Raw genomic sequence first — 72089 nt, forward strand, 5'->3', positions numbered from 1 at the left:
ATATTCTCTTTGGCAAAGGGTAACAGAGTAAAATCATTAGAATATTTGGTGATTAAAATTGGGTATGATCCCATTGATGTTAAAGCTGCAGAGCACATTATTAGAAATAAGAATGCAAACATTTAGTATTAAGGAAACAACTCGAACTATCTTCTATAGAGGATCCTCGAACTAAAGAGATAGCAGAAAGTGAACAGCACAAATAAGAAATGCTCAAGTTGATCATTGAGCAAAATGTTCAGATAAAGACAATGGAAGAGAAAATTGAGAAATTACTTAAAGAAAAAGGGGAATATGTTCAAGTAGTCACAGCTCCAATTACAGCTATACCTATTACAGTGTCAAGGACAGGAGGGGAATCGACATAAGGAATAGCAGAGTATACATCAACATCAGGAGATTTAAACAAAGTCACATAGGAGTTGTCTCTCTAGAGGTAAGAGAATGAAAGGCTTCACAAGAAATTTAAGAATCTTGAGACTCGGAAAATTAAAATTGACACTCCTTATGTTGAAGAGATGCAGAAGATCCACATATTTACTAGAAGCATAGAAGAGTTGGAAAATGGGTCATTAATGGCTCAAACCTTGGCCCAAGCCAAGGAAAATATTTGCGCAAACATCAGTCATGCTATAACTAAAGTTTGTCCTTCCATGCAGATTATTTTCGAATAGGAAGTGTTGATAGATAGGTGTGAGACATCTATTGAAGAAGTTAGGGAACTTATTAAGGATAAACCAAGTGAAGCCACAAACATGATTAAAGTTCTTATTTAAAAACTAGAGCTGAGTTAGAGCAGAGATTTTGGACAAAACAAAAAACATTTTGAAGATCAAGAAGGTTTTGCAGAAAAAGAATCTCACGACTGAGTTGGAGACCAAGTGCCAAGCGTTGAAAACTGTTGTCGAAAGGTTTCATTTCAAGTTCAAAATACTCAACCAGAGGACTACCAGGATTAGTGGCACCAGATGACAGGTTGATCATTTTGGAGGAATATTGTCAAAAAATTTATGAAATTTCCACTGATAAAGCTAGATTTGTAGGTATAAAAGGTCACCTTACAGGGAAGGAAATCTTAGAAGATTTGGATTTTGATTTAATAATCAAGCATGAAATTAAACACATTTTTGTTAGTAAACCTACTTTTGAAAAGTATATCGAGGTTGATGATGTTTACAAGAAGTTAGTTAATATTTCTATACCAAGTGAAGATAGGTGGGAACACCTATGCGAAATTATCGATTAACTTTCATCACCAATTGACAGACGGCTAGGCATCACTTTTTTGGTACCAGATCACCAACATATTCCTTAAATATAGTGTGAGCATTTAGTAGTTTTAGGATTCCTATACTCTTGTACTACTTTTGTATTTTTGTTTAAAAATGTCTCTAGAAGATCTTACATTTTTTATAAATATGTCTTCCTCCAAGCTATTAAGGGTTGAACCCTTGGATGAGCTTTCAAAGCAGAATTGCAATTGAGCTAGAGATTTGCTTCAAATTAATGAAAGGATTCTGAATTTGCCTCAAATATTTTGTCTTATTGTAAGTTTTTCTTATGTGGTTATTTCATTATGCTGTACTTCAGGTATTTAAGTCTTTATGGAGAAATTTGGTAATATCAAACTGACTATCAGTCCATCTCAAATCCCTTATGAAGTTATAAACAATAACTAGAGAATAGTTTATATAACTATTTGTTATTATAAACTCCTCTATATCAATAAATTGTCACACCCATCTGCATTAGATTAAATACATTATGTTGACCAGGGAAGCATTGTTTACCTATTTTCCTTCTTATAATCAATTAAATATTCTCTTTGAATATTTAGTAGCTTGTAATTCTTTAAGATTCTGTTATTCACTCAATTAAAATCAAATAACTATTTTAGACAAATAAAGAGCACTTTCATCCTACTTAGCAAGTGTTAAAGTTTAAGCACATGTCATCCAAAAACTTTAAAAACAAACAAAACATTTTAATTCTCTCACATGATTAATTAACCTAGAATTACCTAAGATGACAACATGGGGTTTATATATTTTCAAAAGCAACTTAAAACAAATCAGTTTTGTAATGTTTACAATAAAAAGACATTTTATCTATTCATTGAATATATATCTTTTGTTTGCAAAGATTTCATATAATTTTACTCAATTGAAGGCATTGTAGTTTGAACTTTAATAAATGTATGTAGTTAATGGGGTAACCAAATTAATTGAATTTAAAGAATAGCTATTACTCTTATTCAAAGAAAATTAGGTTATCTAAAGTGAGCAATTAGTACACATGAAGGCTAAATTAGTTAAACTGCTATTTTTGTTATATTTAAAAATATGTTGATATTATGATTTGAAATTAGAAAGAATTATATCACTTCTCATTGATTCAACAATGGACCTTGTTGACTCAACCACAAACCTTAATTTTGACAATGTCCAAAGAATATCCAGGAGCCTAATCCACACAATGTCGAGAGTGTTATCACTCAAGTTTTCCCCAAAGTTGTAAGAAAGGGAAGGATGCTGAGGTAACCACAAACCAATCTTTTAGATACAGAATCTAGCCAATCTATATCCAGAGAGGGCTCTCTTTATGATTTAGCTTTTTTTTTAAAGGTATTAGGCTAGTTATGAAGTTCAAGGGTTTTGTTTTGAGTTTGGGTGGTGGGATTCAATAGAATAGAGAGGTAAAACAGAGCAGTTCAGTCCATTGGGCTAATGGAGTCAAAGAAAAGGATTTTTGGATTTGGTTACTTAACAAAGGATGGCTTCACAGAGAAAGGTAGTCAAACAGGGAACAAACGAAGGATTGAAACAGATGGAATGGGCTCAAATTGGTTGATGGGCAGTTAAGAATCCTTCAACCTATTTAAAGAGGGAAAATGGATGATTACTGAAAAGAAGCAGTTAAGGATTCTTTAGAAAATAATCCACATGAAAGAATCACGAAACAGGAGCAATTAAGTGCTTATTCTAATTCTGAAGAAAACACAGAGAACAATAAATACTGAAAACAGAGTGCAATCAAGCATATTCTGAAATTAACCATTTTCTTTATCATCCAGTTTATGGAACACAGATGATATAATAAACAATAAAACTTTAAAATGCAAGATATAGGGGACTTATTGATCCAGAGGTTGATTCAAGAAATCTGTGACAAGTCCTCTGCTTCAGTTCTTCATCCAGTAGGCCAAACAATAGTTGATTCCAACAGCTCTTTATTCCTAAATTTCAGTATTACAACAAAGTATAAGAATCCACAGCCCCCGCCAATCCTATAATGGAGGGAGTATTTATACAACAAAATATGTACAACAAATATCTCATAACAGCTGTGAGATAATATCTAGGATGACTAATAATAATTTACAAATAAAATAGAAACCGCTAACTGATTTTGTGCTGGATGCAGGCCTTTATGGTTCGGCTTGCAGTTGTCCTCTGCAATAACTCTACACCGACTACCTGTCCTAACTGTGCTCTTTAATTCTGACCTGATACTCATTAATTCTTCTATGCTGCTTTAATTCTGCTCTGACATCTTTATCACTGATCTGATACACTTTAATGTTGAACTGATACTCTTTAATGTGCTTTCCCCTGCTCATCGTTGTCTGATATTTAGCCCAAAATTTCCCTTTTCCCAAGGGTAACAGCGCCGCTATGGATAAACACCTATTTGTTTGGGATACTAGAGGTTGTTCTGCACCTTCCAATTCCTTTCTTTTAGAATTTCTGTGGCTGGTACGCAAATTTCCTGCGGATATTGTTGAGAAGTCGTGGCAAGTGATGCACTGATAGCCAATTGTTGAAGATAGCTGAAAAAGGTACATGTGTTTACGGGGGAAAACTGCATGCTACAGTTTCAATGGCCATGAGCTCGTCGATGTAGCCTTTCTAGTCGGAAAACATGGAAATATGGACTTGGTCAATTTCATGCCTGGAGCGCGATATGCACAAAAATATAGCAAAATGACGATTTTGCCCTTTTATTCGACAAAATGAAGTTTTGGCAGGAATTTTTTAATTTAATGGGCAGATGATGTAAGCAGTATGGATGACGTTAGCGGGAGTATGGGAGCAGATGATGTGGCTGGTGACATGGCAGGTGACATCAGCAAGAGGACAGATGATGTGGCAGGTGACATCAGCGGATGGTGGTGGTAAGTGGTTTTTCCCACCCCACTTTTGGGGCTGGGTGATTTCGGGTGGAGGGTGAGTGATCACCTCAGATGGGCGATGCGTGGCAGAGTACGAGCGCCAAAACCATCGGTTCCCTGCAAGTTAAATAGCGGTGATGAAGGGTGACGCGATATTGATTATCGACCGTCGGATTGATGGGCAGAGATCTGATGGCGGGCGCTCATGGAATATGGCGGGAGGTTAAGCAACAGTTCAAGTTTATAATAAACTGTTTTTAATATATCGGGACTATTTTGATTGGGCCAGGGGATTTGGTTATTAATCAACCAGAGGTTAATTAACCCTTTGAGCGTGCGGTGAAGGCTATGGTTTTTAATAAACTTCAAATAAGTTTATCAATTCCATTTTTGAAATGGTGCTACGGTTATAGTTAACTAGGGGTGGGATATTTATTATATCAGGGTTTGTTAATGTTTTTACATATTACGGGGAAGGGTATATAGCAAAGGATTTATATAATAAAAGTTAGGGTTAATATGACTTATGAAAATGAATGCGCGCTAAGTATAAAAACACGTGTATTTTTAGACTTAGGCTAAAGTGGGAATGGGGTTTATGGGTGATATTATACATTTTCAAAAATAAGGTAGGGTCCTACATAGGCAACATTTATGAAATGGAATGAGTGGCTTATGAGGGATATTAATAACAGGTTCTTAATATTTTAGGGGGGGAATTAGTAAATGATTAGGGAAAAACGTGAAGGGGAATTAGTTATTGAATCTTGTCTTGCGTGAGATGCTCCAAGTATAATGTCTACCATGTACTTGTGATAGAGATAAGATTAACACATTTAGAGATAAAATCTTATCACAAGTGTCATTCTGCAACACCATTCTACCTACCCCACCTACTTTGCCTAGTATTCTTTCCTTCTTTCTTTGGGTGCACTTGGACTAGCAAACCCTCATCAACTTTTCTTTTCTTTCCATGGTAAGCCTACCTAAGTCTGCCCTTATTACATCCAAGGGCTCAGATTTAACAGTTGGGCTCCTTTGCTTCTCTACCTATCTACTTATCTGCCAAGATTAAATAGTTTGGTCAGATTTTTATTCTCTATCTCTAAAATAGGAAATTCAAAACATGAACTAGCCAAGATTAAGTTCTTTGGCCAGTCATCAATTGTGGCATGAATTAACAAGCTGCACACAATGCTTTATTTACAGAAAATGGAAGAGTAGTGGCATCTTGGACTTGCACACTTTCCTCTTCTTTCTTTATTTGGGATTCATTTCTTTCACTTTTTTGGCCATTTTATTGTTTTTACCCTTTGATTTTTCTTTTAGGGCATACCCTCTTTACATTTTTTACATTTTTTTAGTTTTTTTTATAATATTGAAAACCTTTGCAACAAGGAAAGGGATGAATATATTACAAAGCTCAACCAGTCAATCATGAAATATGACACTTATTGGTATAGGAGTATAACAGTGGCTCCAATTGGGGATGGCTTTTCCTAGTGGAAAGTCAAAACCAGCAGGTCAGATGGCCTTCTGAATAGCTTTTGTTGTGCTCTAAAATATTCCTTTGTTGATAGCTTTATTGTATGTATGACAACACACTTATGAAGCTTAGGGCCTTCTCTTCGGGCTTCAATTGCAGCAAGTTACTATCCAATCCGAACTGCGACATTATCAAGGATATAGTATGTACATGTAAGAGTCAGAAAGCATTAAAAACCTAGATCAAAGTAATGTTTCATCATTCGACCCTCCACTGGTCCTTCTTCTGTTTCTGTGCCATCCAAGCTCTTTAGAAAGTAAGTATTGTTCCCTTGCAATGCCTGGATAATAAATGGCCCTTTCCACAGAAAGTCAAACTTCCCATGTTTCCTTTATCTTCTTTCTTGGAATCCCACCTTAGAACTTTGTCTCCAAGGTAGAAGTATTTTGCTTTAGTCCTTTTATCAAATATTTTCTTGAGTTTTTCTTGTAACACTTGGGATCTTTGGTGCACTTCTTCTCTGGTCTGCTACAAATGGAAGGTCTAATTTATTCTCCTTTGAATGGCATTGGGTTCCACCTGATGCTTCTTGTAGTAATTTCATTACAGAAACTCCTAAAGATGAAGGAAACACAACCTCCATGCCATAAACTAACTCATAGTGGCTGGTTCCAATAGATCTCTTTGTAGTAATTTTGTCTTCCCATAGTGCATTTGTAAGTTTCTTGTGCTAGTTTTTCTTGTTCTCTTCCAACAATTTCGTAATAATATTAATTAGACTTTTATTAGAAGACTCAGCTAGACCATTACTTTGAGGGTAATAGGATGTGGAATGGCCTAAAGTGATATGGTATTTGTTACAAAAATTTATCATTTTCTTGGACTTGAAGGCAGCAGCATTATCGGTTATGATCTTTTCAAGACAGCCAAATCTAGACAATATGTTGGTTTCTAAGAATCCTATAATCACTGTATCATTGGCTTGTCTAGAAGGAATGGCTTCTATCCATTTGGTGAAATAATTTGTGGCACTAAGAATCTATTTATGTTGGCTAGAAGAGGGATGGTGTATTTCTCCAATGAAGTCCAAACCCCATTGTTGAAAGGGCCTTTTGGTGGAAATTGATCTCAAGGGTAAGGGTAACAGTTTCCTTTTGCCTTCAACAATTTGGCATTTGTGGCAAGTAGTGACAAACTTCTTTACATCAGCGAACAAGGATGGCCAGTAAAATCCAGCTCTTAGGATTTTGTCTGTAGTTTATTTCCAGTATAGGTGTCCACCGCAATCCCCTGCATGAAATTCTTTGAGGACTTTGTCAGCTTCTTCTTTTATTAAACAGTTCAATAGAATACCTTCATGATTTTTCCAAAAGAGAGCATTATCTAAAATATATAATTCAGAAGCTTTCATCTTTAAAAACCTTTTCTTTGTTCTGAATAACCCTCGAGGAGCCTACAGGTTTAATAATACATGAATTATATTAGCATACCAAGGTGATTCTAAGAAGGCTTGGCTGATTTGTGGAGTCGCCAACTCCTGTTCATTATCTAGTTCATTAATATCCAGGGCTTGAAAGTTTGTTTCAGCCATGAGTTTAGCCAATCCCTGTCATTTTATCAGCTTTGTAGGTTTTATTTCAATATCGTACTCAAATATATTATGACTGAAACAAATATATAAATATATATATATAAATATATATATATATATATATATATATATATAGATATAGATATATATATATATATATATATATATATATATATATATATATATATATATATATATATCGTTTGCCTTCAATTCCATTCTGAGTCAAGATGTCTTTGAAAATAGCATTTGGTACATAAGCTACTACATGGGAGTACAAAATATAAACTCTGAAGTCTTTAATAGTTTTCACAAGTGGAAAAGCTTGTTTTTCCATGATTTTGTAGTTCAGAGGTGTATCTCTAAGTGCTTTACTAAAAAATGTTATGGGTTTTTCACATCCTTAATCATCTTTTTGGAGTAAAGCAGCTGCTATAGTGTGTACTGATGTAAATGAGAAAATTATGAAGTCTTTATCGAACTATGGACTTGTGAGGACTGGTGTTCTGGTCAAAGCCATTTGAATTTCTTCAAATTCTTGTTTGGCTTCTACTGTCCATTTAACCTTTGAATCCTTTTTTAACATATTGTTCAACAACCTAATTAATTCAGCCAAATTAGGTATGAATCTTCTTAAAAACTTAATCTTTCCTAGGAAAGCTTGAATTTCTTTGATATTTCTGCGGTGGGGTACTTGCAGAATAGCTTCTATTCTAACAGGATCAATTCTTATGCTATCTTTAGAGATGATATGGCCTAACATTTTTCCTTCTTCTAGACCAAACAAGGACTTTTTAGGATTTAAGGAAATACCATACTTTCTGCACTTCAAAAATACTTGTCTCAAATGACCTAAATGTTGTTGATCTGATCTAGAAAGAACAGTAAGGTCATCTAGATATATAACCAAAAAATCGTGAATTTCTTTTGCAAAAGCTATGTCCATTGCTCGTTGAAAGGTTGCCCCTGCATTCTTAAGTCCGAATGGCATTTTAACATATTTGAATGTACCACATGGTGTTGTAAATGTAGTCTTTTCTTGGTCATCAGGATGAACCAGAATCTGATTAAAACCTGAAAACCCATCCAAAAGTGAAATCATAGAAGCACCTACTACTCTTTGTGAAATATGATCCATCTTAGGTAAAGGGTAATTGTCCTTCAAAGAAACCTTTTTTATATTTCTTAAGTCAACACATAATCTGTTTTCTCCTGTTTTCTTCCTTGTAGGCACTAAATTGGACACCCACTATGAAAATCTGATTGATCAATTATCCGTGCATCATGCATTCGTTTGATTTCTTTTTCAATTAAAGGAAGCGGCACAGGGTTGATTCTTCTGAGCTTTTGTTTGAATGGTTTTTTATTTTCCTTAAGGGGTATTGTATGTTGAATTACAGAGGTGTCATAACATTTCAGGTCTTCATATCTCCAGGCAAAAACATCCTGGAATTCTTTGATCAGTTCAACATACTTAAGTTTTTTATCACGGGGCAAAGATTTGGACAATTTTACCATTTTTAGAAATTTCTTTTCAGCTCCTATGTTATGGTCTTCAATGTCTGCTTTTGGAGGTTCCATCTGGGGTTTCTTTGGAATATCGTTGCAATCAAAGAGATCTTCCAAAGGAGTTAATCCTTTGAACAAGTGATTGTCTTTCAAATTGATAATTTCAAATTCTCCTTCAATAATCTCATCAACATATGTTTCTTTAAGATCTTGTATTTCCTTTTTGGTAAATTTCGCTGAATGAAGCACTTGAGTTGCATTATTTGCTGAAATGTCTATTTGTATCTGATTTGCTGGATCAAGCTCACTAACTGTATCTCCATCTGCGTTAGTGCTGGAAAATTCCTCTTCTAGGGTTAAAAATTTGTTGATCTGATTATCATTGTCAAACACTTGCCAGTTCTTCACATTATCAGATATGGCTAGCTTGTGTCTAATTTCTGCTGTGAATTGATGATTTGGTTTAAATGGTAATTTATAGGTGCTAGCAAACATTGCCAGGCTATGAGCTTGCAAGTTATGTTTTCTCGGGATTTTCGCAAGCTAAGTTTCTAGAAATGTATTGAGGATCTCTATAGATGTTCCTCTGTACTCTCTTAATCTGGAATCATTTGTTAAGAACTTCCATTTTATCTGTTGAATGATTAAATCAAAATCTCCCAAGACTGACACTAGTTGCTCCCAATTTCTTGACTAGTTTAAGACCTAGCAACAGAGCTTCATATTCAACCACATTATTAGTGCATCTAAAGTTTAATCTGTAAGCATGACCCTCAGCATAATTGCTTTCAAGATTGCGCACCCAGACTCCTGCGCCTGCTCCTAATTTGTTCACAGAACTATCAAATTCTAAGTACCAAAGGATTTCATGTTCATAATTAATATCTGGAGTTTCAGAGATCTGTTCAATAGGGAGATTTGGTTTTTCAGATTTTTCTGGTTTATCTGATGTTTCATGATTTTCAGAAATTTCTTGGATTCGGAACCTAGACCTTTCATTTGCAATTTTTTTATGTTTCATGTTATGAAACCACCTCAAGAAAAGATAGAAAAGATATATCAACGCCTTAGAATTCAGCCTCTTCGAGGGGGCAACCTCCTTTACATTACATAAATGAACAATTCTTGGATGATACAAATGAAAAGACCTCCTTTCTATATATAGGAGTCTAAGGGGTCGTAACATAATCAGAGCCGACATAACAATAATAATGTAAGGGCACAATAATAACAATAGTGGGCTTCTATGGGGCACAATAGTAACAATATGGGCACTACATGGGTATATCAATATAATAAGTGGGTTGTACTAATAACAATAAGGGGTTACACTAGTAGTATAGGGGCCTAACATGCCCCTCTCCTTCAAAAAGCGTTGTCCTCAACGCTTGAGTAGTTCTTGATGCTTCTGTATAAAATTCTTGTCCTCCCATGTGGAATCTTCAGTGGGTAAGTGCTTCCACTTGATGAGATACTCTGAAATTGATCGATTTCGTAGCTGTCGGGTTCTTGTTTCTATGACTGCCCCAGGTTCCAATATGATTTTCTGTTCCTCTTCAATTTCTGGCAATATTGTTTGAATTGGGATCTTTTGCAACTTTTGAATAAGTGGCCATACTTCTTTGTCCTTATTCCATTCATCCCTTTCTTTGTTTATCCAATCTGGTTGGATAATAGAAATAGCACAAAACAATGCTTCCACATCCTCATCCTTGAAGAGTCTTCCCATTCGGTAAGGTTGCCATTTTTTAAGTGCATGTAGTATTGCCAACATTTCCTTCTCATAAATAGCTTGCTTGAGATGTAGCAGTAAAAATAACCAATCACCTACATCAAAACATTTTTCACTACGATGTTGATCTACCTGTTGTTTCATTTGATTTTGCACCGAAGTGGCGTTATCCTTTAAAAGTTGGAGAACTTGTTGTTGATGCTCAATGTGATCTTTCACTTCTTGAACCTTTTTCTTCTTGATATGTCCTTCTATCTCTAGAGGTTGAGGAGTGGTAATTTCTTCCAATCCTTTACAAGATATGGTCGGATTCATTTCTTGATGCTCGATGTGATCTTTCACTTCTTGAACATTTTTCTTATTGATATGTCCATCTATCTTGATAGTTTGAGGAGTGGTAATTTCGAACAATGAATTACAAGATATGGTTGGATTCATTTCTTCTTTCTCGATGTGATCTTTCACTTCTTGCACCTTTTTCTTCTTGATATGTCCTTCTATCTTGAGAGTTTGAGGAGTAGTAATTCTTTCCAATGCTTTACAAGGTATGGTCTGATTCGTTTCTTCTTTCTCTGGGGTGGGGTCCTGGCGTATATCTTCTTCTTTTGATGTTTCTTGATCCTTTTCGTCCTCCTCTTCATATTCTATGTAAAATAATTTCTTCTTAGCACACTTATGACCTTTAGTGCATTTGCTATCACAATTGTAACAAAGCCCTTTTTCACTTTTTTCTTCCAATTGTTGTGGTGTTACCTTTGTAGGTTGTGGAAGGCTAGGAGAAACAACACTTCCATCTTTATAGTTGTGAGGGGTACGCTTCCTGGTTTCCATAATTTTGCTTTCCACTATGTCACAAATCCCTTTTACTCTTTCCAATTGTTGTGGTGTTGCTCTAAAGAAGGTGTTGCTCTTTGTATCCTCATAATGTGCTATCATTTCCTCCGTGAAAATTGACCACGTAACAAGTTGTTTACGAGAACAAAGCCCTTTGTACCATAAAAATTGATCTGGTTCTAAATATGAAGATGCAATACATACATTTTGTAATAGTTGTACACCATGTATATCAAAATATTGCTCCATCTGAAGTATCCAATTTACTGGATCCTTGCCATCAAACTTCCTGATCTTGATTTTTCTTGATTTTAGGAGCTCGACCTTCAAACGACTGTAACTCTGTACTTTTTGATCTTTAAGTTCTGAAATTGCAACCTGTAGTATCCTTCTGTGTCCTCTTTCCAATCCCACTAGTCTGATCCAAATTGGATTCTCCAAGAAAGAGTTATGCACAATCTCCCGCAGTGACCTGATTGTAGACTAGTTCAGTAGAGCGAACTTGTATGAAGTCCCACGTGTCACTATTTCAATATTTGACTTTGAACAATATATAAAAGCAAACTATAGTTCGTCCTCTTTCTGTACCTTCTTGCGAAATTTGAATCCGATGCTCAGAAAGAAAGTTATGACGATTTTCCCCAGGTCACTTGTTTGGAATGTAATTCAGGAGTCTACAAAAAGACCAACTTCCTTAGATCATATCTCCGTAAATATCGCGCGAAAAGATCTGAAATTCGGATCCAAGGTTCAGCGCGATCTCTTCTCAAATGGGTTTTTTTTACGACTTCTGAAACGTCACAGAAAAAAATTTATAGCGAAAATGCCACGATGACCTGTTTGGAGCATCGAAACCCTAGAATCCAAAGCTCTGATACCAAATGTTATGTAACCAGCTCAAGAAAAGATAGAAAAGATATATCAATGCCTTAGAATTCAGCCTCTTCGAGGGGGAAACCTCCTTTACATTACATAAATGAACAATTCTTGGATGATACAAATGAAAAGACCTCCTTTCTATATATAGGAGTCTAAGGGGTCATAACATAATCAGAGCCGACATAACAATAATAATGTAAGGGCACAATAATAACAATAGTGGGCTTCTATGGGGCACAATAGTAACAATATGGGCACTACATGGGTACATCAATATAATAAGTGGGTTATACTAATAACAATAAGGGGTTACACTAGTAGTATAGGGGCCTAACATTTCATCTGCTAGAAGTTTTATTTCATGTGGGGGATCAATTTCAGCATTGTAAAGGATAAAAGAATCCATATCTGAATGCACTGAGTAGATAGGGAAATTCTGAGGTTTCTCTTGGCTACTTACTACATACTTCATTAAGGTTTCTCTGTATAGTCTCTTGGATTGACCAAACACTGAAATAGTAACGTAAGACATCTCTAACTATAAAGATCCTTGAAGCTTTGCATCCCAAGATCTAGACAATAACATGCCATACTTTGGTGGAATATCAACTACTACTATGTCCATTAAGATGGTTTTGGCGGGATATTGAACTAGTGACTCACATAAGTCTTTGATTAAACCCAAACATTTGGCCTAGCTTGAATCAAAAGAGAAAAGGTCTTTATATGGCCTGGTGATGTCAAGGTCTAACCTCTCCATTACATATTTAGGCTTTAAGTTATGGGAAGCACCAAAATCAAACATGGCATTATGGAGTATTTTATCATGTATGTTTAAACCCACATAGAAAGGAGGAACTTCTCCCTCTACTGTTTTTCCATTTACTCCAGGGCCAAATATCAGTTCAGGTTGGTCATCAAAAACGTTTACTAAATCTTCGTTCACAGAAATTTTGAGTGATCTACTGATTTGACTTCTGTAGACATCATGTTTAGCTAATTCTGATAATGGAACAACTATCTTTAGTTTGCCTACTTCTGTCTCAAGATTGAAAGGTTTTTCGGTCTGAGTTCTTGTATTTCAGATAGCTGGATTTTCTGCATTTTTCTCCTCTTCAGGAGTGGGATTATGGGCTGAAATTGCTTTCAAATCAAGTTCTAGAGGTTCTCCTACTTTTCCTTTAGAAGGAATAGTAGTGGAAGGTTGTCTGTTAGGTGGCTGATTATCTGATACATCTTCAACAATAGGGTTATTAGGGTTAGGATCTGTTTTAGAAAGAATATGTACAGAGGGGGTGCTGATCTTACCTTTGTTAGGCTGCTTGGTATCTTTCTGTTTACTGGTTTCAGGGACATCTGTTCTTCTGCTCCTCAAATTGTATTGTTGTGGACCTCATAAATCGTTGTATCATATCCCTCCCTAAAGTCAAATGTTTCATCTGACTGGGTTGGGAATTGTTTAAGAATGTGAGCTTCTTGATCCTCTTGGGTCAAGAAAACTTGTTGTTCATTATTGAGTCCCATCAAACTAATTTGAGTGTCTTCTATTGGTTCATTAGAAGTTGAGGCTTTAGCATAATTTTCTTGAAATGGGGGTCTAATATTTTGGTCAGGCCCCATCTTTCGAGTGTTAGGATGTTGGTTCTTCCTGAAATTTGAATTTCTCCCAGTAATGCTTGGTTGACCATCCCAAATGGATTTTCTCTCGATTGTTTCTACTCTATATCCAATTCTATCCATTCCTTTAATAATCACATCTAATTTCTGTTCAAAGGTAGAAGGTTCTTCTTTGAAAGGTATTCTCCTTTTAGCTCTGGCTCTAAACCGTTTCGATATCAGGTGAGCCTCAACACTGACAGCTATACTCTGCATCTCTTTTAAGTTTCGAGAAACTCTTTCCCTAAGTTGGTATGCCATATCAGAATCAAATGCATCAGGGAATTTGATCAAGGCCAAATCTGGAGGAGGTCTGATATTTTGAGAAATAGTATTGTAGACATTATTGAATCTGGTACAGTAATCTTGGACAGTTTCTTCTGTGCCTCTTCTTAGGTTTTCATATTTTGATAAAATGTGGAGATGATCTTTCTTCTTTTCCCATCTATTCAAGAAAGTATGATAAAGAGCTTGTGTGTCATTGGTACTGTTTGCATGGAGGGTTCTAAACCAGGTTCTAACATCTCCAGTTAAACTTTGAACAAATACTTTCATTCTAACATCATCATCATCAACCTCATATTTTTCAAAATAGTCGATCATTTTATTGGTATGTTGTTGAGCTGTGTAATTGCCAGTACCGTCAAAAGAAGGGATTTTACTTTGATAGTCTTGGGGCATAACCCCTGGATTGGCAAGTACGTTTAGGGGAGTATATCGGTTTGCCATGGTTGCAAAAATAGATGTGACAACTGGAGGAGTAGGGATAACAATGGGAATGTGTGTTCTAGATGGAGGAGTGCAAAGGGTAGTTGGAGGTGTTGATGGTGAAATTGAAGAAGCTGTAGTAATCACAGAAAGGTTGGGTGTTCTTTCAGAGGTAAGCTCGGATTGAATGGAGTTTTGCAACTGCTTGTCAAGGTGTGAAGTAACAACTTCGATCTGCAAATTTTCTATGAATATTGGATTTTGAACTGTGTGGGTTAACCTAGATTCTAAAAAGGTCTCAAATAAAGAGTTTTCAAAATGCTTATCAAAAGGTTCATTCTGAGGGTAGATCCATCTCACAAGACAGGATCTTGATCTGTATAGAGGCCGAGAACTAGCAGAATTTTCTTAGCTCCCTAGTCTTCTAAGAATCCTAGGAATCAGATTAGGGTTTCCAAACACAGGTGGGGGATTAGGATCAGGATTTGATCTGGTGTAATGAATCTTTTCTGTAGCCAGTTTTCTAGGTGTGTTTTTGGTTTTGTCTTAAAATAGATTTGACAATACAACTTTAACAGTGTTTTTTAGGAGGTTTTTAGATGTGGGAGTTTTGAAATTTCCTAAAGAATTTTTGAAAAGAGGAACTGATCAAGGTATTTGGAACCAGATGTTCAATCCATAAACTAGACCGAAGATAGACTGAAGCAGCATTCATTTACTTCTACATTTGCAAAGCAAAAACATTTCAAAGGCTACCTGGCTGACTTTACGCTTCATCTGTAGTTTATGTAGAAAATAATATTAACAAACAATTATTCAGTTCCCTAGTGGAGTCGTCAATGATGTTAGCACTCAAATTTTCCCCAAAGTTGTAAGAAAGGGAAGGATGCCGAGGTAACCACACACCAATCTTTTAAATACAGAATCTAGCCAATCTGTATCCAGAGAGGGCTCTCTCTTTATGATTTAGCTTTTTTTTTAAAGGTATTAGGCTAGTTATGAAGTTCAAGGGTTTTGTTTTGAGTTTGGGTGGTGGGATTCAATAGAATAGAGAGGTAAAACAGAGCAGTTCAGTCCATTGGGCTAATGGAGTCAAAGAAAAGGCTTTCTGGATTTGGTTTCTTAACAGAGGGTGGCTTCACAGAGCAAGGTAGTCAAACAGGGAACAAATGAAGGATTGAAATAGATGGAATCGGCTGAAATTGGGTGAATGACAGTTAAGAATCCTTCAACCTATTTAAAAAGGGAAAATGGATGATTACTAATAAGGAGCAATTAAGGATTCTTTAACAAATAATCAACATGAAAGAATCAGGAAACAAGAGCAATTAAGATTTCACTGCTTATTCTAATTCTGAAGAAAACACAGAGAACAATAAAGACTAAAAACAAAGTGCAATCAAGCATATTCTAAAATTAACCATTTTCTTTATCATTCAGTTTAGGAGACACAGATGATATAATAAACAAGAAAACTGTAAAACACAAGATATAGGGGACTTATTGATCCGAAGGTTGATTCAAGAAATCTGTGACAAGTCCTCTGCTTTAATTCTTCATCCAGTAGGCCAAACAACAGTTGATTCCAACAGCTCTTTATTCCAAAATTTCAGTATTACAGCAAAGTATAAGAATCCACACCCTCCCCCCCACAATCCTATAATGGAGGGGGTATTTATGCAACAAAATATGTACAACAAATATCTCATAACAGCTGTGAGATAATATATAGGATGACTAATAATAATTTACAAGTAAAATAGAAACAGATAACTAATGTTGTGCTGGATGCAGGCCTTTAGGGTTCGGCTTGCAGCTATCCTCTGCAATAACTCTGCGCCGATTGCTCTTTAATTCTGACCTGATACTCATTAATTCTTCTCTACTGCTTTTAATTCTTCTCTGACATCTTTATCGCTGATCGAATACACTTTAATGTTGAACTGAAACTCTTTAATGCGCTTTCCCATGCTCATCATTGTCTGATATTTAGCCCAAAATTTCCATTTTCTCAAGGGTAACAGCACCGCTATGGATAAACACCTATTTGTTTGGGATACTGGAGGTTGTTCTGCGCCTTCCAATTCATTTCTTTTAGACTTTCTGTGGCTGGTACACAAATTTCCTACGGAGATTGCTGAGAAGTCGTGGCAAGTGATGCACTGATAGATGATTGTTGAAGATAGCTGAAAAAGGTACATGTGTTTACAGAGGAAAACTGCATGCTGCAGTTTGAATGGCCGCGAGCTTGTCAATGTAGCCTTTCTAGTTGGAAAACATGGAAATACAGACTCGGTCGATTTCATTCCTGGAGCGCGATATGCACAAAAATATCGTAGAATGACAATTTTGCCCTTTTATTCGACGAAATGAAGTTTTGGCGGGAATTTTTGAATTTAATGGACGGATGACGTAAGCAATACGGATGACATCAGCGGGAGTACGGGAGCAGATGACGTGGCGGGTGACATGGTAGGTGATGTCAGCAAGAGGACATATGACATGGCGGGTGACGTCAGCGGATGGTGGTGGTAAGTGGTTTTGCCAGCACCGCTTTTGGGGCTGGGCAGGTTTGGGCAGAGGGCGAGCGATCACCCTGGATGGGCAATGCGTGGCAGAGTACGGGCGCAAAAACCACCAGTTCCCCACGAGTTAAACAGCGGTGATGAAGGGTGGCGCGATATTAATTATCGACCGTCAGATGGATGCGTAGAGATCTGACAGCGGGCATTCATGGAATATGGCAAGAAGTTAAGCAGCGGGCCCGGTTTATAATAAACTGTGTTTTAATATATCGGGATTGTTTTGATTGGGCGGGGGGATTTGGTTATTAATCAACCGGAGGTTAATTAACCCTTTGAGCGTGCGGTGAAGGCTATGGTTCTTAATAAACTTCAAATAAGTTTATCAATTCCATTTTTAAAATGGTGCTACGATTATAGTTAACGAGGGGAGGGATATTTATTATATCAGGGCTCGTTAATGTTTTTACATATTACGGGGAAGGGTATATAGCAAAGGATTTATATGATAAAAGTTAGGGTTAATATGACTTATGTAAATGAATGCACGCTAAGTATAAAAACACGTGTATTTTTTAGACTTAGGCTAAAGTGGAAATGGGGTTTATGGGTGAAATTATGCATTTTCAAAAATAAGGTAGGGTCCTACTTAGGAAACGTTTATGAAATGGAATGAATGGCTTATGAGAGATATTAAGAACAGGTTCTTAATATTTTAGTGGGGGAAATTAGTAAATGATTAGAGAAAAACATGAAGGGGAATTAGTTATTGAATCTTGTCTTGCTTGAGCTACTCTAAGTGTAATGTCTGCCATGTACTTGTGATAGAGATAAGATTAACACATTTAGAGATAAAATATTATCACAAGTGTCATTCTGCAACACCATTCTACCTACCCTGCCTACTTTGCCTGGCATTTTTTCTTTCTTTCTTTGGGTGCACTTGGACTAGCAAACCCTCATCAACTTTTATTACATCCAAGGGCTCAGATTTAACAGTTGAGCTCCTTTGCTTCTCTACCTATCTACTTATCTGTCAAAATTAAACAGTTTGGTCAGATTTTTATTCTCTATCTCTAAAACAAGAAATTCAAAACATAAACTAGCCAAGGTTAAGTTGTTTGGCCAGTCATCAATTGTGCCATGAATTAACAAGCTGCACACGATGCTTTATTTACAAAAAATGAAACAATAGTGGCATTTTGGATTTGCACACTTTCCTAGTCTTTCTTTATTTCGGATTCATTTATTTCACTTTTTTTACCATTTTATTCTTTTTACTATTTGATTGTTTTTTAGGGCATACCCTCTTTACATTTTTTACATTTTTTTACTTTTTTTTTTTATAATATGGAAAACTTTTACTACAAGGAAAGGGATGAACATATGTCAATCATGAAATATGACACCTATTGGTATAGGAGTATAACAGAGAGAATTGATCACTTTGGGTGGTTGGTTGGTTGCTGTAATGTCGATCACTTCAAAGTGGTTGTGAATCGATCACTTGTTATGGTTGTGGCAATGTCGAGAGAATTGATCACTTCTTATGGTTGTTAGTTCAACCACGTACCCTGATCTTGACAATGTTTAAAGGATTGAACCCACTATTTTTCAATAACAAGGTTGCTCTAAGTACGAAGTCTCCCTGGATTAAGCTAACCCAAAATTTCTCTAAAGACGAAGTCTCCCTGGATTAAGCTAACCTTGGAGCTATATACCATTATTAATTTTGCTCATGCAAATTTGAAAAACAAATATTTTTGGTTTTTAGTATTATGTAAAAATTCATTTTTCAACAACACTATAACTTGAGTGTCTTATTGAATATTTTTCAAGTATTCCATGTGAATAAGTGCTTGTCATATTGACTAAGTAATAGACTTATTACACAATACAACTTTTGAAAAATCTTAAAATTATGAATCACTTAAATTTTAAAAGAATAAATAACTGAATATTATTTCGAGTAGAAAGAAATATTTAAATAACTTTATGTTCAAACTTATTTGAAAAGGACTCAGCTCTTTTAAACAAGCCAGGCATATCAGTAAATTACTAAATTCTTCGTTTTTATTTTTATTTTGGGTTAAACTAGTCGCCAACAGAGATGGATTCCGATACGATTCAATATCATGCCTTAGTAAGAGATGGCAATATCTTGTCAAAAATACTAGAGAAATAAAGATACTTCCTTAGCATTCCAGCAATATCTCCTAAATATATTTACAGAATGTTTCGCTACCTGATATTTCTGCAAGGAAATCCCCTTGCTCATCAGTTGGCCAATTTACTATTGCAAGAAATTGTCAAACCGTAGTGTCCATGTCTCCGGCTCTACACAATATTGCAGGCCTTCCAAGGAAAGTAGGTCTTTCATCTCCTGCCATAATCACCATAACATTAGCTTCTGTATCTTTCTTGCTCTCCCCACATTCAACAGCGGCTGCGGTATTATTGCTCTCTTCATGCTGACCAGATTGTGTCATGAAAGAGCAAACCAGAATGAACAGGGAAACTGCAACCACAGCTACAATGGCAACCACTCCGCCTACGAGAAATGGAAGCGGAGAATTTTCTCCCTGATGGGTAGTATTACTGGCCGGGTTACCCACCATATAATTGTATCCCATCATTATTCCAATGCTCATAATTCTGGATACATTAGATTTCTCAACTGCAAACCGAACAAGTCTATACATTAAATTGCAGGAGCCGATTATAAATTATATTGGGGTCCTGGGGTGGATGAGAATGGGGATTGTGGAGAAAACGAAAGGCCGTGTCTACGCATGCCGTTACGTTATTGAAAATTAAAAGAATAACGAAAGGCCAGGCCTAATCGCGTCCACCAAGTTTTTGGCGGAAAAAATAAATAAAGAAAGAAATTTTAAAGTTTAAATTAATAAATTGCTGATTTGACTTTTATACAAAATTGACCGCTGCTAGCACGTCGGCAGATTCCAAATACGATCATCATCCATGACAGTAGAAATCATGATTTGTAATTAAAATAAATCTCTCTCTCAAATCAATTGCTTGATTTCTTCGGTTCCTAAATTTATTGAGCGGGTCAATGAAAGGATGGCAGTGTGGTGTCGTAACTTAAGAGAAAACTCATATTTGCGTGATGGAGAATAAATTTATCCACTGGATCAATTAAAGTATCTGAGGGAGAAACAACGGGTTTGATCAAGGTGGTAAACAAAACTTTGATGATCAGAGCTTTCAGAATATCGTGACTTTGTTGAGGTGAACAATGTTTTAAGTGAACATTTTATCTATTTTTATGGATAATAAGTTTAGAATAATGATACTTATTTTGAGAGTAAAGATAGTTTAGAATGATGATAAACATTTTTAGAGAGAGCAAATTTAGAATAATGATAGAAGAGTGCACTATCATCTTAATTATTGTGGAGGTTTGTTGTTACACCAAAACCAGCAGGTATTGGTAAACCTTACAAATCAGTAACTAGGATCCTCGGTTAGAAATTACGGATTTGATAGAGGTGCGGCGATTCTTCCAACACCCCCTCTCAACTCGGGGAATCGAACCTGGGTCCAACCTCTGATACCATGTGGAGGTTTGCCGTTACACCAAAACCTGCAGGTATTGGTAAACGTTACAAACCAGTAACTAAGATCCCAGGATGGAAATTACGGATTCTATACAGATGCCCTGATTCTTCCAACAATTATAAAATACCTTTTTATTTATTTTAACTATCACATTTTTATTTATTTATTATCACATTTCTTTTCTATTTATTCTAGTCTAACACTCTTGGTATCATCATTCTAAATTACTAACTATGAAAATGAGTGACTCACTTACCGCTACTAACCGTGAAGATGAGTGACTCACTTAACGCTCATCAAAATCACACAGTATTCCAAAAGCTTTCATCATCTAACTGTCAACATCTACATGTTAAAATTAAAGACTTGGATAACAGGGTGTCTAGTCTGTAACGGCTGTTTGCAGCATGATTCCTTCTTATCACTAACTCTTTACAGTCCGGCAACTCTCTAGTGCATTGCATTCATGACAAGAAGTTGGTTATTCTGCTTTGCTGGAAAACCATGACCAGGGATGCTGTGCACATCGACGGATAGCATTTTCAGCTTTTGCATTGAACTCAATTGATTGAAAACTACAGCGACTATGATATGGACAAAACTGTACAGATGAATAAATACATCCGGAACTCCTTCAGGATCCTTAAGGGTAGAGATATCTTAATTGATTCTTCTGTCAATCATAGTGTGCACATGTTATGCGAAACAGAATTGCAGGCTAGATACCTGACTGAAGCTCTACGGTGTCAAACTTTTTTTTAAATAGTTTAAAGGAATGATAAATTAGTATTGTGGGCTATGCTTCCCAAAATTTTTGGCTAAGGTGCTTGTTTCGAAGATCAAATGGAAGGCAGCTTATATTGTTTCTTGGCATGGCTGGGACCGTATGTGAAAGCATCGACGGGGCCAGTATGTTGTTCTCGTTAAGTTTCGTCATGATTTGTGTTCATTGCGAAGTTTACGTTAAATAAATTCTAAGAGAGTTATGATCCAATATTTAAAACAAAATTAACAGAACAGAATTTTGTCACATTAGTCTTCCCTATAGTAGTATGTATTGTATATCAAAATGTAATAAGGCAAATATAAATATATCAAGATATCTTAGAAAATGTAATAATAAAACTATAAATATATAAATATATCAAGTTTATTTAGATCAAGTTATGTTTAAGATCAAGTTATGTTTAATGTAAGAAAACTATTTTGAATAAACAATATATTTTTTAAGGGAACATCTTAACCACACATCAATCTAGAAAATTAATTACTTTTATAATATATCTCACATCCAAGCAGGTCTCAACAACTTTCTACAGAAATCTTCTCTAATTAATTATCACAGCTACTACAAGCACGAGTTACATACACTCATACTCCCATTTAATGACTACTTGTGTTAATCTCTATCAGCTATGAAGTGAAATACCTCTTGATTAGAAAAGTCTACATTTAGTCCAATCTAGTGCTTTCACTTTGTACCTTGATCATGCATACATCACCAAAATCTAGACTTCCATATAATGAAACAACCATCCATGGGAATATATGGGTACCTAACAATTGCAACTATAGATTTACTAGGATGTCCCATGATGTACATGGTTCATTCAACTTCTTGATGAACTTCCATTGAATATAAAAATTCACCTCCTAGAGTCTACAACCAACAATATGGTCTGCTCATAAAGCATCCAAGCAACATATGTCCCTCCAAGTGTTAGAGAACTCCCTATCAGAGACCACTAAACTAAAATAAATAAGATCACTATCAGGAACACATTATAAAGGGGTATGCATGGCTCTTTAAATCTTATAGTGATATGCCATTTTCATGTAACATAGATATAGGTACATACAACACATTCCATTTCATGGAGATAGGAGGTACAAAGCTCTTCAAGGACCAATTCATTAAATCAAAACGTAACACATAGACTTTCTTCAAATGAAATGTGTGACTCATATTGAAATACGGTCATGAGTCTACTTTATTCAACATACCACTCATTCTTTTATTTTCATTTTTCCACCATAATCCAACCTCTGTTGATAATGCTCGAACCAATATCCTCTACTACCACATTGCTTTCATAAGAACTATCACCTTATTCTCTTGGACAAAACTCCAAAGATCTCGTTGCTATATCAATGACCTTTCTATCCTCCTGATTGCAAACACATAATTCCACTCCAAAAATTCAACCTGCAACTAATATCAATTTCTCAAGAGAGAACAATGCAACTCACTTCCACTCAAAAAGCGTTCATCCTCCTCCTTTTATCTAAAGAACTATCATTATGTACCAATTAGAAGAAAAATGTACTACTTGTTGGCGAATGTAGTAGGAGAACTATTCATTCAAATCCTCATTAACCTTAATAATTTCTTGTGAACTTTAGTTATCTTCTTATGTTTCCTTATTATATCTTTTCATCAAACAATAAAGACAATGGACGCGAAAAGCAGGCTCCAAGATAGCAAAAGACCCCTTCAAGGGGAAAACCCAGAAAGAATCTCTTCTCTTCTTATATAATTTTCTTCAAATGAGAAATTCAAGACCCAAAACCTTAGACCAAGTCCTCCTCAAAGCACCAAATCAGCCCTCCAGGTATCTCTTCTAAACAAGTCAAAGTTTGGCCAAGTCAACACCAGTCATACCTTGTCAAGTTTGTTGTACTTTATAGATTTCAACCTCATGCTTCAGATTTGTAACTTGGATCCTTAAGAATATTAGAAACCCTAACTTCTTTTCACATGTTATACTTCCAAGAGATCCTTCTTTCAGCTAGTCAAGGTCTTCCAAGTCAATGAAAGTCAAACACCTTACAAGCTACCCCAATCAAGATCTTGGTCTTGCAACTTCAGATTCAGAAATCTACCTTCAATTTTTGGTCTTGAAATAAGCCCATAAAGCCTACATTCTTGCACGTGTGAACTTAATTAACTCTAGTTTTCGATCTTCCTCTTTTTCTTGATCTTTCTCCTTGACTTCTTAATATTTGCTCCCTATTTCCTTCTCTTTTCACTGTAGATTGAACTTGTTTCTTAAGAGATTGAATAGGTGGTGAAAGAGGTTGAATGAGGCTTCTATATATAGGCTTTCCATGAGGTCGAATACCCGTCTCAAGGCATACTTCTTGCTAGTAGGGTTGACTTGTGCTTCGAGGCTCAAAGGTCTTTCTAGACTCAAAATAAATATTGTTTACATGTTATAGCTTTCCCAATAGGGTCTTATATAATTGACAAGGACTTTCTTGACTAAAGAAAAATATTCTTTTGACATGAAAAACCCTATGAGCATGAAATGCATGCTTGATCTAGATGACCAATAAAATGAAGCATGAAAAACATGCTGAAAAAAAAATATTTGTCTTTCTTATTTTTCTTGTAACATAAGATATACATATTGACATGAGTACAATGAAAATTATGAATACTAAAACTAGTTATACTTTCCAACACTCCCTCTTAACTAGGGAGGTATTCAGAATTTTACACCCGGTATAAGGATATTCTTAAACTGGAGAATTCTTATACGAAGAGTTGGATTGGTAAGCCACATTTAAGCATCAGCATTATGACCATCATTGTCAACATAGTATGGCCTTAACTTGACAAGATCTTCTTATATTATAGCATAATTATTGGAGGTTTTATGTGATACACCACACTACCTCTTAAGGCACATACCCCATCGAGATGTTCACTGAGTATGTCCTTTTAGGACTATTCTTATCTTGGATTTCCAATCCTCAAATAATATTAGTCCTCTTCAACCACTCTTGTCTTGGATACATGTCCAATCATCAAAGAGTGTTGGTTTTTTTGCTATCTTGGATTTTCTATCCTCAAGGAAAACTAAGATGCTTATCCAATCCTCCATTTACCATTCTCTCTCCATGGCCTTCACTTAGACATACGGCTATTACTCTTGGCATAGTGCATGACACATGAAGAAGAGAATTCAAACGTGATGTTCATCGTCACTACCTCTTAATGAGAGAGGAGATCCTCATTCCCTCTTGATTAGGAAATTAATCCTTGCTCCTTTTTAAAGCATTTAAGGAGACTCCTTTACTCCCTCTCAAACATAGAGAAAATTTCTTTCACTTCCTTTCAATTGGGAAGTCATATCCACAAGCTCTCTAGCTTATCTTTATAAGTGTACTAGCTAGCAATTCTTTATGGAGATAATAGTTTCGTGGCTCTTTCTTTATTTCATATCTTATCATATTAATCTTTTTTCTTCCTCGATGTTATAGAGACATTTACTTCCTTTCATATTGTGACAGGGTTCAATCCATCAACCTTTCAAACCACTTTCCTTTAGTTATCATCATCAATAAAGGAATTATGTTGGGCCTTATCTCCATACATGAAAGTGATCTTCATGAACATTAGGTTATCCTCCTATATTGCTACCTTTCAATCCCAAGGTAATATTGTGAAGACCTTGACTACATAACCCTTCAAGATTGTCAAAACCATTTACTCAATCCATATGTTCTTTGAATTGAGTACAATACCAACAGTTGAACTTGCCTTAGCTACCATTAAGCATTTATGCAATATCCTTTTGGTAGCAAAACAAACTAGATAACCAATATCAAAATATTAATATTAGACATATCTTACCATGATGGCCCTCTTATCAAAGTATTTTGTTACTTGATTTCCTTGAGATCAACATCCGTTCAACTTATTCATGTCCATATTGTACAAGAATCTTTCTCCATGCATTCATTTTAATCAGGGTGCCCATGGATCGAACTTGATTTCCAAGCTATAATATCTTCCTCGGAGTTGTCATCCCTTTCTTTATTCTGAAGACTATACTTGATGTTGATCAATATTGTTATATTTATGCCATGCAATTTTGTGTGAGATTCTTGATCTCTAGTCATTCCAAAGCATGTCAAACGTATTTTCTTCCATACAATTATCTAGTCATCCCTTCAGGAACGAGATTGCCTCTTATACCTATCAAATATAGGTTTCTTTTTCCAAGGAGAGAAAGATTTTGATTGTGCCTTTCATACTGCAACTTGACCATCTGCATTCCTTCATCCTTCAAGAGTATTATTTCCATACTAGATGGAATGTATACTAGTTATCTCAAAATGTTAGTGTTGGGTGTGGAACCTGATTATCTTCTTTATTTAGAGGTATCGCCACATTGGACCCCAATTCGTAATGTGCCAGCAATGCTGCCCATAAAATGTATGCTGCAAGGGGGGTCCGGCAGGGGGCTATGATCTTTGGGAGGCCCCTCCTCCCAGGGGATCGGGAGCAGTGCCCCCAAACCTAAAAATAGATATAAAACTACCTTGTAAAATGGTGTAATTTCATAGTCAATCCGGTTTTTTCATTAGGCAAATATCTAATGGTAGAAGTTATGTTTAATTTAGGGTTCTTTTCCCTAGAAGACAACCCCTCACTATATATGACGGAATTTTATTGCGTCTATGTAGATCCGTATTCTAAGTGGGAAATAGAGAGGATATTGTGTGAGAGCGAAGAGGGAATTACAACGGATCTTCTATAGGTTGTATCTCTTCAGTTTGCTGGATAATATAAAAGGAAGGACTGGTTACTTCTTTGCGGATGTAGCCCAAATTGGGTGAACCACATATATCTGTGTCTCTCTTGTTTTATGTCTTTTCTGTGTTTATGTTTCTACAATATATTTTATGTGTTCCATTGCTATGTAATATATAATTTTCTAGCAGCTGGTATTAGAGACGAAGGTATATTTGGCTGATAAACTCGTAGGGGAGAAGGGTTCCTGGTAGGTTTAGGGTCAAAAAATTTAACAGCCAAAACTACCTGCTATGGAAGATTCAGATGGAAGATTATCTGTATCTGAGAGATCTGTACCTACCATTGAGTAGAAAGACAAAGAATCCAACAAGTATGACAGACATGGAATGGGATATTCTCGACATAAAGGCACTTGGAGCAATAAGGCTGTGTCTAGCGGTGTTGGTAGCCTTTAATATTTCAAAGGAAATGACAACGGAGGGTTTAATGTCAGCATTGGCCAAACCATATGAAAAGCTCTCAGCCTCAAATAAGGTATTTCTTATGAAGAGTTTATTTAATATGAAGATTCCAGAAGGTGGATCTGTTGCTGATCATTTAAATCAATTTAATAGAGTTATCAGTCAGTTAAGTTCTGTAGGGGTAACTTTTGATGATGAAGTTGGGGCTCTGTTATTTCTATGCTCATTTCCAGAAAGTTGGAATGGTTTAGTTATGGCCATTAGTAACTCTGTCTATAGATCTAGTACTTTAAAGTTTGGTGATGTTGTTAGTGCAATCCTTAACGAGAAAATGCGATGGAAAAGCTCCAGTGGGACATCAAGTAATGCTTTGATTGCAGAGACTAAGGGAAGAAAAATGGAAAGAGGAAAGAGCCCAGGATATCATAGTAAGTCAAGGAAAGGAAGATCTAAGTCTAGATCAGGGATAGTGTGCTAGAAATGTGGGAAGAAAGGACACCTGAAGAAAGACAGCAAGTCTCAGAAAGGAAAATAAGGAGACACACAACAAGAAAACAATCATGAAGCGAATGTGACGGATGATGTGTTGCAAGATGCTTTGATTCTTTCATTAGAAAATATTATGGATGCCTAGGTGGTAGATTCAAGGACCTCATTCCATGCCACACCTGATATAAAAAAAATTCATGATTATGTTCAAGGAGATTTTGGACAGGCTCGATTGGGCAAAGATAAACCTTATAAAATCATTGGAATGGGTACAGTTTTCGTAAAACAATAGAATGGAGATTAATGGTTGTTGAAAGAGGTAAGGCATGTTCCATATCTAAACAAAAATATGATTTCAATAGGGTAGTTGAGAGGTGTAGGCTGTGTAACTACCTTTACAGATAAAACCTGGAACGTCACTAAAGGAGGTAATAGAAAAGGAGAAAAGGTTGGTACATTGTATTTATGCAATGGTATTTCTAATTCTGTTAATGCTTTAACCTCTACAAGAGAGGATATGACATTGCGACATCATAGGCTTGGGCACATGAGTGAGAAGGGGATGTAGATTCTTCACTAAGGAAATTTGTTTCCAGGTTTGAAGCAATGTTCCTTTAAAATTCTGTGAGAAATGTGTTTATGGGAAACAGAAGAGAGTTATATTCCTCAGAGTTGGGAAAGAAAAGAAGAGCGAAAAAGTTAGAGCTTGTGCATACAATTGTATAGGGAGCTGCTCAGGTATCATCTCTCGATGGCTCTCATTATGATGTTACTTTTATTGATGATGCAACCAGAAAATCCTGGATTTATTGTATTCGAAATAAATTTGATGTATTTGATGCTTTCAAAATATGGAAATCTTTGGTTGAAAATGACACAAGAAAAAGGTTGAAGTGCCTCAGATCAGATAATGGAGGTGAATATTGTAGCAAAGAGTTTGATAGGTATTGTTCAAAGAATGGAATTCATAGAGAGAAGACAATTCTAGGAACACCACAAGAAAATGGTGTGTCAGAAAGAATGAACAAGATAATCATGGAGTGTGCAAGGTGCATGACATTGCATGTAGGATTTCCTTTACAATTTTGGGCAGATGTTGTAGATATTTTTGTTTATCTAATAAACAGAGGGCCTTCAAGTTCTTTGGATGGTGGTATTCCAGAGGAGGCATGGACAGGTAAAAAGGTAAACTGCTCATTTTTAATGACTTTTGGTTGTGAAGCCTTTGTCCACATTAATAAATAAAATAGAACAAATCTTGAGGCAAAATAAAAGAAATGTACCTTTATTGTATATGGTGTTAATGATATTGGTTATCACTTTTATGATTATGAAAAACACAAAATCATTGGGGGTAGAGATTTCATATTTAATGAAAATGTTTTGTGTAAGGATCAGATGCAGAGAAAAATTAGGAAAAAGAAAATAGAGAATACTTAGTTCTTGATGAGATCATAGAAAAAGTGAACATGCTTGAAAATCATAATGATTAACAACTAGAACAAAAAAAACAACCACAATAGCCACAAGCACCTCAAATGCCTGAAAGTGGTATTAGAAGATCTACCAAGATAAGTAGACCCCTTAAACGATACTCTCCTTCATTATATTATGTATTGTTGACTAATTTTGGTGAACCAAAATGTTATGAAGAAGAAGTGCAGGTAGAAACCAGGAAGAAATTGGAGCAAGCCATGAAAGAAGAGATGGACTCCTGGAAAAGATACACACTAGCCAGAATCCTATAGGTATGTTAACAAAAGTTGTAACCAGAGAGAAACTGAGATTCTACTCAGTTTCAATTGGTCTTCAAGTTTGATGAAGAAGATGAGAAATAACCAGGTCCAAAGTGGAGTCATTGTCCAACAAATGAAGCAATGGTGGAGTTGCTATAATCAGTCTCCAAATGGGAGATTGTTGGGTGTGGAGCTTGATTATCTTCTTTATTTAGAGGTATCACCACATTGGACCCCAGTTCGTAATGTGGCAGAAACACTTCCCATAAAATGTATGTTGTAAGGGGAGCCCAACGGTGGTTGCGATCTTTGGGAGCCCCACCTTAGCAGGGGATTGGGGGTAGCGCCCCTGAAGCTAAAAATAGATGTAAAATTTCCTTGTAAAATTTTGTAATTTCGTAGTCAATCTGGGTCGTTCATTTGGTGGAGATCTGACGGTAGAAGTTATGTTTAATTTAGGGTTTTTTCCATTAGAAGGCAACCCCTCACTATATATGAGGGAATTGTATTGCGTCTATGTAGATCTTTATTCTGAGTGAGAAAAAGAGAGGAGATTATGTGAGAGCAAAGAGGGAATTACAACGGATCTGTTGTAGGTTGTATCTCTTCAATTTGCTAGATAATATAAAAGGAAGGACTGGATGTTTCTTCGTGGACATAGCCCAAATTGGGTGAACCACATATATCTGTGTCTCTCTTGTTTTATGTGTTTTCTGTGTTTATATTTCAGCAATATATTTTATGCTTTCCATTACTCTATAATATATAATTTCCTAATAGTTAGGTCCCTATAATACTAGCGTATTACCCCATTATTATTGTCATTATATCACTTATTGTTATTGTTGTGCCCATGTTATCCCCATATTGTTATTATTGTGCCCATATAAGCCAGTTATTGTTACTATTGTGCCCTTACATTATTATTGTTATACTAGATATGATTATATTGTGACCACTTAGACTCCTATATATAGAAAGGAGGTTTTGTCATTTGAAACATCCAAGAATTATTCATTTTTTTTAATTTAAAGGAGGATTTTCCCTCGAAGAGACTGATTTTGAAGTCATTGAACTATCTTTTCTATCTTTTTGTGAGTTGGTTTCATAACATTTGGTGTCGAAGCTTTGGATTCTAGGGTTTCGCTGCTTCAAATAGGTCCTTGTGGAATTTTCGCTATAACTTTGTTTCTACAAAGCTTCTGAAGCTAAAAACCAAACCCATTTTAGAATACATCTTGATGAATTTCATACTAAAATATTAGATCTTGTTGCACTATATTTACAGAGATATGATCCAAGTAATTTACGGTTTTTGCAGGCTCCTGAATTCCATCTCATATAGGTGACCTTCGGAACATTGTCATAACTTTCTCTTTGAGAATAAAATTCGAATTGTGTAAGAAGTTACAAAACGAGGATGGAATTTAGTTTTTTGTGTATCATTTTTAGGTCTGAAGGTTGAAACAATGACATGTGAAAATTCGTACAATTTCTCTCTACTGAACTAGTCTATAATTAGGTCATTGCGGAAGAGTGGGCATAACACTTTCTTGGAGAATCAAATCTCAATCTTACTTGTGGGGTTAAAAATAGAACTCGCAGAGATACCACAGGGCTAAATGCCAAACCTTGGAGATCTGCCATTATAGAGATACAACAGATTCAATATCAAGCTCTTACAAAGAAAAAAAAGGTGTGTATTTTTTAAAAATTTGCATAAGTTTTCTTTGAAAAATTAATTTGAAGTGAATCAAAGGGAAAAGTGAAGCATAATACTCATTATTTTATGCCCCGAAGAAATAAAATGGAAACACTTAGTAAGAAACTTGAAAGTTCTACTATGACACATCAAGAAGAAGAAATGCAACATGATATATCAAAATTACGAGATCAAGTGCAACAATTTTTGCACTCACAAAGAGTAACCAAAATTGAAATCGAAGCAAAGATGGATGGTTAGAAGAATAGATTAAAATTAGATATGGAAGGATTGAAGAATGGCATTAAAGATAATATGGATGACATGACAGCTAATATGGTTGACATGAAAGATAATAAGGAATATTTTAAGAATGGTTTAAAAATAGACATGGAAGGTTTCAAGGAAGGTTTGACAAGGTTGCTACAAGAAATTCTTCCTAATGGAAAAAAGTTATTAGATGAAACTCATGATGAGAACAAAACAAATCTCAATCATGATTTCATAGACTCTAACATTGGGTCGAAGACCCACCATGTTCCAAATATCGATATGAGGAATTATGATGACAAGGATATCGTAACATGGATACTATAGATGGAACAATATTTCGATCTCCATAATGTGAAAAACACACAAAAGGAACGCATTGAACTTTTGTATTTGGAACCCAATCAATTTTTCTGGTATCGATGTCCATGCTCTCGTAAAAAAATTGTAACTTGGTCAATTTTTATGGAGGAAATGATGGCACATTATGAGGATACAAAGAGCAACACCTTCTTTAGTCAATTGATAAATCTCAAACAAAACAGTTCAATGGTGGAGCACATTGAGGACTTCCAAAAATTGAATATAAGGGTAAATGATATTCTAGAGGAGCATAGGATTGATGTGTTCATAGGGACCTTAAAGGATAACATCCAACATGAGGCTCGCCTTTGGGAACCTAATTCATTGGAAATCCATTTAGATTGGCAAGAAAAATTGAAAGAAAAATTATGGCAACAAGGAAGCCTACCACTCAAAACTATAAAGATGGAAGTGTTGTTGCCCCTAGCCTTCCACAATGTACAAGGTTGACACCACAACAATTGGACGAAAAAAGAGAAAAAGGGCTTTGTTGTAGTTGTGATAGAAAATACACTAAAGGTCATAAGTGTGATAAGAAGAAATTATTTTACATATATTGTGAAGAGGAGGAAGAAAAGGAACAAGAAACGTCAAAAGAAGAGAATATACACCAGAAGCCAACCCTAGAGAAAGAAGAAATGAATCTGACCATATCTTTTAATTCATTGGCAAGAATTACCACTCCTCAAACTCTCAAGATAGAAGGAAATATCAAGAAGAAAAAAGTAATAATTTTGATTGATTCGGGTAGTACCAACAATTTTATTCATTGTAAGATAACCAAGGAATTGAATTTCTTCCTATATCTAGCACTAGAGTGTCAAGTGATGGTTGCAAATGTAGGAACCTAAAATTGATCTAACAAGTGCCATAATATCAAGTTATCCATTGTAGAATATGTATTGAATAGTCCAATTCTTTTCATTCCAATGGGTGGTGTCGATGTTGTACTAGGAGTTCAATGGCTACAATCTTTGGGTACAATAGATTTTAATTTTCAAGAAAGTCTTTTCTTCAAAAAAAATTGCGAAGGAAAGGAATTTGAATTAAGTGGTATGACAGGAAAACTAGGAAAGATAATTAGATATAGCGGCATGACAAATATTATAAAGAAAGAAAAATGGGGCATAATTTCACAATTATGTTCACTAGAGGTTCCCACGTCGAAATCATCTATTTCTCCAGATCTCTAAAAAGTCTTGGACAATCATTCCAAGGTATTTGACACTCCCAAAGTACTCCCACCTATTCGTGATCATGACCATTCTATTCATTTGATTCCAAGAAATGTTCCTCTAAACGTTGGGCCTTACAGATATCCCTATGCCCAAAAGAGGGAAATTGAACATATGGTTGCAGAAATGCTAGAGGCTGTTATAATTCAACTTAGTCAAAGTTGTTTCTCTGCTCCAGTAGTACTGGTGCACAAGAAGGATGGATCATGATGCATGTGCCTAGATTATAGGGAGCTCAATAAGCTCACTATTAAAGATAAATTTCCCATTCCAGTCATTGGTGAATTATGGGATGAATTACGTGGAGCAATGTACTTCACCAAGTTGGATCTTCGTTCAGGATATCATCAAATCAGAATGAAGACTGAAGACATTTCGAAAACAGCATTTAGAACTCATGAGGGTCACTATGAATTCTTGGTCATGCCTTTTGGCCTTACCAATGCACCTTATACATTTCAAGGTTTGATGAATTCCATTTACAAACCCACCCATAGAAAATTTGTGTTAGTATTTTTTTATGATATACTAATCTAAAAAAATTCTTGGAAGGATCATCTTCAACATGTTGACAGGGTGCTCAAACTATTAGAGGAGAAAAAACCTCCAAATGTTTCTTTGGAGCATAGGACATGGAATATCTAAGCCATATTGTATCTCATGAAGTGTTAAGGTAGACCCTAGAAAAACTAAAGCCATTAAGGAATGAAAAATTCCAACATCCATAAAGCATCTGAGAGGATTTCTCGGGTTCACAGGGTATTATCGCAAGCTTGTTAAGAATTATGGGAGAATAACATCACCTCTAACAAAATTACTGAATAAAGATTCATTTTCTTGAACTCTAGAAGTAAGATGGCCTTTGAATATCTTACAGAGGAAATGTGCCAAGCACCGGTATTAGTTACACCAGACTTCACAAAAATCTTTATTGTGGAATGTGATGCCTTAGGAAATGGAATTGATGTTGTTTTAATGCAAGAAGGAAGACCCATTGCTTTCGAAAGTCATCCAATGAAAGGAAAGTATTTACACAAACCTATTTATGCGAAGGAAATGTTGGCAATACTACTTGCACTTAAGAAATAAAGACCTTACATAATGGGAAGACACTTCAAGGGAAAAAAGGAAAATGATAGTCTTAAATACCTTTTAGAAAAAATATTATCTACATAAGAGAAACAAAACTAGGTCACAAAGATGTTGGGTTATGACTTTGAAATCATCAACAAAAAATGAAAGCAAAATGTTGTTGTAGATGCACTCTCAAGAAAGGATGAGGATGTGGAAGCATTGTTTTGTGCCATTTCTATTATCCAACCAAATTGGATAAATGAAGTAAGGGATGACTGGAATAATCACGAAGAAGTGTGGGCACACATTCAAAAGTTGCAGCAAGATCCCAATACATCTAACACATTTATTTGGAAAAATGATTCATTATGGTACAAAGATCGCTTATACATCTTTAAGAATTCCCTACTCAAAAAAAATATTCTTCTCGAGTTGCACACCTTTCCATTAGGAGGGAACTCAGGATTTTTAAAAACTTACCACAGGGTTAAGAAGGAATTTTTTTGGGATGGCCTTAAATCTGATATTCAAAATTTTGTGGCAGAATGTTTGGTTTTCCAACAAAGTAAAGTTGAAACAATTAAGACCCTGGGTCTGTTACAACCTTTATCCATTCCAAGTCAACGTTTGGTGGAGGTTTCAATGGATTTTATCACATGTCTACCCCAGTCTAAAGGAAAGAGATTCATCATTGTGATATTTAATAAACTTACCAAGTATGCACACTTTTGTGCATTATCCCATCCATTTAAAGCCAGTACAGTTGCTACTGCATTTATGGAAACAATACAAATGCTACATGGAAACCCAAATATTATTGTAAGTGATAGAGATCCCATTTTCACTAGAATGTTTTGGATGGAATTATGTTCTTGTTTCGGTACTCAGTTAACTCATAGCTCATCTTATCATCCTCAATCTAATGGGAAAACTGAGATAGTGCACAAATGTTTTGAAGGATATCTTTGTTTCTTTGTAACTAATAAATAGACACAATGGGTTAAGTAGTTGCCTATGGATGAATGGTGGTATAACACTTCCTTCCATACTACAACAAAAATGACCCCATTTATGGCACTTTATGGATATCATCCACCGTCCATCACATTACCTTTAAGAGAAAATTATAAGGTTCAAGTAGTGGAAGATCACATCGAACATAAACAACAAGTTCTTTGACTCTTAAAGGATAACCCCACTTTGGTGCATAATAGAATGAAACAATAGGCATATCAACATCGCAACAAAATAAGTTTTAATGTAGGTGACTGGGTGTTTCTATGACTACAACCATAGAAACAAATTTCCCTCAACAAAGCTAAGAAGGATAGTAAATTATCACCAAAGTATTATGGTCCATACAAGGTGTTGCAAAAGATTGGTACTATGGCATACAAATTAGAGGTTCCTGCATCTTCCTGAGTGCACCTAGTTTTCCATGTTTCATACTTAAATAAGGTTATAGGTGACAAGCTCCCAGTTCAAACAATATTTCAAGAACTTAATGAGGAAATAAAAATCATATTAGAACCTGAAGCAGTCACAGAAACAAGGACTTGATAGCTATGAAATCTATCAGTTTCAAAGTATCCCATCAAGTGGAAGAACTCACCCGCTGACTATTCCACATGGGAGGATGAGAATTTTATACAAAAGTATCTAGAACTACTCAAGTGTTGAGGACAACACTTTTTTGAAGGAGAGGGGCATGTAAGGTCCCTATAAAACTAGTGTATTCCCCCATTATTATTGTCATTATATCCCTTATTCTTATTTTTGTGCCTATGTTGTCCCCATATTGTTATTATTGTGCCCCATAGAAGCCCACTATTGTTATTGTTGTAATCTTACATTATTGTTTTTATGTTAGCTCTAATTATATTGTGAACCCTTAGACTCCCATATATAGAAAGGAGGTTTTATCATTTGAATCATCCAAGAATTGTTTGTTTGTATAATGTAAAGGAGGTTTACCCCTTGAAGAGGTTGATTTTGAAGTCGTTGATCTATATTTTCTATCTTTTTGTGAGCTGGTTGCGTAACACATAATTCTCTTATAAGGAACATTAGAAAATGATGGCTCTTATAGGATCTTGATGATCTCTCTTTGAAAAAATGACAACCTCTAACATTGAATGAACTATAATATGCAATGTGATCCCACTCTTTTGATTCTTGTAAGCTAGATGATTTCTACCAAAGAAACAAAATCAAGTAGACTCTAATTCCTCTACTATGATATGTTTCTTTCTATGATGCCATGCTTTATCAATATTCTACTAAGGAATGAAAGAATGCATGCTATGTTACTTTCTACTTGAAAGAAAGAAAAATATTCATAAAGAACATGACAGTTATGAAGCTTCCTTTAATAGAAAATATCATTGGGATATTCTCCTTTCGGCTTTAATTTCTTCCCAGGTTCTGCCTTTTCTTAAGCTATGTGAGCTTCATTCCTTTCCTTTCTTTTTTTTTCATCTTGTTTGGATAATCCCTCTTGAAGTGTCCATACTCATTGCATCCAAAGCATTGAATTTTGGACATGTCTATCTCTCTTTTGGACTTTCTAAATTTTCCTTTCTTCATCTTTCTGGGCATTGCAATAAAGGCTTGAGACCTTTCATTTGATTTGATTCCATCCTTACCTTGAGATTGGATCCTTCCAAGATACATTGAGCCCATAACTCATCAAAAGTTGTAGTATCCTTATTATAGTATATACTAGTTACAAAACCACTCAAATCAGGTGGAAAAGAATTTAATACACATATAATCATTTTAGAGTTGGAAACAATTTCCCCAAGCCCTTGCAATCGATCTCTTATTTGTGATATCTTGATAATATACGTAGACATGTATTCATCCTTTGACTTCATTATTCTATATATTTTATTCCTCAAGGAAATATTTTGGCTCGATGTACTTATAGAGTACAAATTTAGGAACTTATCATACATAGCTTTGGATGTCTTCAAATGAACAACAAACAGAACTATATGACTATGGATTCAACAATGATCCTTTGTGCTCTTGCTTCCCCCTTATTATTTTTTTCTATCTCTTGAGTGTTCTCTTTGTCTGGTACGACCACTTCCCCCAAGACATATTCCATGACTTCATTTTTTGTGAGTGTCAAGACAATCCTCTTCTTCCATGCTAGGAAGTTTGTTGATCCAACAAGCTTATTGCTCCCATTGAAAAATGTTTCCATATGGTCTATAAATTGATACATAGAAGATAATACTTTTCAACCAAGAGTATTCCTTATTGATGATGTCTCCAATTATCTTGATGTTTTTATGACCTTCAAAGTGACTTCAAAGATGCCCTAGAAAGATGACTTCCAAGATTCCTTCAACAATAGTGTCTTCAAATATCTTTAATGAGAGGATGATGATCCCAATATTCCTTGATGCTTCCTTTTATTATATATTATGCACTAGAGAATATTCAACAAAATCTTATCCTTCCTTCCTTCAAGGAGAGCTTGATCCTTCTTAAGATGACATTGTCTTTAATGATAGCTTGATATGGTTATCTTCCTTCTAGGTCAATAGGTCTTATTCTTCTTTCCTCATGTCCTTTTACGAATGAATCCCCTTGAAAATAAATCTCTTCTTATGTCAACAATATTATATTCCAACCTCCTTTTCTTTCTTCACCTTAGCTTTGAAACCATGTTGGAGAATGTAGTAGGGCAGTTATTAATTCAAATCCTCAACCTTACTAATTGCTTGTGAAATTTAGTTATCTTCTTATGTTTCTTTATTAAATATTTTCATCAAAAACTTATCAAGAGAAAAACAATAAAGACAATGGAAACAAAAAGTAGGCTCCAAGCCAAGGAGAATTCCTTCAATGGGAAAACCCAAAAAGACTCTTCTCTTAATATAGAATTTTCATCAAATAAGAAATACAAGACCCAAAACCTTAGACCAAGTCCTTCTCTAAGCACCAAGTCAGCCCTTCAAGTGTCTCTTCTAAATGAGTCAAAGTTTTACCAAGTCAACACAAGTCAAACCTTGTCAAATATGCTCTACTTCAAAGTCCTTCTTCAGATATGCAACTTTGATCCTTAAGAAAAACAGAAACCCTAAATTCTTTGCACATGTTAGAGTTCCAAGAGATCCTTCTTTCATCAAGTCAAGGTATTCCAAGTCAATGAAAGTGAAACCCTTTATGAACTACCCCAATCAAGGTCTAGGTCCCACAACTTTGGATATGCAACTTAGCCTTCAACTTTCAATCTTGCAATCAACCCATAAACCCTAGATTCTTGCATGTCTGAATAGAGTTGACTCTAATTTTTTGTCTTCCTCTTTTTCTTGATATTTCCCCCTGAATTCTTAATATTCTCTCTCTATTTCCTTTTATTCTCACTAATTATCAAACTTTTTTCTTGAGAGCTAAAACAGGTGGTGATAGAGGTTGATTGATACTTCTATATATAAGCTTTCCATGAGGTCAAATACCCTTCTCTATATTGACTTATTTCTAGTAGGGTTGACTTGTGCTTGGAGGCTCATAGGACTTTCTAGACTCAAAATAAATCTTTTACATGTTACAACTTTCCCAATAGGGTCTTATACAATTGAAAAGGACTTTCTTCACTTAAGAAAAATATTCTTTGGACATGAAAAACCCTAGGAGCATGAAATGTGTGCTTAAGCTAGATGACCAATAAAATGGAGTATGAAACCCATGCCTAAAAATTAATTTTTTTCTTTATTCTTTTCTCATAACATAACATATACATATTAACATGAGTACAATGACAATTATAAAGATTGAAACTAGTTACATTTTCCAACACTACTCATACCTCCAATTAACTAGGAATTTATTTTATTCCATGGTATAAGATCGATCTCACCATGAAGAGTGATTAACTAACCTTCCTATGGACCTACTTCCATCTACTGAGATATGCAGGTGCCATATGCAGCACTCAACAGTTATGTAGAAAACTATTATAAAGACGAGATATACCCATCTTGCATTTTTCTTTGCACGTGCCAAAAAAATGGCTTATAGTGCACCACTCGAAAAAGAGTTCATGAAGCAAAAGTCATAGCTAGAACTGATTTTTCTCTACAACACTTCTTACGAAGTAGACTCAAACTTAGAAAAATATTTACATCACAAGAAATTGTAGCTAAAAAGATACATAAAACAGGACAAGAATATCATCTTCTTCTTCTACGAATCATGCACAAACTTTATGTTTGCTTTACTATGCCTTAGACATTTCATTACAGAAATTTTAAGGTCAAAAATGGGCCTCAAAACAAAAATGCACAACAAAAATCAACTTGTTCATAACCAATAGGATTCAATATGATGATGTCAACCATGGGGGATGATTCACCATTTTTGGAGTAAAAAGGTAAAATGATTTAAAAAAACTAAAATTTCAACTCATATTTTCAACTTATCTCCCTATGATTTTACTCTAATTTCAAGTGAGAGTACTCATTCGATGTGGAATTTTATTTTTCATCCAAGGAGTACCCATATTGCATACTTTAGATGGACCCTATTACAAAAAAAAATGTGAAATACATGGAAAAAAAAGGATTTCATAGTTTTGATGGATAATACTACATGAAAAATGTGAAATACACATTTTTCATGTAGTAGGCTCCATCAAAATTATGCAATCCCAATTTTTAATGTGTTTCACATTTTTTTTGTAGTAGGGTTCATAGAAATTATGCAACATGTGTAATCCTTAGATGAAAAATTAAATTTTGCATCCAACGAGTGCTCGTGCTCAAAATTTGAGTAAAATCATTGGGATATAAGTTTAAAAAATAGTTTTTCTTTTTCCCTCCAAAACTTGATGAGTTAATCTAATATTTTTTATTATTTCCACTATTATTTTATAATATTCGTTATCAAGGCCATTTTATACCTTCATATTTCTCTATTGGTCTCCTCAACATTTCTATTTCATCTCTCTCTTGGATTTCCATACTTGATCATTTTATTCGAGTGAAAATTTCTAGTAAAACAACCGTAGTGTTATATTGAGTTATCTATGCTCCATAAGAGTGTTAACTTTAATAATCCAAAAACATATTCTCAGCATTATAAAGGTTTCATAAATCATTTCATTGACACAAACAAGAAGTTTTGCTAATCCTCGCAAACTTTGGAATCATAGCGTTACCTTCTAATTTGATTCCCAGGATTGTAGCAAGTTGATCTTCATCAATAGAAATAACATTTAAATTTGAACATGTGCCACCATTTCATTTCTGCAAGATCCATCTTGTCGAGTATATGGATAGTTATTCTTAATGTTTATTTTACTAATTCCATTGGCCAAATCCTTGTTCATATTGTGATCATTTACACCAAAGTTATGGCAAGAAAAATAATTACCCATTCAAATTTAGTGGTTGCTTCTGAATTGATACTGAAATGGAAACTATACTCTACCGCCAATCAAAGCAATTCCATGATAATTATTAGAACCGTATTGGCATTTATTTTGTTGGTCTCAAAGATCATGAACATCATCCCCTCATCAAGATATGTGTAAAAGAATTACCATCTCCTTTGGGACAATAATTCATAACCCATGTCACAATTTCATCCACTTTTACATGCCCCACCAAATTCAGAAACAAATGCCAAAATCCAAACAATATTTCTCCTTTCATGTGGGTTCTCTTTCTTCAAGACATTCTCCTTACACCAAGCAATAGAATCATGTGTTCTCTTCATAGAAAAACTAAGGAAACATAAATTCACGCTACAAAGAAATTGTAACCAATATTTATAACAAACAACTCTACACTCCCTCCATATTTCTAGATTCTCTCCTGAGAAATCAAATTTATACTTATTCTGATATCATGATAAGTTGAAAAGTGATACTTAGTGTGTACTAAAATATTGATTGAGTATTATGTATTAATAATGTAATAATGTAATATAAATACATTAAATTAGGAAAAATGTCTTGGACATATAATATATTATTTGAGAAAAATATCTCAACGACACACCAATTTAGGAAGCCAATTATGTTGAAGAATGTAACTAGGTGTCGAGGCACAAAGTCCCCTATGGTTCTGGGTCAACACCCTAGCAGAGCATGGGTTATCTACAGTAAAAAGCAAGCATTCCACATAGCCATGATAATTAAATAAGCAAACTATGCGAAGAGAGGTGCACTTGGGGGTCCTTCGTTCAGGTAGATCCAGCCAGGGTCCAAGCCCTCTTGGAGTTCCTTTCGATGCTTAGACCTGTAAAACAAATAATTCAAAGAAGCATAGAAATGTATGGACCAAGTATCATATAGAAATCAACTTCATAACATATTGAAAAGTAGTTAGTTATACAATTGAAATAGTTATTCATACATAAACCATAACATTAACATCATATGCATGAAGAAGATTGATTTCGGGAACAAGACAAAGGTTTCTTTATTGTAGATAACTAAAACAAAGCAAGGAATGATATCACCTAAATCTTCCTCTCACTGGCTGCAAGCGGAACTGTCCTCCAGATCTGTCCAATCCCAAGTCTTCAAAAGGCTCCTTCAATGACTCATACAAAGATATCTCAACTAGTGAAATAACATCAAATCTCAAGGAAATAAGGGTTTCCTGTAATGGAAGGAGTGCTGGAAGCACAAAGATCTTTAGACCTAATCAGGGATAATCTTAGCAGAGTAATTTTCTCTTTATTCTCTCCTCCTTAGGCCTTCCCATTGAAGCCTTTTTATACTTCTCCCAAAGTAGTTTTTTAGTTGCGAATTCATTGGGAAAAGTTGGGCCACGGGCACTAATAGGTAATCAATAGGTAAAACCCATGATCTCCGCCTGAAATTAAGGATATTTAATTTTTTTAAGTGTTTTAAGACATATACGGGAGTTGGGTATACACAGACCCGCGTACACATGCGTTTAGCTCAGGGCAATGTTGCGTATAAGGTGTAAAACACTATTTTTTAAGTATTTAGACCAGGTCTGGAAGGAGGGGTTTCCCTAGGCCATAAGTGTAGCATCACAAATATCAAGAGTGAGATTTGAACCTATAACATATGCCCCCTAATATATTAGGTCATAAGGGGTACATGATGGCCGAAATGTATTAAGCACATGGAAAGGAAACCTGTCAAAAACTGAGAAGGAATTCACCAGATTTCAGCTGCCTAGCCACAAAAGGAGATCAGAAAGAAACACTGCCGAATTTGACCGTTCAAATCTTCCCAAAATCACCAGGTAACCCTTAAACCTGTATTGCATTCATTTGTGATTAGTTTTAAAACTTTTAATTCAAGTTTGACCGTTGAATTTATGTCAAAAAATTTGTCGCAGTGTATATGTGGGTTGGATATATGTAACCTACGTATACGTAGGCCCTACACATGACTGTGTATGAAACAGACCCGCGTATACACCGTTTAAACTTCAAAACACAAAACTAATGGTCCAAACATTTTTTTCCTCATGATGCCAGTCACTTGGAGGGAAAGGGAGCATGCCACAGTGGATGATGAGGTTATGAACAATCCATAAGCCGTGGATGCCTTAAGAGGATGCCATTTGCTAAAGTTCTTCAAAGTACCAAATATGAAGGCAAACACTCGCTTGCTCGAAATGCTCATTCACTACTGGAGCATCGAGGATGACTCATTCATGATTGACCAAATGCCACTAAAGATAGAGATTGAGGATATATATTTCATCACAAGCCTTTCCCAGAGGGGAGAGGTAGTACATTCCACGGGTAGATCATGAGGTAGCCTCTCTATCGAGGACTATGTGCATATATATTGCCCGAGTCATCCAGAAAAGATTGGAAGCCAAATTCCAATCAAGGACGTGGGGAGTTTATCATTCAGGATCATCATGTTCACTATAGCCAGAGTGAATCGATCAACTTCCTTACACTAGGTTTCATGGCTTACCATGAGCTTGGTGGTAGACTGTCTCACCACAGTATTTGATTGGTGTACTCCTCTTCTCACCAATTTGAAGAGCCAGCTATCATCTATCAAAAAGGGCCAGACCAAAAACTTTGGGTACAGAACCATTCTGTGTTCCTTCTTTTTTGACAGGGTCCCAACGCTACACCCTAGAGTACCAGTTGCAATCAGTAGCTCGTGAGATCCATGGATGGGTAGGTGGGTTGAACTGATGAAACAACTAGGCGGCGGGGACGTACCGCGGACAACTTTCAATGATGATTTCTTCTCCTAGTGGGAGCAGCAGATCATCGCAGTGGATGATTACCCTTACACCGACTTGGACTTCTCGGGAGACCTAGATGTAGCATTAACACCAGCCACGACATGGGGAAATATAGGTAACAAATGTTTTTTATTTTATGATTTTTTATGATTTTTATGATTTTTCAAATATAAAATGAACTTGAAAAATATTTTTGATAGGATTCAAATGACTAATATGATGTTCATGTTCCAGATATTGGGCCAGTATGACCAGGTGGATTCCCATGGCATGGACGTCGCGGCCAAGGTGCCAAAGAGGTGGCTGCCAATACAGAGCGACTCCTACACACAATTCAGAGGAACTTGGTGAGATTAACTCACCGAGTACCGATGGAGGTTGTAGGGGATCTCCCTATAGACATGCAGCGTCACATGGTTGGCATGCCATGAGACTAGGTTCAGACTCTTAGGTGTGTGGCCAAAGCAGTAGTTGCATACTTAGCCACTCATCCTAAGTCGGGGCATTAGATGTAGTGCACATGATTATGGGCATTTAAGTCCCAATTTTTGTATATTATTTTGCACACACATATTTACACTTGAGATGTTTTATGATATACATATATATACAGTTTTGACTTTTTGATGCTTGATTTTATTGTGATGAATGAATGATGTGCCAGTCTAAATCTTGATTAGCGATAGAATATGCTAACCAATTATGAGATCTTGGAATGTGCAAGTAATTAATGTAAGTAAATGATCTTTGCAACAACCTCACCCTTAAATACTGGTGATATAAACATGGATCCCTTACCCGATAAAGGTTATTCAATTGTGACACTATCAATTGTGAATCAAGATAGACTACCAACAAATTGATTCCATAAGAAATAGCTTCGGATAGTAAATTAATGACGGTCCATATTATTTAATTCAAGACCAATGCATACTCCCCTTGACACCACCAACTGACTAGTTGGATAGTAGATCACCGAAGCTGCGAAAGCGAGGTTCCGAGTGTGTCAACTAACACCATCGACGAATCAAAAATAGACCAAGTCATCCATCAACACCTGCCATAGCAGACCAAAAAGTGTTGATATCAAAAACTCCTTATGAGATATGTACAAAAATACAAAATGTACAAAGAAGCCATTGCCTAGCTGCTACTTAAGTAAAGTACTTCTTAAGGCAGAGCCCGTTTCAGGGCTCTGCCAACTTGTTTCCTTCAAAATCGACTAACTCATATGCCCCTTTTTCTAAAACTCTTTTAATTATAAAGTGACCATACCACATAGGCTTGAGATTGCCTGCCACCAAGGCGTCCTTATCTTGGTCATATACCAAGACAAGGTCGCCTTCAGAAAGGACTCGAGGACGGACAACTTTATCATACTGAGTTTTAACCCTTTTCTTATGAGCCTCATTGATTGTGGCAGCATCTCGACACTGCTCATCGAGATGTTCCAAATGAAGGAGGCACTCTTCGAGACTAGAGGTCTCTAGAAGGAGCTCAACAGCTAGCTTAAGATATGGAATTTCACATTCAACCAGAAAGATACATTCCAACTCGTAAACTAACTGAAAAGGTGTAAACCCTGTGGTAGTCTTTACCGAGGTTCGGTATTCCCAAAGAGCCGAATACGGCATAAGATGCCAATTGGACTGATTTTTGTCGATCGTCCTTTGTAGGATCATCTTAAGGATTTTGTTCATAGCCTCGACCTGTCCATTGGCCTAAGGATAATATGGAGATGAGTTCTCCTAACGGAAACCCGATTTAAGAGCCAATTCAGATATTAGTTGATTCTAGAAATGATTTCCATGGTTAGTGACAATATCTCTCAAGATACTGAACCTTGAGACAATCTGATTGAAAAGGAGCAATGTCGTTGTTTCACTATCCTTTTTATAAGTGGGCATGGCCTCAACCCACTTTGTGAAGTAATCTACAGCCACGATAATGTACTTGTGATTCGCTGCTGAAGGCAGATTACAAGTTGTAAAATCAATACCCCACTTAGTAAAAGGACCGACAGTGACAATGGGGAAAAGAGGAGCTAGATGTGTGTGCATCTTCCAAGTATAAACTTGACAAGGGTGACAGCATTTGACTTCTTCAACACAATCTTTGAAGAGTGAAGGCCAAAAGTAGCCGACACGCAAGATATGCTGGGTTGTAGCAAGCCCTGAAAGATGACCACCACAAGCTCCACTATGGCAATCATTGAGCACTGACTCTGCTTCCTCTAAGGTTAAACAATGCCTAAGGACTGAATCAACCTCTTGGTAATATAATGTGTCACCAATGATGACATAGTTCTTAGCCAGGTGACGTAATTTTCGACGTTCATCCTTAGAGAAAGTAGAGGAAAACTTCGAAGTCTGGAGATAGACAATGATATCTCCATACCAGGGGTCTAGTGAAGAGATGAGGAATAGATGTTTGTCAAGAAAACTTTCCTCATAAATAGTATCCTCTCCACAAGGCAGCTCGGAAATTAACTCCGCAAAAACCAAATATTTCTTAGACTTGGCGGACAAGAACTCGAGATCGAATTCTTGTAAAATGACAATCCATCGATTGTATTTGCCCCCAATCACTCGCCTAGTGAGGACAAATTGGAAAAGATTAACCACTGCTAAGACAAAGTTTTTCATAGCAAGATATAATGGCAGAGCCATTGGACAACATGGACAGCTACCACGACCAACTTCTCAACAGGAGAATAACGAAGTTTAGGACCTACCAAGCCTCGGCTCAAGTAATAAATCACATGCTCGATGAGAGAATCGTCTTCCTGAATGAGAACCATACCTATGGTTGATTCTGTAGTGGCGAGATATAAAAGGAAATCCCTACCATAATCTGGTGGAATCAAAAGTGGGGCAGAGATTAATGCTTTTTGCAAGGTATCAAACAACCGTTGTGAAAAGGCGTCCCATACGAATGGAACTCCTTTTGGTAACAAACGCATAAACCCTTTAGTGATCTCGGCATAATTCGCTATAAACCTTCTTAAGAAATTAGCCTTCCCTTAAAGACTTTGAAGTTGTTAAATTGAGGACGGGGTAGGCAACTAAATTATTGCTCAATATGAAGGTCAGTAGTTCCGGGAGAAGATTTTTCCTTGGATGTTTCAGTTTCACCATAATCACATGACCAAGTGGCCACATGGATGTTAGAACCCATCATGAAAACATTTGATGATTTATCCCCTTCCTAGTTGCCCCCTACAGAGGTACCAGGATTTAAATTTGTGTCAACAAGCATCTGCTACCCTTGGGGAAAAGTGTTGGTTAACACAGCCTGAGAGCTAGATGTCCCTTGCTGCTCTAACAAGCACTGTGCATCTTGAATTTTTAGGCAGAGATTAGTTAAATGGTCTCCACTACATAGCTTGCATGGAAACTTGGCTTTCTTTCTAGACTCATTTTCACCCCCACCAACATTATTACCAGGCTTATTTGTGTCAGCCTTCCCATCTTGGCTCTTTTTCTTACTTGATCCTTTCTTCTTCCCATTGGAATTTTGATTTCCCTTGGGGTTAGATGATTGGATGGTGTTAATGAAAGAGGGTTGAGAAGGTAAAGGGTTAGACGATGTGACCTGATTGGTAGGAGTAGTTTGTAAAGATAACTGTTGCAATTGGCTCAACAGGTTCACCACATTGGTGTCTATCGATCCAACGATACCATCTGCATGAGGGTCTAGCTTCGATTTGGTTATATCAACCTTAGTCCTGGGAGCATTAGGCAAGATTTTCTAAAGAATCCTAGACTGAGAGTAAATCAATTCTAACTACTAGGGTCGAAAAATAGCTTGCTCTTTAGAATAGACTTTGGACAGAGAGACATCCTTGGAAATCTCAAGTTATAACGATTTCAAAAACCATTCGAGATGGTATTCAAGCAGAATTTTGGCTTTAATGAGCCTCTTTCTCCGTCTCCATTCCTGAATATGATCAGAAATGTGAGTTTCCGTATCTTGACGGAAATTGGCCAAAAGTTCAGTTCCGGCATCATAACGGATGCGCAACTCGAAATGGTTTAGAAAAATGTCATCCAAATCAGCAAAAGATGTAAAGCTGCCCCCTGGAAGCTCTATATACCACTTGCCCGCATTTCCAGTTAAGGTGCATTGAAAAAGTCTCAACCTAACCGAGTCATCAATGAGGGAGTTTGATGAGCACCACGAATGGAATGTGGTTACATGGTCACCCAGGTCCTCACCACCCTTCCCCTCAAACTTTGGAATGTCCAAAGGGAGTTTGGTTGGGACCAGGCCAAGTTGAGTTGTATCTGATTGGATCATTTGTTAATTTCATGAGATATGGTAAATTCAACATTGCTAGGAAAGGAAGCCTAGGAGGACCTTGGGGATTCCACCCAAATTGGGCAAAGTTCCTAAAGTTCTGAAAAGATTGACCCAGATTTTGAAAGGCACCAGGCTATCCAAAGTAACTAGTAGAACCTACAGAACCAAAAGGTGACCCTTGTGGTCCAGCAAAACTCGGAGTTTGACCAACTCCAGCCGAAACACCACCAAAACCAGCGAAGTTCCCTCCTAAAGCATTATAAGTAGTCGATAACCCTTGATAAGGATTCCAAGCAGTAGCTAAAGGAGGAATACTTCAAAATGAACTAACTGTAGAGTACAGCGTATTCCCTTGTTGGCCAAAAAGTGGATTCTTAATTCCTATGCCACTAACCGCAGGGTTAGTCCAACCTTGAAATGGATTACTACCTTGAACTATAGAAGAAAAAGGCATAGATCCTATCATCAGGTTGGAATGTGGTATATGACCACTTCCAAAAGGAAAACCCTGAAATGAAGCTGATCAACTCATCATGGATGTGGAGGCACTGAATGGAACTGGAGGAATACCTATGACTGGGTGCCAAACAGGAAGAATCTATAACTAGATGTATGCACTTGGGAACTTCCACTCATCGATGGAATGGAAGTAGACCTAAAAAAAGATGTGCTAGCAGTAGACCCAAATAAATATGTAGAAGGGATTCAAATTGTTCCTCCCCCTTGTGCTAATATAGGAGTCTAAGTGCCTGTAGCACCTGTGATAGATGCCATGCTCCCAGCAATGGTAATCAAAGGAAAGTGTGTGATGTGACTAGGACTTGAATTTCTATGTGTCAGAGTCACAACGTATACTACTACATCTAGATGATCAAGAGGCAGAGGAGAATTCGAAGTCGCTAATGACTATGAGATTTCTTCTACCTCAATGTTATCTTTCAGTTGAAAGAAAACTCGAGAAAGAACTCGGGTGTTCGTATCTAGTTATGCAAAAGTACCAGGCCTATCCTGAACACTAATGCCCCTGGGGGGAGGATCAATCCCCGATGCATCGGCTTCCATGGGATGAAACCCACTAGCAGTATTACCTCTACGCCTTCTAAGAGAAGGCTCTAAACTTGGTGGTGAAAGACCACAAAGTCTTCGAGATTGTCTAGGCAATTGATCAACCACTTTGAATTTTTATTAAGATCTAATTAAAGACTCAAGAAAAAATGAAAGCTAGGCCAACTAAGAGCACAGAGCACACACTAAAAATCCCTAAAAGATGTCAACTAGGCAAACAAATTCCAATTATTTCCACTCCAGGTGATGAGGACCGGATACCAAAATATAGGAAAGTGAAGTACGGGGCCTTCCGGGGATAGTCTGGGATAATGATGGCCCAATCCTACCAGTGAAGGTAATAGAGGAAGTTGCGCTGACCTCCTAACAATAGCTTGTGTCGGTGCAAGTCCCCAACCTTTCTAAGGGTGCCCTCCAGAAGTATTGGTGAGAGTGATACAGTGTCGACCTCAGGTGCCACAGGATATCCCTCCACATCCACTTGTGTAGATCCCTAGGAGAAGAAACTAAGGTTACCAACTCATGTCAAAATCCAGGTGGAACAGTCTCGAGGTTAGATCCGACAAGTAGGAGAGGGGGTATCTCTCTTCCTTATCTTCAAAAACCCTCATGCTTAACTCCCAAATCCAGAGCTTTCCTAGTCTCCCTAATGCTATTGGATTTGCACTCCTTATTCATACTTATATGTTTGACAGTTTAAACTGGCCTTGGAGAGTTTTCTCTCCACTCCACCTAATCCAAGGCCCTAAATATCCTCAAACTTGTTGGTGTGTCTAGATTGACAATATAAAAAGTTCTAGTATATTTTAGTTAGTGCTTTTTCTAAATGGGTTGTTATTAAGTCAAGGGATAAATGGCAATGAAACTTGTGTTGCTTTTCAACGCAAAATAAATTAATAAAAACCAAACTATATGCAAATGCAATCGTTTTGTTCTTTGATGAAAGAAATTTCTACCAAGCTCTAAGGAACTTCTAAGAAAGCAATAAATTTCTCTTTTCTTTTCTTTTCACAAGCTTCACACTCACAAAAACTAACAAAACTATAGATGCCCTAAAAGATGCACAAACTATCCTAATGCAATGAGTATATGCTGATGAAAAAAATTAAGACTACTCTAAAGGAAAGAATGAAAGTAATTTGTTTATCACTTCTAATTAGCCACTTAAGATGTTTAGATAGAATATAAGTTCCTAATGCTCATTTTCGTCCAAAAACTAAAATCAAATCTGAAGAAAAACAAAATGCACTTTCAATCGCAAAAGAAACTCAATCAAAACAAGGAAAAAGAAAGCAAAAACCAATTTTTCAAGAAGTTTTCTTCAAAAGAAAAAACAAAAAACAACTTTTCAAAAGTGCTCTAAATACTACTGAAAATTTTCAGACCAAAGAATAGGCAACAAAAACACTTTGCAAGTTATATGTTAGTGTCGGTATCTTCATCCCTTCGTCAGAGATCAAATTCTCTTGTTGCATTGCATATTAGGTGTCTCGCGTAGTCAGCTGCATTCCATTAGGAGCATGGATCATCTGACGGTAGTGGCTTATTGTACATTTTCCCTCATGTCCTTTACCTGCTAGCCCATTTTTTTTCATCAAGATCTTTTGCAGTCACTTTTGTCTTTAAATTTGCAAAATTTAGTTCTAGGTTTTCAGTTTCATTAGGTCTAGGGTTTCATTAAAAAGGTCCCCAAAATGTCCAATAACGGTTAGCAGGCGCATGAGGAGGTTGAATAAAGTTCCAATACCAATCAATTTCATAATCAATTTCTCAGAAATGTATTTTTCCTCAAAACTTTGTTTTGAGGAAGAACAGAGTATTTTAGGTTTTTATTGTATAAATTCATGTATTTTCAGTTCTCTTGAATGTAAATCACTTCAGTGGAAACCCTGGTCACCTTGCCAAGCCTCAGTAGCTCCATCCCCTGCAAGGCAAACAAAAATCAAGTCATTCAATTCATCAAAAGGCTCAAATAAAGTAAAATGCTCAGAAAACAGAGGTGAAAGGTAAAGTCAGATGGAAAACATTATAAAAGTGGGTTTTATGAATCAAAAATTAAAAATATCTTGTATATAAATCATTTTTTACAATTCAAAAGCTCATTGGCGTTCCAAGAAGAAATATTGAGCAAAGTGAAAGCCGTGTTGGAAAAAGGAAAGCAAATTGCAGCAAAGGCACTCAGTTTTGGAGGTGCGGCACATTGTGTGAGAGGCGTGGCGCATAGGGCCACCCTCCTCAGTGTTAAATTTTTACTGGCGCGGCACACACAAGAGGCGCGACGCGTTGGGTTTGAGGCGTGGTGCATAGAGCTGCCAAGCCCGAGTTCCTCAAAAACTCCCTCACATTGCCAAAATCACTCAAGTCTTCTAGTGTGCAAGTAATTCAAGGTCTTTTCCTTGCTAGTGAAGGAGTTTTTCTTAAAAATCTATGGTGGTTGTGTGAAGAAACTCAAACCCTATTTCCTTGCAATTTCTCAAAAAACCATTGCCTAGAGTTTGCATTTGTCATTTTGCTACCAAGTTCATTCTACCACTCCCTCACTTTTTCACTTCTCCATTTATTTTGACAACTTATCCACCCATTCCCTAACTCCCATATTCCTAAAAATCATTTACCCCTATCCCCAAATCCCATTTTCCCAAATCTTAATTACAAATCCCCAAACCCTAATTGTTGTCCCCAAGCTTCCATATTATTCCCTAGTCCCCTATTTCCCACAAAACCCTGTCATAATAGTGTTGGAAATAATACTGAGAGGGGGGGGTGAATCAGTATTATCTAATTCTTTTAATTAGTCTTCCTTATTTGTTCTTTGAATTATTTTTGCATGTCAGTACCATAAAATAATGAGCATGAACAAGGAAAAACAGATAATCACACCAAAGAACACAAGATGTAAGGTGGAAACCCAATGTGGGTGAAAACCACCTGCTGCAATATGTCTCTATCTTCTTTCAAATTAGAAACTTCTTTTACAATGGTTTTGTACTGGTGCAGTCCTTTACCAGTACGCAGGCTGCAACCTGCAGAGAGCTACAACTCTCTCTCTCTCGTTTTCCAGTCTCTCCTGGAACGGAGCTACAACCCCCTACTTCTTTTCATAAAGCATCAATTGAACATCAAGTACATGAAAGTTAAAATCCACTACAGTTATCAGATCAGCAATAACAGAACTAACCCAGAACACCTTATCAACAGAAAAATTCAATCAATAGAACTTTTTAAGACAGGTACGCAGTTTTCCCTTCTATGGCCTGCGTCGCTACGCAGTTCACCTTCTGCTTTCCTGCGTCTACCCGCAGAGATCCTTCTGCCGCACTGCGTGCCCACGCACTGTTCCTTGAACCGCGCTTCGTACTGTTACTGCAGGGACGCACCCAAAGATACTATCGCGCCGCGTACTGTTACTGCAGGGATGCACCCAAAGATACTATCGCGCCGCGTATTGTTACTGCAGGGACGCACCCAAAGACATTATCGCGCCACGTATTTTTACTATGCGGATGCACCTGAACCTTAGTCGCTCTGCGTACCCACGCAGCTCTCCTTCTTCTGCTCTACGTACTAACGCAGGTATCCTTCTTCTGCTCTACGTACCGACGCAGATCTCCTGTTTCTGCACTGCGTCCCGACGCAGATCTCCCGTTTCTGCACTGCGTACCCACGCAGCTCTTCTGTTAAACACCTGCGTCCTTCTGATTAGGGCCGAATAGGCAGTCCACCAGAGTGGCACAGTTGCTCAGATCTGATCATGCGCTCGAGAGATCACCCTTCACAGATTCGCCTTCAACTTCCCTTTCATATAGATCAAGCTTTTAAGACCATAACCCAATATTTCAGATCTAAAGATATTCAATTGCAAAAGATGCTTAGCCAAGTGATCTCCTTTGCTTTATATAGGCAAGCTCCTCCTAAAATCATGGAACAATACCACGAGCCGACACCATAATAACCCAAAACCGTCGGCTAAATACCAAGAGTAAAACATAAGAAACCCCACGTGTGCTTTTCTCTGCCTTGAAATGTGTGCACTGGGGGGACGCACCTCCTGAACGGCTGGCCTGCGTATCTGGACGCGGTCCCTGCATGGTATACCTGCGGGTACGCACCTTATGATCTGATTTCCTGCGTACTTCTTTATTTTCAACAAAATGAGGGCCTTGCCACGGGAGTTGCCATCAAGTACAACATCATAATGCCAACAAATAGTCCCAAAACCCCCCTTATATCCTCTCCCTCCACAGTCCCTCACATATTCTTACCCTTGGTGGCAGAAAACTACAAACCCCATCAATATCTTCATACTCATCAAGAAAAACTCACACATTAGCAAGCATGGAATCTGATCCTTCATATGACCGAGATGAAGAGACACACAGTGACTCTCCTATAGAAATGCATGCACCAAGGAGACCTCACAAGGGTGGAAAACATATACGAGAGGAGCCTACTCCACTTTCTGAGCTGCAGGCCTGCCCTCTTGCTATCACATGCTTCCAACACCAATCTTGTTACCAGTTCTGTGAGATGGTTTCTAGAGTCCAATATCATCATGAGTTAGCCTAGTTGTTTGTGCTTCATCTACATAATGGCAAAACCACTCTAGCTAGTGTGACATTTACCTTGACACCGGAGTCTATTTCTCTAGCAACTGGAATTCCTAATGTCGAAGAGAAGTGGAATAAAAGGCAGCAGATTGACAGGGAACACTATGAACCATACATCAAGGCTGGTTATTTGAGACAACTCAACAGATTTTTTCCCTTTTGATACCTGAAAGACTCATATGCTCCCTTGATGAAACTCATAATGAAGTATTTCAGCTGTGAGGGACGGTTTTCTCGCCTATATGCTTATCATATCAGATTGTTGATGGACTTTACCAAGGTGATAATGATGAATTTCCCCTACTTCATGTGCCGAAATATTGAAAATATGACCAACCTAGTACAATAGAAGACTCCTCAGCAGTAGTTTAATAGTATATACCATTTTGCACTCATCAAAATTTTGGTCATGCATCAGCTTGGTTTGCAGGGCATCTCATGGGAGGATTTCATTTCTCATGAGTTATGCACAGCTCATTAGGTACCTCCAGAGACTTTTCATGGGACAGGTGGACCTTGTCATCAGCAGGAGGGTCATGAGACATAGATCGCTAGTGTGCCGGTGTTTGTCACCTATAAAACACGCACTAGATGCTTTTTTGCAACAACAAAGCGAGTATTATCTCCACCTGAGGTGGAAGGGGTCTCACTTCCTTCATCAGCACAGCAGGTTTAGGACAAGCACAAGAGGCCATTACATGATGAGGGGCCTTCAGGTGAGTAGGAGACCGATTTCATTCTCATTCAGGACAATGACACGAATTTGGGCCCACAAAGCTCAAAGCTCAAGGAGGTCATCCAAGAGCAACAGGCGGACATCAATGCTTTGTCCCTCATCTTGGAAAGAAACAACTGGATAATAAAGTACCTAGAGCAAAGAAACAAGCAACTAGAGGATCAGCAAACCATAATGGAGCTAAGAAACATACGAGAAAACCAGCAAGCTGCAAAAAGGAGGAAAGTCAAGTTCACAACACTTGAGCAAGAAATCAATGCTGATCATGAGTGTTGGTTGGAAAGGACTAATATCCACTTAGAGAGGATGCTAGAGAAATCCATCAATGAGAAAAATATGTTGAGAAACATGGCATATCATCATTTTTCAAGGAATATGGTGTGCCAAGCTAGAATCAGGAGCTTGAAGGCCAAGTTAAAAAGGAGATCAAGGAGGCAAAAAGCACAAGATAAACTTCAGATCTTGGCTAAGGCTTCCTTAGCCCAACATAGCACTTGATGGATAACACTCAACCCAAATTTCAAAAAATTTGGGTCACTTTTTTCTTTTTTTGAAATTTTTGGGCTAAAACACAGAATTTTCTACCAAATGCATCGCGCCACCTGGCACTCGCTTTTGATGGAGGCCTCCAAATGACAAAAACTCAGCATCTTTGGATTTTTCTTGGAAAAATATGCATGCCTACCAATGGCCAATAAATTTGGACAAGTTTTGAGCCCCCAAAAAGGTCAAAAACACCCAAAAAATGACCTTACTGTCCCTATTTTGACACACAGGAAGCAGTGTTGGGAGAACTCAGTTTTGGAGGGGAAAATGGAGCCAAATTCAAAAATTCCACTTGTTCTAGAAGGTAGACAGGTAGACCTTTCCAAAAATCACACTTAGAGAAAATTTGGACACCAGGAAGGCCTCCAAAGGTGGCTGCAAACAGGGGCTATGCATAGAGAAATCAGCATGGTGCATAGGGGAAATTTTGCTCAGCTTGACCAAGTATACTCTTTTTTTCACCTAATTCCTTGACAGTTTGACTTTTCTCTTTCTTAACGCCAAACTTATGATGTCATTTAATGTAAATTGCTGGATCTTGATGTAATTATGTCAAATTTTCACCGATGGAGGTAGATTCATCTATCAAAAAGTAGTTTGCAACTGAATGAATCAGTTCCCTAGTTTCTAGAGGCAAATTGTTCCACTGCCTAATTTGTAGTTCTCAGTTTAGAATTAGTTGGAACAGCTCCTAAACTCATGAGCTCGACTCCTAGAGGCTATATTGAGTTTTTGTTTGCCTATATCTTATGTTTTTTTAGTCATTAGCATGGTTGGACTTTTGAGAAAGCTTGGAGCTTCATTGTACACATTTTCTCAGCAGTTTTGGCTAAGGAATAGACCAGGGTTTGTAGCACTCTATGGGATTCATCTGGCATGTTTCTTTGATATTGTTTTTCCTTCTGTAAATTTAATTTTATATGTGTTTTATGTATGCCATTATCTCTCTTGCTTCTTCTTAACTAAAACAAACAAGGATAAAGGTAGAATCCATTGAAATTGTAGTGCTCTACCTAGGGTTTTCTTAGTTATTGATGTTTTCGGCAACTTGAAGAGGATATTTGAGGTTTTATTTCCCTCTTCAACTCCTCACCTATCTAAATCTCTCAATTTCATTCAATTTGATGTATTAAATCACTTGCCTACCTTGCCCCATTGAGACCTCTGCAAAACTAAGCCTCATTCCCAAGACCCAAAAACTGCTTTCCATTTGAACTAACAAAACATCTTTAAATTCAATCAAACTCTTTTGCACACATACCTAGCCTAAGATCAGTATTCATATCAATCATCTCAAGCCCTCATTGATCATATTTTTCTGAGATTGACAAGGAGAGAGCCCTCTCCCGACCTGGTAGGGTTAGCTACCAGGTTAAGCGTGGTTTGATGTTACCCTAGATCCTACCTTTCTCATCCTGAGGTAGATTTAGGCCCTAAGATTATCAACTCAAAATGGGTGGAAACTCAACAAAATAGGTGTTTCAAGATGCTATTAACGACCAAAAAGCAGCAAAAAGAGTTTGGTGACAATGATCAAAAGATCAAGAAAGACAACTTTCAAAATCGTCGCTCAACAACCTTCAAAAAGCAAGAAAAGAAAATGGACACAAATGCAGTTTTGACACAAAGCAAGACAATCACGAAGATAAAGTTTGTCACAAAGATTGAAACCAACTTTTCTGCCCTGGAAGACTAGAACAACCAAGATTCTCAGAGAGAAACCTCGTGTGCTCAAACACAAATGATGATACTTGCGATAAAACAAAAACAAGACCAAAACTTTCCATAAAAAAAGACAATTCGAAACTGGAAACTTGCTGCAAAACCAAAGACTGACAACAAAAATTGACTACTCAAGAAACCCTCAGACCAGCAAACAAATCTTTAGAAACAGAAAGCCTTGAAAAAATCCTGGAAAATTAGGGTATATGCGACTGTTTCAATACACAGCTGCATGTATATGTGATTCAGCCCAAAGAAACCTACGTATACGTGTGTTCGTATGGGGAAACTTGCATACATACGCTTCTGTAACTCGATAAAATTGTGTCTATAAAAGTTCACAAGAAAAAAACAAAAAAGAGGTCTGAATAAACTGATCAGACTTAAAGTCCGAGTTCCTACAAGAACATAGAATCTAGATACAGCAAGAACAACTATGGCTAAGCCCTGATTGGCTTAAAATAACCCAAACTAGGAACAACAATACTATTGTCCCCTGTGGAGTCGCCAATTATGTTTAGGGACAAAGTCCCCTAGGGTTTTGGGTCAACACCCTAGCATAGTGGGGGTTATCTACAGTAAAAAAACATGCATTCCACACAGCCATGATACTTAAATAAGAAAACTAAGTGAAGAGAGGTGCACCTAGGGGTCCTCCATTCAGGTAGATCCAGCCAGGGTCCAAACCCTCTTGGAGTTCCTTTCAATCCTTAGACCTGCAAAACAGTTAATTCAAAGAAGCATAGAAATGTATGGACCAAGTATCATATAGAAATCAACTTCATAACATATTGAAAGGTAGTTAGCTATACAATTGAAACAATTATTCATACATAAACCATAACATTAACATCATATGCATGAAGAAGATTGATTTCGGGAACAAGAAAAATGTTTCTTTATTGTAGATAGCTAAGACCAAGCAAGGAATGATATCACCTTAATCTTCCTCTCGCTGGCTCCAAGCAGAACCGTCCTTCGAATCTGTCCAATCCCAAGTCTTCAAAAGGCTCCTTCCATGACTCATACAAAGATATCTCAACTAGTGAAATAAAATCAAAGCTCAAAGAAACAAGGGTTTCATGTAGTGGGGGAAGTGCTAGAAGCACAAGGATCTTCAGACCTGATCAGGGATAATCTCAGCGGAGTAATTTTCTCTCTATTCTCTCCTCCTTAGGCCTTCCCATTGAAGCCCTTTTATACTTCTCCCAAAGTAGTTTTTTAGTTTGGAATTCATTGGGAACAGTTGGGCCACGGGCACTAATTGGTAATCAATAGGTAAAACCCATGATCTCTACCCGAAATTAAGAAGATTTGATTTTTTAAAGTGTTTTAAGACATATACGTAGGTCGGGTAAACACGGACCTACGTACACACGTTTAGCTCAGGGAAATTTCACGTATAGGGAGTAAAACATTGTTTCTTAAGTATTTGGACTAGGTCTGGAAGGAGGGGTTGCCCTAGGCCATAAGTGCAGCATCACAAATGTCAAGAGTGAGATTTGGAGCTATAACACTAGGTTATGTATTCATAATTGTATGATGTAATATATTTTCAAAAAGAAATTTTATTATTAATAAAATGACTTATTAAAGCATGGGTTTCATGCTTGGGTCATCATTTTTAGGTCAAAGCCTCCATTGTAGGCTTCTAATTTTTATATTGAGTCAATAGAGTCATTGTCATTTTTATTAGACCCTTCTTGGGATTTTTTATAATGTAAAAATAATTATTTTTTAGTCAAATAGGTCATTTGATACCTCCACACCAAGTTGGCCATGTCCCTATGAAGTCAACCTGCATTAGGGAAATTTGACCCACAAAAAGGCTATATATAGAGAGGTAGTTTAATCCATTTGGGACAATCACTCAAGATGTTCGGTATACAAGAAAGAGAGGGAGAGAAAGTGTGAAATAGATAGAGAATGACGAAGTTTGCAGAGAATGGTCTAAATCTAATTTTTGGGCTATTTATCTCTCTCACTCGCGAAGTTACTGGATATTTTTTGGGTTTGAAATTCTAAAATCTATTGCATGTTGGAGTTTTGTTGGGCGGCTAAAATTTTGTTGCTCAAAGGTCGAAGTTCCAGGTTGAGTTGTTGCTGGGATGCTGTGACTTGGAGAAGAAGGAAAGGTTGACTTGGTGATTGGAGGAAGTCAGTGTCTAGGTCAAAAGAGTCTTGCATTGTCTCATCTTGTTCTTGAAACTATTGAAGGAAGAGTCGTGACTGGGTTTTCCCCTTATAGGGGTTTTTCCCTCATTGTGCTCCTACATCTTTTGTCTCTTGTTCTTGTGATATTCATATACATATAATTTGGTAATTTCTTGATGAAACATAATCTAATAAATAATTAAAATAAGCCAACATAATTCACAAGTAATTATCAAGAAGACGAATCAAAACCTTAATTCCTACAAGTATTGATTTCTCACAATGGTATCAAAGCTAAAGACGAATGTTGGACATCACTTTTTTGTATTGGAAAAAAAAGTTACTCCATATCTGACAAGTTAATTGAATATGGAATTCAATATCGTAAGAACTAAAGGATGCTGGATTGGAAGGATCATCTACGGCTTATCTAATAAAGTCAAAAGAGACGGGTTCTTCGCTGCACTTATAATTACTCTTGATGATTCCAATGCATGGATCATTGATAGTGGAGCAATAAGAAATATGACAGGAGAAAATGGACAACTTCATACTCTATCAAAGGAATAAGCATCCCATATAGTGGAGCTAGGAGACATCAATAGTTATGCAGTAGAGGGCCTTGGATCTATATCATTGAAGCTGGAAAATGGAGCCAAGCTACACCTTAACAATATACTATATGTTACAGGTTTGAAAAAGAATATATTTTCAATTTCTTGTTTAGAAGATAGAATATATAGGTTTTCCTTTGTAGATGGTAAATTTTTAGTTCGGGGAAAGGGTTCAAGCATTAAAAAGGTGAAAGTTATTAGAGTTCATGAAGGAAGACTATATAGAGTTATAACACCATCTCCTCAAGCCCTAGTTCAGATGGAAATCAATTCTATCAAAATTTGGCGTAGAAGATATGGGCATATACATTACAATATCATTCCCTCTCTCAATCAAATGGTAAATGGAATTCCTAAAATCAATTAAGAACGTGAAGGATTATGTAAGGGATGTGCTTTGGGAAAGAATACAAGGAAACCTTTTAGAAGTAGTGATACAAGGTCTAAGGAAATATTTGACCTCATTCATTCCAATGTGTGTGGGCCTATTTCTAACAAATCTCTTGGAGACCCTATTTCTTATGTGACCTTCATTTATTATCACTCTAGAAAGACATGGCTTTACCTTCTCAAGACCAAGGACAAACTATTGAAAATTTTAAGGAGTTTAGATCTGAAGTGGAGACCTTAATTGAAAGAAAGAAAAAGACTTTAAGATCTGACAATGTTGGGGAATACACTTAAAAGAACTAATAGCATACTGTAAAGAAGCGAGTATTAAGAGGGAGCTCATTGTTCCCTATAATCTTGAACAAAATGGATTTGTAGAAATGAAAAATAGAACAATTGATGAAAGTATACAAACTATGATATTTGATCAAGATCTACCAAAGTTTCTATGGGGAGAAGCAGAAATGAAGACATTATATATACAAAATAGAAGTCCTCATATAATCCTTGAGAATATGACATCTGAACAAGCATTCATGAGGAAGAATCCATGTGTGTAAAACCTCTGAATATTTGTGTGTACTGCATACATCCATGTTCCAAAGGACAAGCGAAATAAATTAGATTCTACCAGCTCTTATTGGCTACAGTCTTTCTTCAAAAGAATATAGAATATACATCAAGGAAGGAAGACAAATTCAAGTGAAAAGGGATGTTATATTCGATTAGAATCATGCCTAAAAAATATCCAATGATATCATAATCAATTCCAATGACACATATACACCACTATTTGAAGAAGAATATCATCATTATAAGACAACCAAGAAGAAGAAGAAGAAGGACCAAGTGAACGAATTCAACTTGTGATCATACTCGAAACAATGAAGAAGCCAAATTGGTTAAATGCTACTCTTGAAGGCGTTGAAGGACATGGAGCTACTAAAGAAACTTTTAGAGAAAGAAAGATACCCAAGAGATATTCAAGATATGTAGCATATATGACAAAATTGATAGAAGTTGAACCAACTACTTTTGAAGAACCATCTCATCAAGAAGAATGGAAGAACGTGATACAAGAAGAATATCAATCCATCATGAAGAATGGAGTCTAAGAAATCATTCCCACACCATGTGACAAATGAGTTGTCACCTCAAAATTTATTTACAAAATCAAACATGTTGTTGATGGAAGTATATACTAATACAAAGTTGGTTTCTTTGCAAGGGGATTCTCTCAAAAGGAAGTTATATACTGTGAAGAAATCTTTGAAACTACTACTAGATATACTATTGTAAGATCTTTGGTTTCTCTAGCTACTATAATGGGATGGAATATTCATCAAATGGATGTCAAAACAACATTTGTGAATGGAACCATCAATGAAGAAGTATACATTGTACAACAGGAAGCCTTCGAAATAAATAGCAAGGACACACATGTTTGCAAACATAAGAAAACCCTATATGGATTGAAGAAATCTCCTAGGGCGTGGTATGCAAGGATGGATGCATATCTCTTAAAACTTGGGTTCATGAAAAGTCGCGCAAATCCAAATTAATACATCAAGGTGGTGAAAAATGAACCAATCATTATACTAATATATGTGGGTGATTTGTTTATTTCAAGTGTGGAGAAAAAATTACAAGAATATACGAATTTGTTGGTAGCTAAATCCAAAATTAAATATGTGGGACTTATGCAATATTACATGGGTTTGGAAGTCTAGCAGAAACCTGGAGAGATATATATGAGTCAAGGTAAATACATAATCATGATATTGCAAAGATTTGGTATGGTGGATTCCAAGCCTATGACTACTCCCATGATCACTAATCTCAAGATGTTGACAAGTTACGACTCTAGTCTCATTGATCCTACTTGTCATCATTCTGTGATTTTGAAGACTGGAAAGACAAAAGTCACAAAAGATACATCAAACCACTTATGAGTGCAATACCTAGCCTTCCTGGACTCAAAGAGGGCTCTCTCTTTCAGATTTAGCTTTAACTTTGTTTTTAGTGCTGGAATATTTTCGGCTAGATATTAAGAATAAAGAGATTGTTTGTTTATTTTTTCATTTGGTTGGAGAAAGATCATTTTTAAACACTTTCCATTGGGAAATGGAGCCACAAGCCGAGTGGTAACATCAATTTTACAGAGCACTTATGGGGCAAACTAAATTTCCTCGCTAGATCTTTTAAAGCAAAATGATAAATGGAATGACAGATAATGATATTAATTAGGATTACAAAGTATTTAAGTATTTTGTAATCGTACTTCAAAAGAAAACATAGAGATTATAAATACAAATAGCAATAAGGTGCTCCAATAGCATATCTTAAACTATAATTTCTATTTTACAATGAGAAGTGAAAATGCATGGATAGGTAAATAGAAATACATTAAACACAGAGAGAAAAACATCACCAGGTCAAAGCAGATCAAGTATCCTGTAAACTGTCCTTTTATTGATGCCCTAGCTTGAAATTACAATGCACCAAATAGAAAAATAGTTCAAATGACTAAAGAGAAATGAAAAATACCACTACTGCGTAAACGAACAGCTTAAGAGTAAGCATTACGTAATCTCCGGAATCCTGATTATAAGTACAACAGAATAGATCATCAATCTTTGTACCATATATGGATACTTGAACACCAAACAATAGTATTATTGTTACAAATCACGAAATTATTTCTCCGAATCACGTGTGAAAATCAATTTGAAAGAAGGATGTAATTTTTCTCTTTGTTTTCAAAATGGTCTTTTTTCCCTCTTATTTTTTTGGATCAACTAGATATTTATTGAATATTTATGAAAATAAGTCATTGGTGATCGTATCAATACGTGACGGTCCAACCCCTAATACTCCCAATGCATGGAGTATTTAAACAAAAACTACAATGATTTTCCTTGTACACTTGGCAATATATTATTTATTACAATGAAGCAAAATTTGACTAATGTAGCTAAGGAGTAGCCACGCTGAGAAGACTGGGACAGGTGTCCCTCCTTTTCTGGAATGTTGTTGCCTGAAGTAATAGTTAGACTAGAGTCGTTTTGCTAACGTGGCTAGTGCTGACTCAAACCTGTATGACTACTCTAGTCATCCTTGTCTTGTTCTTCCTGGTAGTCACATAAGTCACTCCACGCTACCCCTTCAGGGATCTTAATTTTGATTAACCTTCAGTACACCTCATCAGCATCAGTGTATTTAGCAAATGATGACTTGACCAAAAATACATGGTTCAGCTCATGTTGGATGTAGATCTAATTACTGATTGCTTCTAGTAAAGATTTTCCTGTTATGCTACCTTTTATCTTTGATAGATTCACACCATTTTTGGATATGCCTTGAAGCTTTTGGACATAATACCCTCTTTCCATGAGTTTTGCATTTATAACAAACAGAGAGGGAAGACCCTTTTGGTGCAAAGGTTGCATTCTGATTAAAAACCTGTTAACTGTCAACTTTAAAACTTACCACTTTTCCTTTAGTTGCACATTTAAACTCTTCTTTGCTGGCACCTTCTTGACTTGTACTATGATCTTTGTCCTGTTTGCCACTCCCAAGTCTTCTAGCTCATATTTGTTTCTTGCATTCAGGAACTTGATAATTCTATTTTTTGTCTCTGGCATATCTCCCAACTCTGTGTTGGTCACTGAAATGGCTTCTTTAGCTTTTTCTAGCAACTCTTTCTGCTCAAAAATAATTTGGATTCTAGGCCAAATTTCATTCATCCTATATATGATATTGTGACAAGTGATTTCCTTAACCCTCCCTAGAGTATTCCGAATGGAGGATTCTTTTTCTAACTTCTGAAGCTTCTCAATCAATGCCTTTTTTCTCTACATCTCTACAATGTGGTTATCTTCAACCCTTTTAATCTGATCTTGTAGCACACTAACTTGGGATTCAAGTCTTTTAATTTCTTCATTTTGCATATTCATAACCTCCATATATCTTTCCAACTTTTTTGTATTACTTCCTGCTCCTGTTGTTGTACTTACTAGAGTAGTTATGGGGAGGGCCGTTAGAGGAAGGGTTTCCATTGTGGTGATAGCCATCTGTGCTACGTTTTCTTTTCCCTACACCATATTTTCCATCTTTGTCTCCATCTGTTTGATTTGGATGGACTGCTCTACTATAAGTTTCTTCATGTCAGCTTTTATGCTCTTTGATTCCTCTATTTCCTTGGTAAGTGGGTCATGTGTGGCATGCAGCTTGAGATGCTTCTTCAGAGTTGCGATGTCTAGCTCTTTTTTCTTTATCACTTCTTCAACTACCTTGGTATCTAAGGGGTCATACCCAATTTTTATTATTAAGTCTTCCAAAGACTTAATCTTGGTGTCCTTTGATAATGATGAAATTTTCTCCATCTTCAACTGAGATTGAGCATTTGAAAGGGCTACCTGCATTTTGAAAAAATTCATGGAAGTGCTAGTCAAAGTAGATGAAATCATTTCACCTGTTTTCTTGTGCATCTCCAACTGATCAATTGGATGCACATTTTTGACATAAAACTCAAATGAAGTATTCTTGTAGTCTGCTGGAGTTTTAGGCTCTGATGTTTGTGCCTCCAAAAATTCCATATCCATCTTACCCTTCTCTGAGTCAAAGGCAGAGAGAAGTCTGCCTTGTACAGTTGCACTCTACTTCCAAAACTGAGCATAAGTGCTCTTCTTGAGCATTTCATTCCTAATTTTTAATTTCTTGAAGGTATCAAATAAAGTTTCTTCTTTCTCTTTAGTCACCTTTGTAGATGAGAATACTTGAATAGTTTGTTGTCTTTCTGAAGTTGGAGTAGAAGGAAATGATTATCCTCCAGCTGGTGAAGAATCTAGAATATCAATTATTTTGATTATTGTCTGTGGTGGTGATCCCTTATCTATATCCATGTGTTGTTTTCTGGCTTTCTTTCTATACTTCAATCTGAACTCTTTTATGGAAATATGAGTTCCTAGTGGCTGCTCTTCTCTGGATCTCTTCCCTGTTATTCCTTGCTCTGTTTCTTTTCCTTTTTCAGACCTTTCTTTAGTAGTTTTTTTCTCTTGTGGCCTTCAGGTTTGTGCATTGGATGAAGATATTACCTACTCCTCAGCCTCCTGTAATGTATCTAGCATCCACTCTATTTAATTCATGTATTTTTCAATTTCATTTCTTTGAGCGTGAATGTAGGTCATGGATTTATTTTCCACCCTCTGCTTAAAAATAATACCCTAAGGGTCATAAGACCAAGTGAATCTATGGGTGAAATTCATCTCTCTTAGTCTTTTCTCTGCCTCCTCTCTTGTATCTCTGCTATTGAAATGAAGGGACCAATTTGGGACTTGATCCTGAATTGAAATTTCTTCTTTGCTGCTACAAAATGCATCTCATCTGCACTAATCATCTGTCTAATATACTCTAATGCAAAGATCCTTATGGGGAGGAACTTTGGCAACTTGTAGGGAGTCAATTAACACCCATACACTCTTATTTGAGTGTAGTTTTGATACAAGTACCAATCACCAGTTCTGGCTTGATCATACAGTTGCATAATTCTTTTTATGTCTTCACTTATCCTTGGTTCTGCAGTTCCACTGAGGAGGCTCATTGTTGGGTGTACAAACATTTCCACAAATGTCTTGTAACTAAAATCATTTTGATCTTTCATAACCAAGGTTTTCCAAAATATCACTGATTGAGGCTCACCTTCATCATTCATTTTTCTCAATGAAAACTAAAATCTGTTTGCTTGAAAATACACAAACATGTAAACCAACACTGAGGAATAATGAAAAACTTCTTCTCTGAAAAAGTTGACAAGTTGTTCACGAATTACATCTGCTAAAAGATGGCTGAAGTTGAAAATGATTGAGGGATTGGATTCAGTGGAGAGGATAGATAATAAAGCTATAATAGCTTCGTCTAGAAATTGATCAGAATAATATCCAAGTAGGTAGGAAAGAACTGAGGCAATATGTCTGGTTCTATTAGGGAAAACAAAAAAGGAATAAGGAGGGTTTTTGCCTGGTAGAGGTGTGTTCTCAGCCATGAAAAGTTCTAATGTTTTAGCTCTTTTGGGGAAATCAAGTTTCTGGTACATTTCAATCAAAACTTCATGTGAAAAACAAACATTTCGTTCATTATCTAGGGTCTGCATCATTTGCATGATTGATTGAGCATCAATTGTGAATAAAATATGTCATGTTGGGGCCATCACTACCCTTTGTTGTGGGTTGTAACAAGAATGGCACTTCCTGATCAGTTCTAGACAACTCTATGTTTTAAGGAAAATATAGAAAGGCAGGTTGGTGTCCCACAAGCCTATGTCATCGATTTCCTCCATGAATTTGTCCTCCCACCAGCAATATACATTAAACAGATCAAATTCTGAGAGGGTTTCATGGATCTTCAAATCCCTGTAAGCAAATGGTAAATGATCTAAATCGAGTGGTGGGTGCACCATTGGGTTGAAGATTTCTGGTTCTTTCTTCTTAGGTGACATTGTTGTCTACTCTGTAACAGAAAAGGATGAAAGAAGTGGGATTTTTAGTGAGGGAGAAAGAAAGGGATTTAAAAGAAATTGGATTCAAGAATAGGAATTGATGATCACTACTTGAAAGTTAGTAATCCTTGACTGTGTTGATGTTCTCTTTCTCTGCTTTGCATTCTCTACAATAAATGAATGGAGTGGGAGGAAGTTTCTGCAAGTGAACAATAACATTTAAAGTTTGAACTTGGCACGACTTTAGTGGTTTTATGATTTGAAATTAGGCCGTTGGATTGGCTTAATTTAGCGCGGGTCCATTGGCTAATGGCCAAACCTCATTTATGGCTCAACGGCAAGAATGTGGATGATTGGATGTGTTGTAGCTTATATTGTGTTTAAGCTTATTTATCACTTTTATCACACTGTGTGGTCTAGAAATCATTGTAGGGGTTCAACCTTAATGAAGCTCTCTTATATTCTTCAAATTCACAGAGTCTAAGGGAAATGAAGTATTTTGGTTTATTATACATTGAAATGGCAAAACAAAGAATTGTAAAAGAATTGGCCACGGTATAGCCAAGGATCAAATCAAATCACTATATAAATGGTTATATGGGGCTAAACCCGATATATATCTATATATATATCTATATATATATCTATATATATATCTATATATATATATATATAGATATAGATATAGATATAGATATATATGTCATAGCTGCATATTGAAACAAGAAATAAACAGAGTACTATATCAGATTTGCAAAAGAAACAGGTGTTAAAGTGTTTAAGATCTAGACCTGATATATATATATATATATATATATATATAGATATATAGATAGATAGATAGATAGATAGATAGATAGATAGACAGACAGATATATATATATATATATATATATATATATATATATATATATATATATATATATATATATATATATATATATATTGCGTTTTATAAAGTTCGGTGGGTCCGCAATTTTATGGATGATTGGTTCCGCTGATAGCACCGATTACGATTTCTGATTACGGGCTGGACCTGAAACATATATACATTGTGTTTAAAAGTCCCAGCGGGTCCGCAGAGCAATGGGTGTTGGTTCTGCTGATTGTGATTTACGATAGGCAGATCCGATGTTTTATATATTACATTTTAAAGTCCCAACAGGTCTGTTTCATCGCAGAGCTATGGATGTTGTGTTCTGATGATTGCAATTTGCGATGGCAGACCTAAGAATATATGCATTATTTTTAATACTGTCAGCAGGTCCACTGCATAGCACCTCATGTACATGTATATGGGTTCCGCCGATTGCGATATGTGATAAGCCGAACCCGACAGTTTATATATTATGTTTAATACTCCAACACGTCCATCATATCGCGAGTTGTAAAGGATTGGGTTAATACACCACTGAAAAGGGCCGATTGCGATTTGCGAAGGGAAGTTAATGTAATGATGAACAGGCGGATCCGATGGATTTATTAAATAGAGTTAATTCTTTTCAGTTCCGCTTTTGTGTGCTTTGCGTCAATTTTGTTGTGTAAAGGGAAGAATCAGTGTTAGAGCCAAATCCGAAGAGGAAGGAAATTGGGTATGTTTTCTTTGTATTTTGGCCAATCAAAATGCCCGATACATGCGTAAGCCTAGATTTATGCACAAGTCAAAGTCAAACACTGTTTATTATGGTTAAAGCAGATTAATCATTACTTCGAGAACTGATTAACAGAGCCGAAAAGCCAGCAGTCATTATCATATTCTATGTTTAGTTATTTCCCATTATTTTATGTTCTTTGTGATCTTTACCCTCTGGGTAATATTTTGTAATACTTCTTAATTCGGATAGTTAGAGAAACAATTTAGTAGTTTGACAGTTTCAAAGATCAGCAATTGTTTCACAAATGTATAAAAAGAGGAAAACTTACAGAGAAGGGGTTGTTGGAATTTTGGAGAACCCGAAGATTAGGCCACTATATTCCTAATATAACTGTTGATTAATGAAAGAATCAGAAGTTTCCATTAATTTTTGGGTATAATTTTGTAACCTTCTCTGTCATGTGTCATCTTATGTTTTCTTCTTTCAAGTATAGTAATGAAGCTACAGGTCTATATTTGCTTATGTAGATAAAGTTAAAATTCCTTAAAAGAGCTCTCCTATACTTGAAGTCTTCACCTTCCTTTCTAAGTTATAGATAATAGTTTCTGTGTAAGGAAGCATATTATCTTTAGCTTCTCCAAGGGTTGCAGATAGTAGTTTATGTGTTAAGCAGCATATTGTCTATGATTCAATTCTCATTTTCATAACTCTTCTAAGTGACAGATATAGGTTCTGTGTTAAGTAGCATATTATCTTTAACTTATCCTTCAAGCTTTCTACATTCATCATTTATATCTAGCAACAAATGGCATTCTGAGATGTTCTTGTCATATATGTATTAAGGGTTAAAGACCAAGCTTTCCAGGTCCTTCATTTGAGAATACAACAAACAATAAAGTGACAAATAAGTGACAACAAACAATAATCACTAATGTCTTAAGCACAATTTGTCCACAGCTAGGAAATTGGTTTCTTAAGGTACAACATGATGGATGGGACGAGTTGGCGCGGTGAGGTGGCGATTGTTCAACAGTCACTTGGGTGAGTGCTTTGGATGATATTGGATACAACTTTTCGGGGGACTTGTGGAGTGGTATGCGGTATGAGAGGGGGGGATGCGAACTCACGAGAGAACGACACAGAGGAGAGTGGAAAATGCTGACTTTGGACCACCCCCCCCCTCCCCGCCCCCCGGCCCTGGGATTAACTTTAGTATGGTGAGGGGGGGCCAAAAAAAGACGTGGGCCATTTGATCGGGTGGAGTGAGCGGAGATGAGGGAAAATATGATGGGTTGGTTAATGATGACGTGACGGGTGAGTGCGTGGTGGGGTCAGGTTATAAATGGGGGAAAACTATAGGAATATGAGAGGGAAAATAAATAAGGTTTAAAGGAGGGGATGATTATTAAATGTCATAAGCCCATTTTCCTTACAAATCTTCTTATCCGACCTTAGAAAGATAAAATTTTCTTCAAATCTTAGGAAATGTCTTCCAATTTTTAAGAAGTTCCTTTGATACCCCTTCTTTATTCTCTTATTCTTCCTACCCTTATTCTCTATCCTAGCATTTTGTGTTCTTTCATTGTTTTGTTCTCTTTCATCTCTTTTCTTTTAATATCTAACCTACTCTATCACTTATTTCTCCTCTTTGGTCCAGATTAAACAATTGGACCAAATTCCATTTCTACCTAGCTACTGATTTGCCAAGATTTAATTGTTTGGAAACTCTTTATTTTCTAACCTATCAACATGAATTGAAATTTGTTCAATCATGCTTAAACTGTATGATTTGAACAATATTTTGGGCTTTCTTTTTCTTCTTATTTTTCTCTCTCTTTTCTTTATATAACCTCTTTTCATTTCCTTTTCCTCTTTTTTTTTATGAAATCAATTGAAAATTGAAATCTATGGACAATTTGAAACCTGAAAACTATGAAATGCTTAATCACCTTGAGATCCTATAAATTATAGGACCCTAAAAGTGGCTTCAATTGGGGATGGCACTTCTCATCTTTAAGTGTCAAGAACGCATGATCAGTAGCCTTGAGTCTTTCAAATCTGTTTTGTCTTCAATTTGATTTCTTTTATCAAATAAACTAATAAAAAAAACTGAAACTTGTGATATTTACAATGGAGTGAAGAGATTTCTGTGCTTATGAGAAATAATGTTTCAGCATCCTGCCATTGACAGGACCTCCTGATAATTCTGTTCCATCCAATTCTTTGAGAAAAAATGCATTATTTCCTCTGAAAGCTTAAATGATATATGGACCCTTCCAAAGATTCTCAAATTTACCATGTTTTCCTTTGTCTTCTCTTCTTGAGTCCCACTTTAACACTTTGTCCCCCATGTTGAAATCATCAACCTGGGTTCTTTTGTCAAAAATTTCTTTATATTTTCTTGGACAACCTAAGTTCTATTGTAAACTTTTTCTCTAGATTGTTGTAATTGAATGGTTTGATATATCCTCCTTTGGATATCATTAGGTTCACTTTGTATCTCCTGGATGATCTTGATAACTTGTACTCCCATGGATGTAGGAAATACTGCATCTATACCATAAACCAATTGGAATGTGGACATGCTAATTGATTTATTTGTAGTCAATCTATCAGCCCATAATGCATAGACCAATTTGTTATGCCATGACTTCTTATTGTCCTCCAATATCTTCTTAATAATGTTACCAAACTTTTATTAGAAGATTCAGCTAACCCATTACCTTGAGCGTAATAAGATGTTGAATTTCCAAAAGATATATGATACTTGTGACAAAAATCCACCATCTTTTTTGACTTGAAAGCTGCAACATTATCAGTGATCAGTTTCCTAGGACAGCTAAATCTAGAAAGGATATTGGTTTCTAGGAACTTTATTATGACAGAGTCAGTAGCAGCTCTTGAATGAGTGGCTTCTATCCATTTGGTAAAGTAATCAGTGGCAGTTAGGATCCATTTATGTTGGGCAGAGGATGGAGGATGAATTTCACCAATGAAATCCAGTCCCCATTGCTGGAAAGGGCTTTCAACAGAGATGGGTTTCAAAGGCAGGGGTAACAATTTTCTCTTTCCTTAAAAAAGTTGGCATTTTTGGCAAGCGGTTACCATATTATGGATGTCTAGGAATAGTGTAGGCCAATAATAACTAGCTCTAAGTATTTTATTGCCAGTTTCCTTCCAATAAAGATGGCCTCTATAATCACCTTCATGGAATTCCTGCATAACTTTTTCAGCGTCAAATTTTAACAAGCATCTGAGTAAAACACCTCCAACATCTTTCCAATACAATATACTATGAACAATACAAAATTTGACAGCTTTCAATTTGAGAAATATATCTTTCATTTTGGATAATCCAGGAGGAGAATTTAAATTGAAAAGGACATATAAAAGGTTTGCTTACCAAGGAGAATTTAAATATGCCTCATCTATCAGTGGAGTCGCCAATTCCTCAAGATCATCCAAAGAAAACACAATGTTGATGTCTAAAGCATTGAAATTTGATTCAGCCATTAATTTGGCTAATCCATATCCTTTGATCAACTTGGTGGGCGTGATTTCTATATCATATTCCAATATCACAGCTATCCATTTTCATCTCTTCCCATCTGGTCCATTTTGAGTGAGAATATATTTGACCACTACATTGGGCATATAAGCAATGATATGAGAATGTAAAACATAAACCCTGAAATCTTTGATTGCTTTGACTAAAGAAAATGCTTGTTTTTCCATGATATTGTACTTCAAAGAAGCATCTCTCAGAGCTTTGCTAAAGAATTCTATTGGTTGTTCATGTCCATCATTGTCTTTCTGTAATAATACAACAACAATAGTATGTTCAGATGCAAAAGAAATTATTATGAGATCCTTGGTGAAATCCGAGCTGATTAAAATTGGATCTTGTGCTAATGCATGTTTAACTAGGTCAAAAGATTACTTTGCTTCCACATTCCATTTTATTTACGTATCCTTTTTAAGCATGTTTGTTATATTCCTGAGTAATTCAGCCAGATTTGGTATAAATCTTCTAAAAAAAAATATTTTCCCAATAAAAGACTGAATTTCTTTCATGTTTCTTGGATGACAGATTTTTAGGATTCCTTCAATCCTACTAGGGTCAATCCTAATTACATCTTTGGATATGATATGGCCTAAAATCTTTCCTTCTTCAAGGCCAAATAGTGATTTCTTAGGATTAAGTGAAATACCAAACTTTCTGCACTTTTCAAATACCTTTCTTAGATGTGCCAAATGTTCTTCATTAGTTTTTGAAAATATTGTGATGTCATCAAGATAAATTACAATGAAATATTCAATATCTTCTAAGAAAACAATGTCCATTTCTCTCTGAAAAGTGACACCTGCATTCATTAATACAAAATGCATTTTAACATACATGAAATTTCCCTAAGGGGTAATGAAAGAAGTTTCATCTTGATCATCAGGATCTACTAAGACTTGATTGTATCCTGAGAAACCATCTAACAAGGAAATCTTACTAGAACCCACTACCCTTTGCAATATATGATCCATCTTTGGTAAGGGATAGTTGTCCTTGAGAGAAACCTTGTTTAAATTTCTAAAGTCAATGCACATTCTTATTTCACCACTTTTCTTTCTTGTAGGCACTATGTTGGATACCAAATTAGAATATCTTATCGAGACTATGATCTTAGCATCATACATCTTCTTGATTTACTTTTCAACCAAAGGTATTAAAACATGGTGTATCCTGTGTAGATTCTGTTTAAATGGCTTTTGATCTTCTTTGAGTGGAATTTTGTGTTGTATAATGCTAGTACCATAAGCTTTCAAATCTTCATAACTCCAAGCAAACACATCTATGAATTCTTTGAATAGAGCTATATATTTTCTTTTAGCCATGAGGGGTAGTGATTTTGACAGTTTTATGATTTTGGGGTTCAATTCACTGCCTATATTGCATTCTTCTATGTTTGTCCTTGTGTGTTATATTTTTGGTTTTCTAGAAACATCATTAACATAAAATAGTTCTTCTAAAGGAGTGAGTCCTCTAGGGAGAACATTATCTTTAAGTTGCAGTACTTTGAATTCTTCTTTTTTTCTGTCCTTATGTGTTTCAT

The 72089-nt window shown here is 36.2% G+C and overlaps 1 protein-coding gene across 1 annotated transcript; it reads right to left on the reverse strand.

Moving 5' to 3' along the window:
• Positions 1 to 19397: 19397 nt before the first annotated feature.
• LOC149151710 (protein GLUTAMINE DUMPER 2-like) lies at positions 19398 to 19721 on the reverse strand. Its single transcript, XM_089443241.1, has one exon. The coding sequence runs from the start codon at positions 19719 to 19721 to the stop codon at positions 19398 to 19400; it is 324 nt and encodes a 107-aa protein (XP_089299367.1).
• Between the last annotated feature and the right edge of the window lie 52368 nt (positions 19722 to 72089).

This window comes from Pinus tabuliformis, chromosome 9 (genome assembly GCF_031772625.1).
Source record: "Pinus tabuliformis cultivar Carrire ecotype Pingquan chromosome 9, CPIR1, whole genome shotgun sequence".
Taxonomy (NCBI): Eukaryota; Viridiplantae; Streptophyta; class Pinopsida; order Pinales; family Pinaceae; genus Pinus; species Pinus tabuliformis.

Coding starts and splice junctions, on each gene's coding strand:
- LOC149151710 (XM_089443241.1), bottom strand. CDS start 19,721: ATGGGATACAATTATATGGTGGGTAACCCGGCCAGTAATACTACCCAT.